This window comes from Agelaius phoeniceus, chromosome 1, assembly GCF_051311805.1.
Source record: "Agelaius phoeniceus isolate bAgePho1 chromosome 1, bAgePho1.hap1, whole genome shotgun sequence".
In the NCBI taxonomy this organism is placed as follows: domain Eukaryota; kingdom Metazoa; phylum Chordata; class Aves; order Passeriformes; family Icteridae; genus Agelaius; species Agelaius phoeniceus.
In genome coordinates this window covers 138,563,623-138,635,711 of record NC_135265.1, presented here as the reverse complement: position 1 = coordinate 138,635,711, position 72,089 = coordinate 138,563,623, and the positions used below count along the sequence as shown (strand labels likewise).

At 40.5% G+C, this 72,089-nt stretch overlaps 1 protein-coding gene across 1 annotated transcript; it reads right to left on the bottom strand.

Annotated features, from left to right (window-relative positions):
• Window positions 1–22,010: 22,010 nt before the first annotated feature.
• Window positions 22,011–43,789, bottom strand: RAD21 (RAD21 cohesin complex component). Its single transcript, XM_054654657.2, has 14 exons — window positions 43,542–43,789; window positions 37,741–37,914; window positions 36,263–36,392; window positions 34,024–34,123; window positions 32,933–33,039; window positions 31,829–32,032; window positions 31,077–31,202; window positions 30,762–30,884; window positions 28,924–29,147; window positions 28,443–28,602; window positions 27,971–28,122; window positions 26,287–26,436; window positions 25,735–25,818; window positions 22,011–23,802 (listed from the first exon to the last, which is right to left on the bottom strand). The coding sequence occupies exons 2-14, from the start codon at window positions 37,882–37,884 to the stop codon at window positions 23,611–23,613; spliced, it is 1,896 nt and encodes a 631-aa protein (XP_054510632.1). The 5' UTR covers window positions 37,885–37,914; window positions 43,542–43,789; the 3' UTR covers window positions 22,011–23,610.
• Window positions 43,790–72,089: the final 28,300 nt, after the last annotated feature.

Here is a 72,089-nt window from a genome sequence, read left to right as displayed (position 1 = left end):
GGTGGATACTCTTTCAGATTGTCTTGGAAAAACACAGGAAATTTTTCACTTTGTGAATTGGCACCCTCTTTGACAGCCAGGTTTTCAGAAAAAAACTAAGAGAACAAACACTTTTCTGGAATTCCTGCCTCCCCCTTTCCACCCTGACCTCTCTTTCAGCATGAAAAATACAAGCAGGGCTTTTCTGGGATGGTCCAAAAATCTGTCTCAGCCAGCATCATGCCTCCAATAGTGGCTGAATGTTGTTCTCAGGAGTAGAATGAAAACTGACAAAACATCTTCTTGGTGCTTCCCCAAATGACTTTCCAACTTTCTGACAATTTAGGGAGTTCCTGACCCAAGAAAAATATTTTGTTTTTAACAACAGACAATGATTTTCTGTTTCACTAATTTGTTCAATCTCTCCTTGAAACCATGTAAACTTTAAACCTCTAATTTTCTGTGGCAAGAAGTTGCATAACTTGAACACATCTTATGAAAAATACTTTCATGTGTCAATAAAGAATGTACTGCTTACCAGCTGGCCCTTATAATGGGTAAAAGTTTAAGGAGTCATTCCTTAGTCATCCTTCCCATGCCACTTAGGCCTGAATAGACATCTGTGATATTTCCCCTCATTCATCTCTTTTCCAAGCTGAAGAATCTTCTGCATCACAACCAGCAGTACCTAAAAGAAAAGCAGATTTCAGCTTAGTCAGGTGCACTTGAGAAAACCAGTCTCTGCCTTCAGATGGATGGATGTTCTTCAGAGGAAGAGTCTTGTGAGAGAAGGTGAAGGACAGGAACTTTGCATTTCGCTCTTTGTTTGTCACAGACTCTATGGGAGCTTGAGCCAAATGACACTGCCCTTGAACATGTCTGGGCTTCTTGCCCATGGAATGACAGTGAATGCACTTCCCTGGGCTCCCAAGCTCTCCAGAGACTGGCATTCACAACTCAGCTGGCTACTGTGCTTATACTGTTCTGAGCCCAGTCTTCACCCAATACACAGTAAATCCTAGGTATAACTCAGCAGCACACTAGGCTTAGGATTGTATCCCTGTACCCTAAAATTAAGATGCAAATGATAATTTGAATAAGGAAGAATCATAGAACAGCCCAGGTTGGAAGGGACCTTGAAAGATCATTTGGTACAACCTTTCACAGAACAGGGAACCTAAATAAGGTTATCTAGCTCCCTGTTCAAAGATGTCTGAAAAACCTCCAGTGATGGGGACTCCACCCCATCCCTGGGGAGGTTGTTTCACTGAATGATTGCTCTTTGTGTAAAAAATGTCTATTTTTCTGTTGATATGAAACCTCTGCCAGTGCCACTTGTTCTTGTTGCCCTTTGTAGTCTCCATGTGGATCTTTGTGAAGAGGCAGTGTCCTCTTGTAGTCAGCCTTTAAACAAAGTGATGAGCTCTCTCTAAGCCTCCTCCAGGGAAAAAAGTGCTAACTCCTTCAGTCTTCCCTCACAGAACAAGTACTGCAGCTCTCTGATAATCTTCATGGCCCCTCTTTGGACCCTCCCCATTCTGCTTACATCTTTCTTGAATTGTGGGGGCCAGAACAAGACACACTACTCCAAGTGCAGCCTGACAAGCACTGAGTGGGATGGTGAAGTCCCCACCACTGCAAGTTAAGCCCCTGCAGATTCAGCCTAGGACCCAATTTACCTTTGTGGCTGCAGCCACCCACTGCTGACTTGTGGTCAGCCTGTCATCCACCCCCAGCTCCCTCTTAGTGATTCTGCTCCCAAAGCACAGATCCTGGCCTGTTCTGGGCTCTTTGGTTATGCTGTCCCTGGTGCAGGACCCTGCACTTGTTAAACTTCATCCAGTTCTTTCTCTCCTGCTCTCCCAGCCTGCCCAGGTCTCTCTGAGATGTCTCTCCCTTCTGACATGTCCCCCTCACCATCTAGTTTGGTGTCATCAGTAAACTTGTTGATGCTGCTTTCAGTCCCATCATTCAGATCATTTAAGAAATGTTCAGCACCACAGGGCCCAGTGTTGATCCCTGGGGGATCCACCCCTGATTTCTATGACTTTTCAATGAGTATAGACAGTGGCCTTGTACTGAGAAGTAGCTAATCTCCCTGTCATGTTTAGCAATGGTCCCATGTCTTACCTGTGATTCTGCTTACTGGTTATGTGTCTGAATACCCATTTCTTGTTGTTCTTGACATCTCTGGCCAATTTCAGCTCTAACCAAGCCTTAGCTTTCTTGACTGCCTCTTTGCATGCCCTGCCATGCTTCTCATAGTCCTCAAAGGCTTCATGGCTGCATGTCCATAGCCAGAATCTTCCCCCAAGTCCCATGTTTGTATTTTTATCCCATTTGTAGGCCTTGCTTCTCAGTATCCATAACGACTTTTCAGAATATGAGTTGCCCGCTTATATTAGATTTTTTAAAATTAATTAAACTGGATATAAAATAAAAAGAGTTCTGCATCATCATTAGAATGCCCACAGAACTGCAGTGTTTCTTTTTTCTTTGTGTAGTAAAGAAGTCAGATTTATTGTTGCCCTAAACACAAGCAACACCACTGGTGTTAAGCTTGAGTCAGAGATAAATTTGCACCAAGATTGGTGCTATCAGAACCCAGGCAGGCCTGCCAAGCTTCTGAGAAGATAGTAAAATTAAAATGGGGATATGGCATTCATACAAATCACTGTGTTATGCCAGACAGTGGAATTTTCTTCCATGTATTTGGCCTTTTGTGATTTCTGGGGGACTTGTTTTCAAGTCTGTATTTACTTCTTAATGATAGTGAGAACTAGAACATTGTTAATACATATGCTTGACAATATAAAAATGGTAGGCAATTAGCTTCAGCTATGTAGAGTATCTGAGGGCTGTTTAATTTATTAGATTTTTCCTTGGTCTCTGTGTGTAATGGACTAGGAAAAGGTAAGAAATAAGGCTGTATAATTAATCTGAAAAAACTCTTGGTTCCTCCCCTCACTCCTTCCTTTTCAACTAATGAGATTTTAAATTATTATTTTTTAAGGTTGTTGTTACTGTTGTTGTTATTTATAACTTATTTAATTATGTGCTTTAGAATAATTTTTGGTGGGCACTTGCCAGTTTACAAATATTCACTGCCCGCTACCTGATGGTGTCAACAAACACACCATCTGTTCACCTGTGCCTTGCAGAACTCTCTGAAGTAGCTGCAGACTCAAGCTGCAGGTGGTAGGATTGCTCAAAATACATAATTACCAAACTTCTAAGTGACAAAACTTTTCTTCATGTATACTTTTATAAAATCACACTTAATTTTAAGGCTTTCTCAACTACCCTCCAGTTACACACAAGCTTACCTCCACCACAAACATATCTGATAGCATTATGCTGAAGAAGAAGGCTGATGCCCCGCTTTCACATTTTTTTCTGAAGGATTTCTCAGCATGTTTTTTTTCCAGGCCAAAACTGTATATCCCAGTCCCTGGACACATTTCTCTTGACATTGTGCTCACCTGCCTAGTGATAAGCACCCCTTTTTTGGGACATTTGAGTGTGCCCTATCTTGTGTCATCCTTCTACCAGACTGTGGACAGGAGACTGGATCTCAAAGCCAGGACTCTCATGGAGGACAATGCTTGAGGCTTGGCTGTTCTGTGGCTGCTGTGCCCTTCCCTTTGGTTACTAATGAACTAATCCCTGTTAGAACATGTTCAAAACAGAAATCTCAGCAGGTTACAATAATAATAATAATAATAACAATATTCTATCAAAAGGGAAAATAAAGCAATATTCTTGATAGTGGATATCTCTACAGGCTTTTACTTGAATCCTCTGAAACAGCTAGTGTTATTTCTGTGACTGAAGATTAATTTCTGTGCCATTATCAAATGTAACCCTTGAGGAATTAATTGCATATGTATCTCATATTGAAGTCCATATTTATATGATCAAGCAATTTGGAACAGATAAGCCCCTTCTTGGAAACCTCGGCTGCTTGACAATATTTGCCTTTGCCTCAGACAGGTTACGCCCCCCGGGACCCCTGGAGCTCACTAAAGCACCATTTGTAATGCAGCGTGACAAATCCCGGAGCCAGGGCGATAATCTCTGCAAACTCTGTACAAACAGTCCCTGTGCCTCAGCAAAAGTGATTAATGGGCTCTGCGGAATCAGCATACGGCCCTCTGCATTAATTATTTGTGAAGGACGCTAACTGGGGAGCCGGAGGGCTGCGCAGGATGTGAGGAGGCCGCGGGCGGGCCCCGCTCCGCTGTGCTGAGGAAGGGGAGCGGGGCAGCCCGAGCTCCCCGGGCTCCAGGGGCGGCTCAGGGCCAGGCTGGGGTCCCGGGGCCCCGCTCCGCAGATAGCGGGCACGGCTTGGCCTGGGTGGCCTGGGGCGGGCATTGAACCGCAGCTCTGCTCCACACACACTTCTGTGCCCTGCTCACACTGCTGGGTGCTGTGGATGAGAGAACCTCCGCCGAGCCCGGCTTCGGAGTGGACTCAGGGAGAGCAGCCGAGGGAGCGGGGCTGGAGGGGACGTGGTCCTTCAGGAGTGACCACGGTTTGCGATTTTCCCTCTCTATCATAACTGCCGTGATTTAAAATGCACAGGCCCTTTGTAAATTATTGCAGCTCTGCTGCAACGACTGAAACTGTGCCAGTTTATCTCCGGGGAAGATCTAAGCCTAAACGTTTTACAGGGAAAGAAAAGATGAGGAGAGAAGCATGTATTTATCTTTCCAGTATGTTCTCTGGGCTTCATCCAAGGGGAAAACTTCTACATCTTGTCTCAAGTCTTTCAAATCCCAGCTAGGGGATTCTGGTTAGAGACCCCCGCAGAAATTAATGAATTTACCATGCATTTTTTCCAATTCATTAAAAATATGTCAAATCCAGTGAAGTGCACTAACCTGCCTGTATGTTTTTCCCTTCTCCCACAGAAGTCTGGCAATAATACATGGCCTACCCAGTTCTCTGGAATTACTCAGTGGTGGCACAGCCCTGGCTGCCCTGCCAGATGTGATGAGTTTGTGCCCAGCAGGCTGAACCCTCAGTCCTTAGACCATAACAGTGATTTCAGCAGGAGGAAATAATTTGGTTATACTGACTGTTTGGTGTGGTCCAGTGACCCTAGAGGACTTCACTGCACTTGGACAGGAACAATATTGATTGTACTACATCGGGGGAGAGCCACCCTGACCAGGATTTGACCCTCCGTTCTGTAATAGCCTGTGCTGATGGACATGGGAGGCAAACCTTTCCTGACCCTATGTTGCACACAAGAAAACAAAAGCAGAAGTATCTTTTCCACTTTACATGTGAGGGATAAGAATTACAGCATTTTGGTTTCCTTATCTTGTGTTGATCATAATATCCTAATCTATTCTTAAAGAGTGTGTTGATCTGACAGTCACTCTCCCAACTGAAGCAATACACCAAAAAGGACAAACATAGGAAAAGATACCTACAGGGACACTTTGCACAGCAACCTGCTTGAGTAACAGAGGGATTTGAAACATGGGTAAACAAATAGGACAATTTACATTTTCTCAAAGCACCCACTACCCATCAGGTGTAATTTGGCATTACACCTGATTTCTGAAGGAACTCATCTGAGTGAAAGCTAGTAACTCAAAAGCTTACAAATCAGACATAAAGATAGTGCTAAAAATCCTGCCAGGAAGTATCTTAAAAAATGTGTTTCTCCAAATTTTACCAGTGAAGCCTGAATTAAATCTCCACCAGGAAAAAAAATCACTGTTTTCCTTGCATTACTCTGTATTGACAAGAAAGTGCATTAAATGTTTGGAAAATAGCAGGGCATCTAGTTTTACAGAGTATAGCCTCCTGAAATTGCCTGGATAAAGACAGGGCAGCAAGTCACAGACACAGCAAGGAGGCTTAGGTCTCTCTTCTGAGAAATAAGACAGCTTGAGTTTTAAAGGGGCTTTAAATAAAACAAGCCATAAAACAAAGTCATTATTTCAAATTGTTCTGAAGTTTTGCCACATATTTGGCTCATCAGTGGGCACAGAGGGCAGGAACAGCAGGTCCGTGTAGGGGCACTTGGTCCTGGTCTGGAGGGAGGATGTTCTGTAACATCCATGTGAGTGGCTTTCATGTGCCGCAAATAACTAGATGGACATTTTGTACTGGAATAGCAAATTCAGAGTCATGGATATAATCAAAGAAAATGTCTTTAATCACAGGTAATTTTTACACTTCCAAAGCCACTCAGCTGGAATAACTGCTACAGGACATGTTTAGCTCTGTGCTGGAATAGCCTTTCCACAAGGCAGGTGGGTCATGAGAGCAGTACCTGGCAATTTGCTGATGGGAAGAAGTGCTTGGGGAGGGGAAAGAGCAGATAGCCTGGAGGCAGTGGGTCTTCTTAGTAACATTTATTTTGCAAGTCGTGGAAGGAGTCTTTTTTCATCTTTGGAAAGTTTATAGCTTTTGTGGTACTCGGAGAGAGCAGTTAACCCAAAACCACTGGCAGCAGCTCAGCATGAAGAGGCCATGTTAAAGAGGGACCTCTGAGAACTCTCTAAATCAGATTTCCTCAAAGTGAAACAGGATGGGATTGCAATGTCTCCTTGGCATGGCCCTGAAACCAAAATGATTCTACACTGACTAAATAGTTTCATGAGTTGGTTAGACTGCAGCCTGCAACCAGAGATAGAAAGGAAGCTGCCTTTTCCTTGAATTCTGCTCCTTTTTCTCATGAGAACTGAAAACAGGACAAACATAAAGTAATTCCTTTCACTTCCAACCTTCAGTTTGATTATTCACTGCATTAATTTACCAATTCTGTGATTCGAACCCATTGGTTTATTGATTTAGTCTTAATAGGAACACTGATGCAATCATGAGATTGTTCAGTTTTTAATTAACTTTGAAAAATTGTAGCAGATTTACCCTTGCTGCCTTAAAAATTAACTCCTTTGCTTATTCTTTTCAATAAAACTCATTTCAATAAAATCCACCACGCTGGTTTATTGTGTCAGGCAGCTCTAGGCAGCTAGCGATAGGACAAGAGGACACAGGCTGCATCAGAGAAGGTTTAGGTTGGACATTAGGAAGAAGTTCTTCACAGAAAGGGTGATTTGCAGTAGGAATGGGCTGCCTAGGGAGGTGGTGGAGTCACCGTCCCTGGAGGTTGTTTAAGAAAAGACTGGATGTGGTATTCAGTGCCATGGTCTAGTTGACAAGATGGTGTTTGGTCATAGGTTGAACTTGATGATGAGGTCTCAAAGGTTTTTTCCAACCTAGTTGAATCTGTGATCCTGTGATTCCTTGGATCAGAAATGCACATATAGAAGTGTCCACTGGACTCTTCCTTCAGATTAGGATGAATCCATCCTATCCATAGAAAGCGGGAAAAACGCAGAAGGCAGCATGGAAAACAAAGCTGAATAGAGGAAAATGACCTTTTTTTCCTCATACCATTTATTTTTCCAGTAACATACTATTCAATCTCATAATGATTTCTGACTTAATGACTGACAGGTAGAAAAGGTTCAGAAATATGACTTGGGCATGGACAATGACTGAGGCATGGTATCTCGCTGGTAGATGAATTTCCAGGTGTCAGACTATTCAGTAGGGTGACTTTAAATAATGGCTTATTTGTACAGTCTGCTCTGCCCTCTGTCACATTTGATAAGGAAATAGTCCACTTAGTTTATTGAGATTTCAACTGCCAGCCTCTGCAGAGAGTAATCATATATTCTTAGGGCATTTTCCATCCCGGCTATCTGATGCTATTATTGAACTTTGCAATTTGTTGCCCATGTTTTTTGTAGCATGACTGTACCTTTTTTTCTTTCTCAGCACTCTTTTTGTTCACTGTTGCTCACAGAAATCTCCAAGACTGGTGCTCCAGTACAAAGTAAGGCTGCACAGTCCAGACTTCTTATCTTAGAGAGGAAGCTCCTACACTTACTGTGTGCACTCTCAGAAAAAATCTGGTTTTCTCTTTTGATTTCCCAGGCCCTACAGGTGTCATATTTACCTCTGGTACTCTTTTTTATTTGAACCAGAGCCAAAACAAGTAACCACAGGCTGAATATTTGTACTTGTAAATGATAAGCCCTATGAGTTGGTTCTCCAATGTGATTTTCTAAATGGAAAAATGCATAAAAAGAAGGGGGATAAAGGGTCTGTTACTGGTCTAGAAAAAGTAGGATGTCCCTAAATGAAAAGATTGGTAGAAAAGAATCAGAAATTAAGGGAATGTTGATGCATCTCAATTTCAGTCTCCAAAGCCACAAGCAAGAAAATGAACTACATCTCAATGGCCTGTAAAAGAAACTGTGATATTCACTACTATGAGCTTGAAGCTGATCTAATGAAATCATTCCAAGAGATGTGAGCAAACAGCTGGAAGAGGGAAACTGACAGTGAAAAGATCCTGGGATAAATTGCTCATCAAAGTAACAGCAGCTGCAGAAATATGTTAAATTTGTTCAAGTTTAAACAAGAATAGACAACTGCTGACCACTGTGGTGCAAAGGAAAAGGTGGCTGCCAAAAGGTTATTAGTCAAAGGTTATTAGCCATGAAACATCCACAGCATCAACAAAGCAGACCCTCTCTTCTCAGTAGCTCTCACTGGGACTTTTGCCACTTCTGGGAACTTGTGGAGTGGAGGAAAACCAGTGACTGGAGGTTTTGCTGATCTGCACATTCACACAGAAGGGACCCTCAACTGTTGACAAGGCTGATCCAGGCAAGACCCTGCTGGTCCTGTTGTCACAGCTGAGATGCACTGGGAGACTTCTGAGACCTGCCCAGGACTGCTGGTTCAGCAGATGGTGGGGAAGTGTCATGGTTTAACCCCAGCTGGCAGCTCAGCCCCACAGAGCCATGCAATCAACCCCCCCGGTGGGATGGTGGAAAGAGCAGGAAGTGTTAAAGCGAGAAATCTTGTGTGGACTGAGACAAAGACCGTTTAATAGGTAAAGCAAAACTGTGCACATGAGCAAAGCAAAACAAGGAGTTGATTCAAGCCGTCGCTTGGAAGGTGGGTGTTCAGATATTCCCAGGAAGGCAGGGCTCCATCCCATGTAACAGTGACTTGACAAATGCCACCCCTCTGAATGTTCCCTCCTTCCTTCTTTTCCCTCCACCTTTATACACTGATGGTGACACCATATGTTATGGAATATTGCTTTGGTCAGTTGGGGTCAGCTGTCCCAGATTTGTCCCCTCCCAAATTCTTGTGTGACCCTAGCCTCCTTGCTGAGTTTTGTTTTCCTGTCTTTGATGTGTTACTGTAATGTTGTCAATAATTAAGCTAATTTTTGATGCAAATACACCCCGAATAATGGAAATATTTCATTTATCATCATTATCATGCTTTTTTCAGTTTTCAGACTTAGGCTGCTGAGAGAGCTCTGAGGTAATCCTGTGTATCTTGAGAGTGGGACAGAGAAAACAGAAAGGCCACAGCAAGGTGCTTGCTCACCCACTCATCCTTCCACAAATCCTTGCTTTTCCTGATAAAGTACTTTACAAAGTAATACTTTGGACCAAAAAGATTAAGCTTTTAAAACGAAGGAAGCAGCTGAGTCACAGCTTGGTGGGCAGTGGGTGAACAGTAACTGGGAAAAAAAAGCCTGTTTAATATCACATACAATAGAGAATATTGTAGGAGACACTTGCATATTTTACATTTTGTACAATTGACCACCAACAGCCTATTCACATATACACACAAGTAAATTAGATGATACTTAATTTTCTATATCTCTCACAGAAGAGTAAGAGGCTGGATCAACTCACTCAGAAGAAACATGATTCTCAAGAGTACCCAGAGCTTCAGTTCAAAGCTCAGATCAATCAAGTATTCCTGTGCCCTAGAATAAAGACTTGTAAATATGTACTTGCCACCTGATTCTCTTTGTAATATAACCAGGGGATATGTCTCAACAAGTGATAATTGGAAAACACCACATGTGAGAAATCACCTTCCTTCAGAAAGGAGACAGCCAAAAATAGAACTGAGCAGATCACAGCCCAGGGCGCTCCAGGATCTTTCCACATGAATGAGAGCGAGTGAAAATGAAATGGCAGAATCAGAGCTGATGACAGCCTGTCTGTCTGCTAGATGTGACCTGAAAATGGATCTTATAACATTTTCATCCACTATCAGAATTCAGGCTGCATATCTTTGCTACCTGCACACAAACATTTTAGAGGGAAATGGGTGGGTCTTTCTCTGGTCATGCCTTTTAGCAGGCCTGAGATATCCCCAAACCCTTGGCTTCATCTTTAGTATCTGCAATGCATCTTTCTGTGCCAAGCACTCCCATTTCACATTGAGCAAATAATGTTAGAAGTAATGAAACTGCCATTTCCATCAGACATGAATGCTGCACTAGCCCTGGCTTGCTGCTGGAAAGCAGAGTCCACTGTGCAGGTTGGAGCTTGACTGGAAGAGGGTTTCAAGAAAGCTGGGGTGTTTTAAGAACAGGAGACCAAACCCAGTGTCTATTTGGTTTGGTACCCACCTTTCAACAAGCACCAGAACTGGATGAGTGCAGGTTTGGGTTGAACAAAATATGTCAGGAATCTGAGGGTCTTCCAGGAATGTGTCTGGACAGCAGACTGACCACTACACAGGCATCTGTACATCAGGGTAATTTATTTTAGCATCAAGAGCATTTTTGTTTTTCTTCTGATAAAGTGTGAGGAGAATCATCAGAGAGGCACCAGAGACCTTCACCATACCTAGCTTACCTGCATATCTGGATGGAAGTATAGTCCAAGGAAGCTCCAGTTTGTCTAAGGTTATTTTAAAGAATGAACAAACATCTCATCCAATCTCCTGCTCTTTGACAGCAGCCAGATCCATTTCTCACTGGAGTTTTTCAATGTACCTGCTGAGCAGGTACGTTCTAGCAGCCTGACTAGAAGACATCTGAGGTTCAGGGTTGGAGGACAGGCTTCTCTTACAGCACTTGCCCAACTCACCTGCCTTCACCACACCAATCACCTTGAGAGGAGGGTGACCATGGAGATTTCAACTGGACATGGAGACAATAGGCAGACAGCAGCTACAATAGGACAACAAAACAGGAAAATAAAATAACAAACCAGTGATCAGTGCTGAACCATGATATTCACCCAGCTGATCTTGTGCCTGTCTCTTCAGAGAGCAAGTGGCTTCTGATTGTAGTTCTTGGTAGGTTTATTTTCCTGGGGAAAGAGATCCCCTTTTGTGCTCCTTTCTCCAGTAGTGGTCATGGTGTGGGTGGTGGGTCAGATGAGGAGGTCCCTGCTTTGACTCCCTCCTCCTCTGACAGCTAAAGCAAAACGGCAGCACATTAGTATTAGAAAGGCAGGAGGTCAAAGCTGCACATTAAATTTATCACCAGGCTGTTATTTTTATATAGTTGGGTCATCCATCACAGGGATGTTTTCTCTAAATGAGTGAAGCGTGTGGCAAGCTGCCCTTACAGTTAAGGGCACATACAGAAGTAACACCTTGTCCTCATTTTTGCCAGAAATCTCCAAGTAGGCTCAGAACAGAAGGAGATGTTTTTCTGACTCCACTTACTGTAGCTCCCTCTGTTTTATAATAACCCTGCATTGAAGGTGTGACATGAATTAGATTCATTGCACGTCATTTATCAAGTTTGCAGTGATACAAAGAAGCCATCCCTTTAGGGATGGAAAGTTCTGATACTCAGAGAAATAAAAGTTAATATCTACTTTGCTGGTGTAATGGAAAATGTTATTGCTTTCAGAAACATATTTCAAGTTGGGAGACAAGGGTTTTAGGCAGATCTTTTGGAGAAAATTGTGGTTTATTGAAAATGGATATAAAAGTAGATTAATCCTCTTCCCATACATTAATGCAACATATTTTGGAGTGTTCCAAGAGATCTTGCCAGCTTATGAAAAATCTGATATTGTATAACTAATTGTCAAGTTTACCAGGGGACATCCTACAGGTAAGCCTAGTGTTTGCATTAAAGTAGCCCAAACACTGGGAAGTGTCTGTAAAACCAGGCAAAAGAAGATGAAACTGGATAATTTGAAAATCCATTCTGACTGAAAAAAAAAAAAAAAAAGTATGACAAACAGCCTGGCAAAAAATCTCAAATACCGTAAAATGTTGTAGCCACAGTAATTCAGCAGACAAACTGGAACTGATCTTGGAGACATAAGCACAGTTTTGTCTTCTGCTCTTCTGGCAGTGCCTAGATAAGCAGGTAAGATTTGGTACCATTGGCTGATAGTTAGGTTATGTCTCAGAGAAAAACACCATCCTCTGGTGTCAATGCTCTGCTACTTGCCAAGGGACTTGCGAAGCAGAGAGGGCAGGACATCACCAGTGAACTTCACTTGTGGTGAGTCTCCTCCTTAGGCAGGATTCTCATCACCAGGAGGGTCTGAGATATCCTTCTCAGTGCCATGAACGGATGCAAAGGTAGGTCCAGCACAGCTCTGAGTTGGGCTGTAGTTGGCACCACTGCTGAGGGGATTGACTCTCCTGGATGCTGCTCTGGGATGGTGACAAAGTGCATCAGACCTGCATGAGCCTCCAGTAACAAACAGGCTGAGAAATGACAGCTTCCAAAAGGTAAACAGTGTCTTTGTGAGGAATATTAGGGAGTGTTGCTGTTTTTAATCCAGTACCATAAAGTCCTTCACTATAGGAAAACTGTTACTTCTCCCCAATTTTATTCTAAACAAATCTGTTCTGATGTTCCCAATGCTCACCAATATGAACTCCTCTACACAATTGTCCCAGCTCCAGTGCACATCAGTGCCACTGTCCTTGCCTCCATCCTGCAGGTCAGTCAATGTCTTCCCATATTTCACACTTGGCCAGCACATGATTGGCTCCCTCCCAGAAGGCTTCCTGACACAGCTGTGTTGGTACTAGATGTTTTCCTCCCTGCTGCTCCTAAGGCTAAAAGCACCAGGCTCTTCCATGCATCCCCATGTTCCCAGACAACAAATTGCATTTTGTACCAGAGAACAGGCTGTGGAAAGAACATTCATAGAGGCTTTCAGCTTGATGGACAATCAGAAAAACTGGAATGTCATTTGAACACTACTTCCATTGAATCTAAAAGAGAAAACTAGAGACAGTGTTTTATATAGGAAAATGCAGGAAAGCATTCTTTTGTGCTACTGGAACTGGAATTGAGATTCTTATCTAAGCTAAGCAGTGCTGTCAGTAATAGATTTGTGGCAGAAGTGACTTGGAATGGAATTTTGTGGGCATAGAGAGAGGAAAAATTGCCAGAAATGATGGTAATCAGAGAATCAGAGTTATAGAATGGTATATATTGGAAGGGACCTTAAAGATCATCTCATTCCAACTCCCCTGCCATGGGCAGGAACACTTTCCAACTCAATGCCTTGTCCCATTTGGCCTTGAATGCTTCCAAGGATGGGGTCTCCACAACTTCTTTGGGCAACTTGTCTCAGCACCCTCACAGTAAAGAATTTATTCCTTTTATATAATTCTACCACCCTTAGAAGCTCAGCTCCTTCATTAGGAATTTGGTGTCTTGTGACTGTGGTCACAAGAGTTTTCAGGATGAAGAAGAGACGAGAATGTTGACTCCATGATCAGAAGGCTTGATTTATTATTTTATGATATATGTTACATTAAGACTATACTAAAAAGAAATAGAAAGGAAAAGGTTTCTTCAGAAGCTAGCTAAGCTAAGAATAGACAAGAATGAATAACAAAGATCTGTGTCTCAGACAGAGAGCAAGAGCCAGCTCTGCCATGAGTGGTCAGGAAATCCAAACATCTACAGGAGACCAATCACGGGTCTACCTGTTGCATTCCACAGCAGCAGATAACCTTTGATTAACCTAATGATTGTTTACTTTTGGTTGCTGAAACTCCAGCTTCTCACAAGGAAAAATCCTAAGAAAAGATGTCTGTGACAGTGTCTCCTGTCACTGGGAGTTGCCACCACATTCTTAGTGTGTGGATGACCTTGACCTCTGGGATTCCAAATGAGGACTCCAAAAAGCTACTTAACATAAATTCAAATCAAGCAACTGGACAATTACTTTCACACTTCTGTCACGCACCTAAATTAAATGGGAGCATTTTTTAGATGTGGTCTTACTAGCTGGGTAAAGAGACCTGAGAAAACTCTTTTGCTTAGAAGACCTTTCAGATATGAGGATAGAAGAGAAAGGGAATAGAAAGAGGCTCAAAATCTGTTTTGTATACAACAAAACCTCTCCATGGCAAGGAAAGCATATGGTACGAATGCAGAAACTCATTAGAGCAGACCTTTGGGAGACACTGTGATTAAGCAAAACAGAGCCAGATGAACATTTGAGAGAAACAACAAATTGCCAGTGCTGGAGAAAAATAACTGAAAGCCAAATGACTGCAGTTGCAAACTCACGGAAAGGATATTCAGGAATGTGATTTCTGGGAAAGACTTTTTCTGAGAAAAGTTTCTGGCTTTTTGAGACCAATCCAGACATGGAGGGAGTAGGTTAACTCAGTCCTCAGTGGTGAAGCAGGGAGATATTTAGGTTGTTAGCAAGGAGCTGATGATATTTTTCTGTGGACTGTTTCCATCTCATAGTGCTTTAAATATTTCAAGAATTTAAGAGCCTTCCCTGGGTTGGTCAGCTTCTTGGTCCTTCTTTTTACAGTGAGATCTTCTAAAATTAAAATATCCTTGCAGAAATGTCATGAAGACAACTATCCTTTCCCTTCCAGAAGGGAATATGGAGTCACAACAAAAGATTTGACCTTACACACACCCTTCAGGCACCAGGAAATGAACAGCTTGCGATGTTTTCTTGACTTTTTGCCCACTGTTACATGGCTTTCATCAAATCTCATACCTACCAGACAACTGAGCTTCTAAACCCTCAACATGAAAAAGCTCTAATTTAGCTGATTGAAGGAAAAAAATACAGTTTGTAGAGGACTTTTAAATGTTAGCTGCTTCTACTACATTTAATGGAATCTGTGACCTGGTTATAGGAGGGTACGTTTTAAACATGCACAGACTACATTATGGTGATGATTTATCAAATTATACATTCTGTAATCAAATATGTCGTGCTTGTTTGCTATTTGTACCTTTTGATTAAACTGGATTTCTCTATCTGTGTTTGGAACAGAATTCTTTTGAAAAACATCAATTAGAAGCTAAAGCTTTCAAATGATGCATAGTTTTTATAGTAGGTTTGTTCAATGACCTTCAAACACTATTTTTTTCTTTAAATGTCAGACCCAAGTTTACTGTAACATTTTAAGTTATGTTGGTGGATTTAAAACTTGATGTCGACTTGACACTTCTCCATTGGAGTAGGTGGAAAAGAATCATGGATGAGCATTCATTACTCATATCTGTGTAACATTCAGGTGATTTTTGCTTGGAAGTACCTTGTCCTGGTACTCTAGTCTAAGCCTTTCCCAAGTGACAAAGACCTGATTGTCCATCGATGACTTTGGTGCAAGGCCTCTGTCCTAACTGAGGGATGATCTCTCCACCCTGCTCCTCACCTCTGCCACTGGCAGGTTGTGCTGTGATGAGGAACAGAGTAGTGGCTTTCCTCTGCAGCTGTGGTGTGCTTGAGGTGACAGGATGTAGGAGACCAATGCCAGGCACACAGCTCAATCATCTTCACAGGGTTCTCTCACGTGGGCTTCACCCTTGGTAGGCACAACTGGGCTTTCTTACTAGAAAATTTCCCAGGACAGGCTGGGAAATTCCTCTGCTGGAGGGGAAGGAGGAGAGTGGAACTTGGTAGTCCAGGTGGCTTGCCAAGTGCTGTTCATGGAGGAGCATTTCCTCCTGTGTCCCTGCACAGTCTGCTCCTGTGGAGCTGGCAAACCCTGAGTCCAAGGCTGCCAGGGAGCTCTTGGCAGCTCACAGCTGACTACCAGACTTGGGGCCACTGCAGAACAGCATCCATTTTCCCTTTGGGCAAAAGAACAGGCCAGGGTTCTGACCTGTGTAGCCAGGAATGGTGTGTTTTGTCCATCGCTACACTACCACAATCCAGCAGCTGTGGTGCCCTTCTCATAGAATGCTGCCTCAACCAGGTGCAACCACCCACACCACATCCCATTTTCTTCACAGATCACAAGTACTGCTTTGCCAGTTACTCAGGCATTTTGCTGCTTAGCTTCCCTTACCATAAGGAAGAAAGTGTCAAGTTCAAAAAATTACTGTTTGGTTTTTAACTAAAACCACACACAACACAAAAATAGAAGTACCACACTGAGGAGATAAGAGCATGTAACCATGAAAATCTAGAAAGTGTAGTCTCACCTTTCCTTCCAGTATGGTAAGCTTGTTTTGGTTGTGGTTTTCTAGTGATGATACCTTATTTTGCAGGTGAGGTAAGGGTGTGCTTTGCTTTGCAGTTTACCTTGGTTCCAGAAATGTTGTCACAGGATCAATTAGGTTGGAAAAGACCTCTGAGATCATTGAGTCCAACCTATGATTAACCATCACCATGTGAACTAGACCATGGCAATAAGTGCCACATCCAGTCTTTTCTTAAATACCTCCAGGGACTGTGACTCCATCACTTCCCTGGGCAACCCATCCCAATGTTTCATTGCCCTTTCTGTCCTTCAATTGAAAATGTCTTGGCCCTCAAATTAGGCAAAAAACTTTGTTATGCTGAAAAACTGGGCCTCAGGGATGATAGAAGCAGAGAGGGATTTTGAGGAAAGACCACAGAGACAGTGTGTTCATATTTGAACTCGTGGTCTATTGAGCAGGTGGGAAACTTTCTCATATCCTTGTCCCAGCAGTCAAACTGCAGGCCCTGTCTCTCATCCCACTGAATCCACCTCCACATCTGGCAGACCTTATGTCTCCACCTTGTTTGCAATAAAAACTGAACACTTCTCTCACTTTCAGTCCAGCCTTAGGGATTCAGAGTCCTATTGCTCCATTATACACATGCCCAGCACATCTGGCTGGGTTTGGTACCTGCTGTATTTCCCTCAGGGCATGAATGATGTGCACATCACACTGAGCCAGAAGGGTTCTTTCCTAACAGAAATGGCAGTACTAAGACATAAGAATAAAGTGCCATAAATGCAGAATAATTTCATGTAAGGCTGCATGTGCACCCCTCTTGCTGGGCTTAACATTGTTCTCTGCGGAAGGCTCATCCTCCTCCTCCTCCTCCCCAGCTCTGTCAGTTGAGAGTAACATGCATCAGCCTCCAGGGAACAGCTTTGAGCAATGGGGTCAGGAGTACAAGTAAAGTCTTCCTGCACAGCTGTGTGCACTGGGGCTGAGCTGCTTGCTCAGCTGTGCCTCACCAAAGCAGCTCGTGGGTGATCAGCAGAACCTGCCCAACACCTGCAACACTCCGATGGTCACATCGCCCTGCCAAGGGAATAGCACAAGAGACATGGGAATGGTGGTGGCTTTGCTGCTGACATGAAGATGATTTAAATATTAAATATTCCTGATAGATTCCTCTTGCATGTGGTGGGTCTGCTCTTTTTGGGCTTAGTTTTTAAACTTTTTTTTTCAGAGAGCCTCCATATGATTCCATAGGCTCAGTGGTGAAGGCAAGAGATCCCAGGGTCCCAGCCCCAACTCACACCCCAGGGAGCAGCCTGCCATAGTTAATGAACTGGAACTGCTTCTCGCAGATGTGGAGATGAAACTAAGCACTGGAAGCACTTGTGTCTCCTGCACTTATTCAGTCTCGAGATATGATCAAGCCTGCAGCTTATGTTGCTAAGTAGCTGCCACCATAACAAATCTTTGTGCGCCTTTTCCAGCTCATTGCTGCCCCCCTCAGCATCAGCAGGACTAGGTACAAGTTTACATTCATGTAATTACAAAATGCAAAATGGTACCATTAGTTTATTTTCAGGGTCTCTCATTAGTTACTTGACCAGAGAAACATTCCTAAGCATCAAATTTGGCTTTGAAATCCAAATGCTAAGCTGATTCTCCTTCTATTTTTTCTTATAACATTGACTGTGGTTTCTTATTCCTTAAACATCAGCATTTCTTTTGTTTTGGAGATTAGTCCCATAGTCAAGAAATATGAGAAGCAGCTTAATTTGTACAAAGACAAATTTAGCTGAACTTTTCTGCAAAAATGCTCAGCAGTGGAACGTTTTATAGTAATGTGATCCCTTCATTTCAGAGCTCGCAGTCCAGTGCGATGTGTGGTACATGCTGCCGGTGAATGGACTGCGATTCTGGCTTCCTCTCCAGTAACCTGAGGACTGGATATATTAACTTGCACAAAATGAACAGAAAATTAGTGCAGACACATCTGCTGGCAGAGGCTGGGCTTGGGCTCTGTCATAGAAATACCTGATTTCAGGGAGAACTTCCAACGTCTGCCTTGGAAAAACAGAATATTAATAAGTGGTGTGCAAGTTGATGATGAACAGGCCAGTACACAGTTTTAGCCAGGGCTGGGACTCCTAAATTCAAACTGCAACGTTGTGAGTAGTTTTCTTAAACTGATTTAACACACATGCAAAGTTGGCACAGCCATATGAAAAAGAAATCCTTACTCCTTCCCTTCTCTATTCTCCTGCCTGGTGCTTCTTGTGTTATGCTGGCACAAGTTTCTGTGTGGCTGCCCAGTGCACAGGATGTAGAAATTGATCCAGCTGGGGAAAAAAAAAACCCCTGTGTTTCTTTTGGTGGGTTTTACCCTGAATCAGTTCCCAATATCCCCAAACCTAGAAAACTAAATTGTACACATAATTGCCAGCACTACCTGGGCACTGCAAGGCAGGGAAGGAGAAAGTGTTTCAAGAATGTAGCAGGACAGTTTAATTTAGAGAGGAGTCCCTGCATGGAGAACACCACTGGCTTTAAACCCCCATCTGCTCCAGAACGATGCCAAATGTCATGAGCAACTCTCTGTTTCTCATCGCATGTCTTCTTGATCAGTGTCAAACGTTTATAAACATCCATGATTAAAGGTCAACCACACATCCTCAATTATTTTGTGTTAGTTTCAGGCAATGTTATGGTCTTTAATGTTTTTATTGAAAACAAAAATTAGGCAAACAAGAAAAGCAGGGGAGCTGGGGAAAGTAGAACATGTAGAGACCCAGCTCATGGCAACCAAACTACCTCTTGCGTCTTTCCTGGCTGCTGGAGAATATCTAGGGCCAAATGAAATTGGAGGGTGTGTTCTCCCAGAAAGTTTCTGGCACCTTATTCTACTCTAAAATTAGTATTTGGCTAATATATTTTCTCCTACCTGAGATTTTGGATTAGATTTTGGATTTTTTTTCATTTTATTCTGCATGAAGATGTTTTAAGCTAAAACAAATATAAAACTAGGTCCTGTTATAAGAACTAGAGAAAATCTTCCCTTCTACCTCCTGTTCTTGTCTCTCCCATAGCTTTACTAGACCTTTAGAGGTCAGCAAGAAATGCAGAGACTGGTCCTTTTTTCCTTGTATGTTGGGACAATTTATTTCTTGGTAGTTCAGCTTTTCTGTATGTTCATGTTGCAGAAATTCACAGTATATTCACTCCAGCTGCTTCTTGGAGGTGAAACAGAAAAAGGTCTGAAAAAGCACAAAGATAAACACAACCACTTGAGCAAAGATGTACAATCTATGGACCCTTAAGAAAAATTTGCCTTAACCCCACTACCCCCAAAAAAGTAATATTAAGTACCATGACACAGACTCGGGTGTAGCAGTGGAACAACAGGGAGCAAAAAAAAACCCTTGGAAATTTGACTTCTTTGATTTGCCATGGTAGGATGTCAGCTGGAAACATCCAAGCAGAAAAGGCAATTTTGTGCCCACAGAAGATGGGCACAGATCAACATCCTCAGCACCATATACCTGACCCTCCAACAAAGTCCCTGAAGCAAATTTGCACACAACAGCTGCTAGTTCATTGCTTAATAAGCTGATTTAAATTCTGTCTTGTGAATTAGGAAGAATCCTTTACTCATACTCTTCTCAGAAACAGAGCACTATTTAACCTCCAGCTGTAGATAGCATCACCTGCCTTCTTCCCTTCCACCCCAGATGGAATAAAACAGAGCAGTGTGGCTTCAAGGTGATCACACATAGGGCAGGAATTCATTCAACGACTCCATCTCCTTGAAGAAATACTTCCTTAGAATCCTGTTCTTTTTTACACACCAAGGAGGAGTAATTTGGAAAGCAGGGCATGCATAGTACCCCCACTGTGAGCAGTTAAGCTTTGCAGACAGAACAAAACTGCCACTAATGGGAGGATGGAGCACAGAGGAGCATTCACAGCCGTTCCTTTTCCTCACTGCTGCAGTGCAGCACTGCAGCCAAAGGCACTAGAGCCAGTCCAGCCTGACTGGGAAGCAGTGAGGAACACATTCTACAGTAATGTTCTCCATCAAATCTAAATCCCTCCCAAGACAGCCTTCTGAAAAGAGATGTTACTCACTGAGCTGTGACAAAAACATCTTCTATCTGTCGCAGACATCTTTTTATTAAAAATCCTTTCTTAGGATTTTTCTTCCTGAGAAGCTGAGAGGCTTCAGGAACAAAATGTAAGCAATGGTTATCTGCTGCTGTGGAATGCAACAGGTGCATCTGTGATTGGCCCAGCTTGGATGTTTACAATTAATGGCCAATCACAGCCCTATTTTCTATTCTTAGCTTAGCTAGCCTTCTGAGATTAAAGTTTTTTCTTCTATTCTTTTCAGTATAGTTTTAATGTAATATATATATATAAAATAAAATAATAAATCAAGCCTTCTGAACATGGAGTCAACATTCTTGTCTCTTCCCTCACCTGAAAACCCCTGTGAACACTGTCACATTTATCTAGTAAACAGCAAGTGAATGCTTATGGCAATTTCTTTAAAACCATTTCAACATTTGTTTGAGGAGGAACTATAATAAAATGCAGATGCTGTCCTTCTTTACCAAGATATTGAAGCACTTAAAAAAAAAAAAAAACAGCAGCAGCCATAGGGAAAACAATGAAGGCTGTGCAACAGAGAGCCCTTCTCCATCTCATCATCCACACCAATGCTCTATCACCATGCCTTAGACCTCATCCAACATGTGATCAGTGCATTACCACAAAGCCCCCTTCCCAAGAAATGCAAGCCTGTTGGTACTACTTGTAGGCCATGGTCAGAACTAGTAACAAATCCTGTACATGATAAAGCAGAGCTTGCATTCAGTGTCCCAGATTAGAGTGTCACCAGGCATACATCTGAGCAAAATCCATTTATCATGAGTGTTGATCACAGTGGTGTAACAAAAAAGCCAAACTGGTGATAAAACTGTACCAGATTATTGATATAACCTATTGATATAAGGAAAGCCAGAAGAGCTTTCATCCTAGTCTGAGTGCCCAAATTCCCACAGTTCTCGCTCACAGAGATTGAGCCAAATAATGGAAGTCACTTTTCCAGTGCTGCACCTGCACACACACACACACACACACTTGGGCTGGTTCAGCACAGGCCAGCCTGCATCCCACAGGAATTACAGCACACACAGGATGGGCCTGGCTGCTTCCACAGGTCACTCAAAAGCAGGACAGTCCCTTTGTGTGTGGAGCCCAGACTAAGCCAGCTCACTCAGCCTGTGTCAGTCAGAATTCACTGCCCCTATATATATATACATATAAACTCTAGAGGGAACCAACTGACTCCATGTGCTGCAGCCACAGGCTTGGATCCAAGAGTCTGCATGTACCAGGAGGAGCATGTAACTTCAGAGGCACTGACATACATGCAGAGGCAATTCCAGAAGCAAAGGAACAGAAAAGAATCCAAGCTGGAGATGTTCTGGCATTCAGAAGAGAGAGGCATGCAGATGAATCACATTTTATAGACAGTCTCCCATAATTTTCCTTTTCCTAGGACACACATTCCTAGCATAGAATCCTCGAACAAAAGCACAGTACAGCCAGTAGAGTAACACTTCCTTCCTAATGGTAAGAATTCTATTTACATATTCGAGTTTAATCTTTTAAAGAGCTAAATCTTTCCATACCTAATACCAAAATAACCAATTTCTTAGTGCTCAGTCTCTCCTACATAAATGGGAGGTGTTTGAACAAGATACAGAGCTAGTACAGAACAGCTTATAACACAACTTTTATTAGAAAAGTTATACATAACAGCATCAACTATTTTCAAGAATATTAACTTTGAAAAGCAACAAAAACAGACTAAAAATGTGTAACAAGAAACTAATGACCTTTTCTATAATTAAACATTCAAGTTATCTACAATGTCTCTTTTTACAAAGGAGAAAATTATGGTTTTACAGGCACATCATGTTGAAAATAAAGCTGCAGTAACTTTATACAATTAACTTTTTCAAGGATTAGTAAAACATGGTCATCATGTAGTCTCAGAGATTTTAAACATTCACATAATTTTACAGTTGAGTATACACTGAAATTTAGGAGTCCCAAAATTATTTCACAAAAGTGCCAACATTAAAACCAGAACCTTCACTGTGAATAATTTTGCCCTAAAAAAAGTTAAGACAGGTCTCCATAATCAACATATTCACATAATTTCTGGTGCTACCTGGTCTAACAGTAAAGCTTCATTCTTTAGAAATAAAAATCAAACCGGATTTCTTTCGCAAAACTGATAAAACGTTTTGAACATGGGAGTGTACATTATCAGAAAAAATTGACACTAAAACCATAAATATATCCAAAGAGCCATTAATACACTACACAATTAAGTGGAACTGTGCCCATCTGTACCCTATATTCAAAGTTTGTTGCCCTTTTGGTACAGGTGGTATCTGATTTTAGCAATTTTTCTTATTCTTACTGTCGGATGCTTGCTTAATAAAAAAATCAGATAATTTACAATCTAGAAGTCTGTTTTAAAAAGTCTGGAGTTTATATACAGCTCTAACAAACCTAAAGGACTATGATTTCTTAAATGGTTAAATGACATTACTAGTTTTCATTTGTCACTTATTAACAGTAATTAGCCATCATCAGTAGTGGACCATAACAAGGTGATAAGTGAAAAGGAATGTTTAGTCTAAAACGCTTCACATGTTCTGTCCTTTCATGTATCACGTAGAGGAAGTGCTTTCCACAGACACTCGTTTCCCCTTAGCATCAAGGGCTACAAAAATCTGACTGCAAAAATGCAGTGACACAGCAAGCTGACATATCAGGCACTACCTTTCATATTGGCAGCTTTAAGAGACCCACGGTATGCACAAAGATCTAGAGAAGGGGAGAAAAAACTACTACTATGAGAAGCAGACCGAACATTTCAGATGAGTTTGGCAAAGTTTTTAATCAGACAAAAGGTTGGCCATTCAGATTTACTTGTATAGGTTAAAAATATCTCTACTGAATCAACTAGTCAAATTATTGTAAGACATTTTCATTGATACTCAACATCACATGCACCAATATTGCACACATCTGCTCTGAGCTGCTAAAACAATCTTTATCTGGGTGCTTGAGATGTCTGGTTTCTGCAGCTGGAACTCAAGTCACCCAACCCAGCCAGCAGTTTCACTAAAAATTTGAGTGGTAAAGTTAAAATACAAACCCCAAAATAACCCCAAGAGAAAACCAAGGACTTTATACAGACAATAAAATCTAAATTTTCTGCAATGGTCTTGTGGGCCCTACAGAAGGGGCAATACACACGCACCGGTGAGAGGAGCACGAGCTCTGCCCTAGGGAACCATTCAGATAATGTGAAACCTGGGACCAGGGGTGGCAATGATGTCACTGTAGGGCTCCTCCTGTGTCAGCTCTATAGCTTGCTGCTTTTTCAGTACCAGGAAACTGTAGAACTTTGCAGCTGCTTGTTTTCTATTCGTATTTCTGCACAGATCAAGCAAACTGATGGATTCTGCTCCAGTCTTAGCAAGGGCTCTCTGAAAAACGCAACATTGATACCACAAGTTAAATAGAGAACTACACAGAAACAACAATCCATGTCTCTTGGCAAGATTCTGTTTGTTGACAACCCCAGGACACAGAGGGATTCAGAAGAATAGGAGCATTGTAACATGTACATGAAAATTTCTTTCTGGATCTTAGCTAAATGAAACCTAGTAGGCTTCCCAGGGATGTGTGAAAATCATTCTTGAATCTGCTGAATGTATTCCAGAAATACTGTTGACTAGCACAAGATTTTATTTCTGCAATAATAGCTAACCAGTCTTTTTTGACTACAGGACAATTTTTTCTTAATAGGAGTAAAATAAAGAAAAAATCAAGCTTTATTTCTCAAAATAAATGTAATTCCAAAAACAATAAAGTAAAATTTCAAGAGCTAACATTCTTTAAAAGATGCATAATTTCCCAAAGTGAAAGCCTGTTTATTTCTAAGACTTCTCTGTCTTAAGTAAACTAAGTACCCCAAGTTACTAAGATTTTCTCAAAGTCTTGGCAAGAATATATTTAAAAAAAAAAATCATGATTATACATCTTTTTGCTGGCCAGGACAACAACTGAAGTGCTCAATTTAAAGCAGAACTGTCTGTCCTGGAATGAATTTCAACAAGATGAAAAGATTTTTGGCTGGGCAAACCAAATTATTTTCTATTAATCAGACCTTAATTCCAAATCTCACTGCAGATTTCATGTTTAAGCCATCCAATGTGATGCTCTTTTGAGTACATGGAAGAAAGAACTGGAAAAAGCTAGTTATGGCCAAAGAGATTTCTAAAGCTCTCTTCAGAAACTGTGATAAAACATTCAGAGAGGAAAACATTACACAACACTACCAACTCAACATCTGTATACTTTAGAAATTATTTTAAAGCTTTTTTTATTTTAATCAGTTGTGCTGATTTGGTTTGGGGCAGAGGTAATTTTCTTCACAACAGCTCATATGGTGCTGTTTTGCATCAAGTAGGCTGGAGGTGCACAAGGAGTTGGGAGGGGACAGAGCCAGGACAGCTGACCCTAAATGGCCAAAAGGATAATCCATGCCATGTGGCATCATGCTCTGCATTTAAAGCTGGGCGAGAGAAGAGGGGGGTGTGACCATTTGGGATGTGGCATTCAGTGACAGCCAAATCTCACCAGTTGCCAAAATGTTTAAGGGAACAAAGGAGCTACAAACCAGGCTGCAAGGCAGAGGTAGCCCAAGAGTATGTGGAGGACAAACACAGAGACTGATAAGCAAAGGAGCAGTTTGCACTTCAGCTCAGGGTGAACATTGTGGTGTTCAGTCATCATATCAGAAAAAGCCTCTTTAGTTCCAGCAAGCCAGAATCCATCCCACAGACAGGTATGTCTGTGCAGACTGAATCCACGTGCTAGGAATCAGCCAAAGTCACATTTCCACAGCTGTTAATAGATTCAGCTTCTCATGGCATAACAGTTTTCAAACTAGCCTAGACAGGAAGTAAACATCCTGTACAATGGTGCTATCCCTAGACTCTTATGAGGGTTTGCCTAAAGACACATAGCAAAAAGTCAGAGGCACTATGATTTCATCAAAAATACAATCAGTTATTTTATAATTTCAATTTCTGTGCACACAGAGTGTGGACTTGAAGGCTGAAAAACATTTAGGTGAAAAATTTTAATTCAAATGTTCTCTAAACAATAAGTGACAATTATAAAAGTATAGATTTCATTTTAATACAATTATTTGATACAGATTTAATCAACTACATGCATTCTTCCCCCTCTATGATAACTGGTATTTTAATACCAGATTCCCCTCTAAGATAACTGGTATTCTGTAACACTGACTGCACAAAAAGCTCTTTCTTGACATTTTAACTGAGCTCAAAAGCATCAGTGGACATACTCCAAAGCTGCTTTAAGAGAAAGCAAATAATCATGTGTACCTGAAGGCCATGGAGCATTTGTTGAGTCCTCTTGTTCCATCTCCTTTCTTCTTGATCCTGATCACCCCCTGTGCCATCTTCTTCCTGGAAGCAGGTGTAAAATAAAAGACATGAAGTTTGTTACCATAAAATGAAGTTTGTTACCATAGGATATTAAATACTGTCGCTAAGAGACAAGTTATCCTATTTGAAGACATGGCTGGTTTTCTTGCAAAAAGCTACTTTCTTTAAGTAGGACAAGCTATTTAAAATGAACCACACCATTAAAGTTCAAAAGTTCTTATCTAAGGCATCATAAACATTTAGTGGTTTAATCCAGCCATGGGTGAGAACAAGAGAACACTAATTCAGAACAGAATGTATATGTAATTAAAAAAATTAAATAATATTTATATTATTAAATGGTCATGAAATAATTTAAGAATTACATTTCCAAGGGCTATTTATAAGGACAAACAAAAGAGTTATTTCTTATGCCTTTTACTGAATTCACAGTCAAACATTCATCCACTTCTGGGAAACACACAAACTGATTCTACACAGAGTTCTTACTTCTTCCTCCTCCTCTTCCTCTTTCTCCTTTTCCTTCTCCTTCTCTTTTTCTGGCAGAAGTTCTAGCTCTGGTATTAGCTGGCAGATGTTTTGGGGCTCCTCTGGAGGCATTTCTACAGGTGGTATTTCCAGCTGTTGTGATGGTGGATGCTTTAAGAGTACACAATACAGTTAAACAAACAGTATCATTTTGTCAGTTCTTTTACAATAGAACAATGGTGCTACAGACCAGTTTAATAAAATCCAAGTATATAATCTTAGCCATTTGTCAGGATTTTTCATTTTTGAAAACCAAAAAGCAATTTTGTTTTGCTGTCCATATGTGTATTTTCAATTCTTTAGATTCTACTCAAACCAGAAATTTTAACACCACTGTAAAGTAAAAAGCCTTTCCAGTAACTTCACTTATGCCACCATCCAAACTACTGATCTCATTCCTTGGATCAGCACATGCAAATTTAAAATCCCACATCACCAGATGCAATGCTACACAAACACACTTTAACTCACTGGAACTAGTCATCTTCAAAATATCAAAATGCTGTTCTCATCAATACAAATGAATGAAGGGATAAAATGAATGAATGAAGGGATTAAAGCATTGGTACCTACAAAGTTTCTGAAAACATATGAATTACTTTGGTGCTGAAGTATATTCTCAGAAAATATTTGTGTCAAGAGGAAAATACAGAAAAGAAAATTAATAGAATTTATGTAGACAGTTTTAGTAAAATTAATATATGGTACTCTCCCCATGAATCTAATCAATTAAGTGTTTGCCAGTAAAGTTACCTTGACATGTGAAAGTTTCTACACGTACCCTAAAAAATGGCAAAGCAACTTCTGATGTAGTCACACAGCAGGTATCACTACAGGTTGTTGCTAGAGGCCTGACCTGGCCTCTAATATAATCACAGAATTCCCAACACACCAACACCCCCAATTACACTGACTGACTTGACTTAGCACAGTCGATGGTGATTTCACCCCATGAAAGGGATGAAAGGGCAAAAGGAGCAGCAGCTGCCACCCTGCTTACTAAGATAATGTAACATCTAACAGTCCCATTCTACAGTGAACAACCTGTCAGCCAAGGAATGTGAAAAGTGAGGTTAAAAATTGCACAAACATGAGACACAGCATAAACAGGACTGTTCTCACCATGCAAGCATACAGAAAAATACACCTTTCATTTTGCCCATTTCCTTCCTCTCCCCTTCACAGTTTCCTTTGACACTGCATCACAGCTAGTGTCCAAGTCTATTCACAACTCAACCAGGAAATCTCTCCAGATAATCAAAGTTTTTCTTTGAAGCCTTAAGCCTGGAACACTAGGGCTGTCTTAAAAGACATTTATGGAGCTAACACAATCCTTGCTTCATGGAAGCTGTTCATATATACTTGCCAAGCAGGACTTGATAAGCAATACACGGGATTCCTTGAAGACTTTTACTGGAGGAAGAAGTATAATTTCTTTATCCTACCAGCATTTCAAATGTTTCAATAAGCTTTTCAGCTAACAAAGGCACCAGAATGATACCCAGGGACACATGTTCTGATACTACTACAGTGAATCTCAAAGAAGATTTACTGTAAAGCTAGGGCCTCAAATCTGTGTCGTTTCCTATTCAAAAACACTGCTCACTTCCCATTCCCCATAAAAAACCAGTAAAAGCTTACTCACAGGTAACACTGGCTCTGGCTCTACTTGCTGCAGTTTGCGTTTGACCCCAGTCTGAGCTGGTGGCGGTGGCATAACCGACTCGTCCAGGTTGGTTCTGCTGCCTTCCATCATCGACTCTTGCAAACGGCTCGGTTCTTCCAGAATAGGTTCATCTGTAGTCACAACAAATCTTCTTTTAGATACTTAAGAATGTTATTATAGAAACTGTACTAAAATCCAATCTGCTATTATTTTAGAATTGAGCACTCTCAACAGCCTGCACTTTTAATCCACTGGTTCAAGCAATTCCTAAGCATCCCCTATTTCTAGGAAAAAAAGTTATTTTATGCCAGAAATTGCATCACATCAAGCTAAACCACCATTACAAAGCTCATTGTTTCATACACAATCTTTGATGACTTAATACAAAGCACAGATAAAAGAGAAAAATATGCTCCAAAGGAAAGCAGAGCATCTTTGACAAGACACAAACCAATGACATCTCGTTGCTGCTGCTGCTGTTGCTGCTCCTCTCTGGGAACCTCTGGGTTTTCAAAGTCTTTAAGGAACTCATCGAGATTGTCAGCTTCTCCACCTTTCCTCCTCTTTCTCAGGTCTTCTGGTACCAGAGGTGTAAGACAGCGAGTAAAGAGCTACAAAAGAAACATTACATTATTCACTATTGCAGTTCTCAGTGTCCTTTTATTTCATTTTGGTTTAAGTAATTATGGCCTATCTTTTTTTATCAGTTTTTAATCTCCTCTCCAACAGTATTACCTTCTAAAATTTATTTATCTTTGTAACTGATAACAGCAATGTTCAAAATATTTACCTTAATTCTTTTAATATGTTTTTTCTTCCAATTATGAATACTGCCATCACTATATCACTATTTATATGCTGACATTTGCTATAAACGAAGCACAATTCTGAATATGGTTCCATTTAAAAATAAACTTGCACAAAAACATTACCTTCAGTAGTCTGTTATTCCACAAAGGCTGTGCAGGCAGAGAGAAAAGCTTCTCAACTCCACCGGTTTCTTTCCACATCATCAATTTCTTAGTAGGAGGTGCCAAATCCAAAGTAGTGACAATATCAGAGTAGTCACTTAATTGGGCTCGAATAGTCTTGCTGTCCAGTTCTTTCACACTGTCCACAATCAGCTTTCTCTTCCTCTTTGCTTTGGTTTCCTTGACTGTTGAGATTTTTAGCAAGCAATGAAGGTTAGCTCAAAAAGGTACCATGCTGTAAAAGAATCCTGCAAGTTCTCTACAGGTCTTACCTGCCCTCATATAAAGCTGCCTAAAGAATCTAAGGCAACACTAGCTTTGGGAGAAGGATTAAAAGCTATGTGCAGTACAAAGCATCAAATACTACAAAGGCTCTCCCATAACCTGCAAATTCTTCTGTGAATTTAAATCTATCTAAGCCTCAATGCCCTCAGCTGCACGTGCCCCTCTATCCCATGGTTTGCTTGATAGGCTGGTGCAAACACTGGCCACCAAGTTGAACAGAAGATGGAGCACCTCTCTTATGAGAAAGGCTGAGAGATTTGGTTTTGTTCAGCCCAAGGAAAAAGGGAGCTTTGGGGTGGCCTAATTGTGGCCTTCCAGTACCTGAAGGGAGCCTACAAGGAAAAGGGGAGGGACTTTTTACAAAGACATGTAGTGACAGGGTAAGGGGGATGGGATGGCTGCCAACTGACAGAGAGTACATTCAGACTAGATATTGGGAAGAAGTTCTCTACTGTGAGTGTGGTGAGGCACTGGAACAGGCTGCTCAGAGGAGCTGTGGATGCCCCATCCCTATCAGTGTTCAAGGCCAGGCTGGATGGGGCTCTGAGCAACCTGGTCTAATGGAAAGTGTCCCTGCTCATGGCAAGAGAGTTGGAACTAGATCTTCATGATTCCTTCCAATCCCAGCCATTCTATGACTCTAATCATAGATTTAAAATACCATACCCACTTTTTCCCCTAAGCCCTACCTGAGCTTTGGTAGTTAATGGGGGTGGTTATTTTAACTGTAAACTTCTGACCCTGTTCTAGGATAACATGACTGTGCTCACAGCCTGTACTCTGCAGCAGACCCTGAAGCTCTGGTAAATGCTGTCTTTGCTGGACCAGCAGATGAGCTGGTCCCCTGCTGCCAGCCTGCCACGAGAGGGCAGTGCCATGGCTCTCCCACTGGCCAAGCAGGGAATCAGGGCCTGGAGCTCAGTCTAAAAGAACAGGACAAGCTACTTTCTTTCCAGATATTAATTTTTTAATAAAGCAGGGGTCAGTATATAATGAGCCAAATAGTATCTTGCATTAAAGAAAAATATAAGGAAAATCCCTACTCAGTAGAAATTCAAATACAAGGTGCACCTCCTGAAATCAGCAATTCATTAAAGCTACAAATCACTAGAACAGCAGTCATTCTCAGTGTAAACAGTCAGTCCTGTCCTTCAAACACAGCTTACCAAGAACTGTGCTGCACTACAGATACTGTATTAGAATGAAAGACATGCTGAGCTCCATTCCGACTCAGTGCATTTTAACTAGCATATTTATCTAAAGCTACAGTATCATGCTGTTACATGCACTGACTGCAGAAACTACAAACTAGTATTCTCTGACACCATCCATGTAAGCTACCTCTCTGGAAGGTACTGGAGGGCTACTATTAGAATAAATGGAATTCACTTGATCCCAGCTTTCTCTCCCAAGTGAGAAGCAGAGTCAGCAGCAGTGCTAGACATTCATTTCCCCTCCATCAAGCTGAGGTGGTCTCTGACAAACTGCACAGTACTCCCCAGCAGCTCACTCACCAGTTATGTCAATAGGCTCCAGAGCAAAAGCCTCCTCTTCATTGGGAACAAGCGTTGTCTGGTCAGTCATGGTTGGTAAGGGCTCCACCGGATCGACCGAGTCCGGGCTGTCCGGGCCTCCCACTGCCAGCGACAACAAGAGCCTTGCACTAGGTCAAAACACAACAGGCTGGGCCACCCCTCCCATCCCCTCCTCCACACCTTCAGGTGGCTTCCCACATGTCACACTTTTGAGCTTAGTATGCTTTTCAGGAATTAGAATCCAAACTACATGAGTAGAAAGTAATTCTAGCTCTGGTGCTAGATCATACTCACTTGATACATTGTCATCATCATCCATATCATCGTGGGGAGGCTGTTCTGGCATCATTACTCCACTTTCTGAGAGTGCAGGTGGGTCATCAAAAATACCACCATCATTATTACTAAGAAGTTTGTCATCTGAAGAAACCATATGAAAGAATCAGTTTTGCATCCACAAATTCATGAAATAAGTATAGACAAATTTACAAAGAAGTACAGACAAGTTTATTAGAAGACAGATGAAGATAGTGCAAAAGTTAGAAAGAACTTTCAATGCTGACATCGAAGAAGGTAGTAGTGCTCTATCAAGGGGCTTTTCAGCTCTAATTCTGAGCTTAGAGATAACATTTATTACCATATACTTGCCACATATTTGCATCTTACATCTAATAGTTTAGAACATTGTTTTAAATATGCCAACACTTAATATGCTGTGAATCATCTATACTGCTGTAGCACTCACAAAACGGAATATATGCTCACTGCACATACACACATATATATACACACATTATATATATACATATAATACATATACATATATATATATACACACACATACATATATGGTACACATACACACACATACATATATACATACATATACACACACACACACACACAGTGAGTATAAATACTCATTGTAAAAGGCATAACTTTTACAGGATCTGGCAACAAAGGAAACAACTTCCCCTCATCTACCCAAGAACTAATTAATTAAAGTAGGAGGTAGGATAGAGGAAAAACAAATTTCTCAAACTTACCCAATATTCCACCATCATTTCCTTCCCCAAAATTATCATCTTTGTATTGGTCTTCATACTCCAGGTGATTAGACTTCTCATTGAGGTGACTGGTGCTCTGTTCAGGTTCCAGGAGGAGATTGGAAGCACTAGTGCTCACCAGCATGTCATCCTCAAATGCACTACCTTCCCTCATCATCTCACGATCGTCCATCCCAAAGTCACCTGCAAGAATACAATTGCATTGCTCTAAGTGCTAAAAAATTCAAAATGCAAGAGACCTACCTAACTGATCAACAAAGGCCCATATGTAGGACCAAACTTTAATTCAATTAATCCTATTTGCAGAGTTAATGACAAGATATTAAGGAATTGTGACCAGCAATACCATAGCATAAAATACTTTTCAAACAATTATAAAAATAACTCTCTCCTTTTCAAAGCATTTTATTGTACTTATTTGAATTGATATTAGCAAGATCCTACTAAACTTTATCTGCACAGAAAACAAAGAATGCAATGGAATTCAAAGACTTTGTGCCTTATGCCTCAAGGCTGGGCTTCCATTACAGGGAACGGAACCAAAACCCAGTCAACACCATTTTTAGGTTATTCTTTCAAAACTATTACCGAATTATGGTTTACAATACTGCAGGTTAGGAACCAGACATTCAAATAAAACTGTCTTTAGGTTTTGATTCAGAAGTTAGAATACTGTCCTTGAAAGGATATCTAAAGTAGTAAACTTGTCACCAGTACTGATTCAGCTTCAGAAATGTCCCACTGGTTTCTGACTGAGAGCATGCTTATGATTAAAGCAACAGCTCAGTTCATATTCACATCACATTTTGAAAATTATAATTGTCACAGTACTTCAATGATTAACTTGATTGAATATTCTTCAGCTTTTCTTTCTGCCTATTCTAGGCAGCTCAAAGTTCACTGAGCATTAGAGGACAGACGTTCTGGAAAAACTGACATGAACAAACTAAAACTTAAACATACAACCACAATGTTTGATCTGATTTGTTTAGAATTCATGGAGCATTCCATAGTAATTGCAAAACCGTATCTTAAAATAACTAAAATTAGCTAGTAACACATAGTAATACATGAGAGCTTTACCAAAGTCATTATCCTGGAGGATACTGATGTTGCCCACTTCTTCTCTCATTGTAATTTCTTCCACTCTACTCTGGTTCAAACTGAACTGCTGAGCCACATCAATATCACTTAAACAAACAGAAGGCAATTATTAAAAATCTCATTAAAAAAAAAAAGAACAGATAAAGGCTGATGAAATAAACATGACATTATTCAGTAAAAAACAATTTTACATTCAAGTCCATTATTGAAAAAAAGGTGAACACTGAATAGAAACTACTACTTTAAACAGTGAGACCATTAATGGTTCAAACCTATCATCCAAATTGCATTAGCTTCTGGGAAATGTATCAGTAACCTCTCTCACTCCTTGCTGTGTTGGGATTACTAATTTCAAAGAGCAAATTAATTAAGAAAAGCCTTCAACCCCTTCAACTTCAAAACCTATTAATACAGTTTATCAAACACTGTATTTTGCACCACTACCAAGCTAACAACCTTTGTGGTGTATTAAGGTACATTTCTTATAAATACACAGAAATTTTTGCACTTTGAAATTAGTATATACTCTAATTTTAATTTAAACTAAATTGAACACTGAGTAACCTGGATTCTAAAAACTCCATTATGAATAACTCAAATTTAAAAAATAAAATAATAAAAAACATCAGTTTTTTAAAGATTAAGAACTATTCAGGTTGTATACTTGTTATATGTAAAAGTAACCCATAAGTATTAAGAAGATTTAAGAATTAAAAGTGCCACTTTAAAAGGTCAACAACATCCCCATAAAATTAATCTTTTCCATCCTAAGGAGGTATGTGATCTAGGATGCCTTGCATAGAAGAAAAAAGAAGTTATAACAGGTACCTGAGTTTTTGAAAAACTCCTGTAAGGACAGCTTTCAGTTAAAGTCAATGCTACTATGAACTTAAAATCAACACAAAAATGACTGCACATTTCCTTATCAGTATAGAAGAAAGACCTAAGAATAGAAGTTACCTACAGATTATTTTTTTACATTCAGCAATGAGTTAGCTGTTTCAAACCAGTGTCTCCTCAACTAAAACCAATTCTCATTGCCATGGAAATGGACAAAACCCAAAACTTACTCTAGATCAGGGAGTGGTTGGTCAAAATCATGAAACTCCTCAGGTAAGGTAATAGCATTATAAGCAGCCTCTCTGTTTTCCTCAGGCAAATCAACAACTCCTGCAAGGAAGAACACCCAGACATCAGTTCCCATTCCTTACAAGGACAGCATTTTTCACTGTGTCATTAACATTTTCTCTCTGCATGGGCCTACTGTCTTTAAATTTGTGGAACTGAACTGATGCTGAGATACCTACAAAGAAACCTTAGATAATGGTAGTAAGTGAAATTCAAACTAAATTCAAAACAAATATCCTCAAGCCCTTGCACTGTCTGTATAAAATAATGTTTGTGTAGCACTATGCAGAGCTGTGCAGCCAACACAGGCATCATATTGCACAACACTACAGGCACCTGCTCCAAAAGAATTTTATCATGATACATGGTATGAGCTGCAGGGTTCTACACTGCAGGGGCAGCACAGGGTGACTTCTTTGCTATTGGTCCTTTATTCAGTTCCATCAGCTCCAGAAGTCCAGGAACAGAACTGATTGCACTTGGGGCTCACTAACTCATAGGCTTCTGCACATAAAAGAGCTGTATTACCAAAACCACCACATACCTTTTCTTATCCTCCAGAGATGCTTACTCTTATTCAGCAGGCATTCTCAGAGCATGAATATCAGATTGGGCATCACAAAACCAGTGCCAGCAGTTGGTCCCTCTGTTTTATTCAAAGTCTTAAAAGGTCAGGGCACTTGAAAGTGCATGGGAAATGCAGGTTCAATTCCTTCTGTAACTTGCAGAAGATTTGAGCTCTATGCTCTGCCTTCTGACCCACACATACAACACAGGCAATTCTGAGGTACAGATACTTCAGAAACACTCTGCTCGCTCACTGTGCTCCCCTCTGCAATGAATAATCAAAGAACCACTGTCCACAGAGACCAGGAACAAGCATGAGTCTGTAGCTTACTCATCATGGTACCTGACTAGGAATGAAGACATCTAGTCCATCCTTTCGGGGCTGTTCAATATTTTTACTTGTCTGCTGCTTAAAATGAAATGTGCAAATGATTCTCAGAACAGAAAGATTCAATGCCTAAGGCACAAAGCTGATAAACTGAAAATAAAGACCAGTGCCTCAGCTTCTGTCAGTCCAGCATGCCACTTTTTGTCAATCTTGATTTTAAGGTGCTTCGACATGCACTCTGTTAGGAGAGGGAAAATAGGCTGCCTTGTGATATTAAAATTATGTTCTTATTATAACCCAGGGAAGTTAAACAAAGTAATAAAGAAAAAATTAGCAACGGTCAACAAATTGCCACTGAAAGCTACATAAAATTCAGTACTTGAATTCAGTGCCTGAATCACAACCTGTAGATCAGGAAATGAAGATAAAGGCATTACGTACCTTAACTTTTCTCAAGTAACTGCTGTACTGGCTTTCAAGAATTGCCTTTTTAAAAAACAAAAAATCCCCCTCAATTTCAGCTTTTAAACCTATTGCACTCACTAACTTAAAAAGGTAGAATATGATTTAGCAGCTGTGAGCATCCAGCAGCATCAGTGCCACAGCTACACTTCAGCTCAGAAAAAGTTCCCCAGGCCAAAATTAAAGAGAACTATCTATAAAGACATGAAAAAATGAAAGCTAAATAATTCATTGACTGCTGGACAGAAAAGTAATTTCAGGTATTAATATGGCACTCCATTTTAATGCAAAATATTTAAGTAAGCAACTACAGAGTGGGAAATTATGTTGCAAACATATAAAAGGAAAACTATCTTTGATGCCCACATTACAGTCCACATTATTTTCAGAAACTATAATGTGAAAGTGGCAAAAAACCAGCTTACTTTCATGTTTCTTTTGTAACTCCTAACAAAAGAATCCTGACCCTTGATGGAAACCAGTCCCCTTCTGTGCTTCTATTCAGTAGGGCACTGGCCTTTTTCAGGCAGAAGGTAAAAACCATGCAGTGTATTTCCATTTAACATCATACACCAGCCACAGCCAAAACTGTAAGTGGGATTTTACTGAATCAGCAATGATAAGAGAAGTTTTTGTTCAGAATTCAGTTAAAAGATGTTTTTCAGCAGACAACTCAGTCAGCCAGCCAGCTGCAATAATTACTTCTCCTATAACCTATACCTTTGTGTAATTATACAGACATAAGAAGGCAGAATTGTATGCCTTCTTAATAAATACATTTATCAATGTAGCTTTTCAGAGAGCACTAAGAAAAAGAGAGATACCTGGACGAAAAGCCATCTTAATCTTAATGAAAGCCTCATTACAGTCTGCAAGAAGATATTTTGCTTTCCTGTGGTAGATTCTAACAACGCCTAGTAAAAGATGTCCTGAGGTTCGAAGTGCCATCTTCACCTAAAAACACATTGCACAATCAGTGAATTAAACGTATCCTCAGTATTCCCATAAATGACACCTCAGTCAGATTTACATGAATTTTCTCAATAAAATCAAATATCCAAAACAAGTATAAAAATCAGCAGAAATCTGAAGAAACAAAGGATGCAAAGTCTACAGTTCAAGATGATAGCCTATTACATTATTTATTGATGACCTAGCAAATACCACTAAATTAATAGCAGCTCACTCCAGGAATTCCCAAACACTGCTCTGTCTAGTTAAAAAATAAGTGACAAAGCCTATCTTTACCACATCTTCTCTTCTACCACCTTTGCTACTTCAATTGTTGGAAAAGTGAAATATACAAAAAGTTGGGCAGCCATAAATAGTGATTTGATTAAGTAAAATCTGGTTAAAAACTGTTAGCTACCTCTCCATGTTCTGTCATGAAGTGAGAAACACTGGAAGATGTGGAGTGCCCATAAACAAGCACTGCCACAGTAAAACAATTTTAAGTTCCCTTCCTCTTCAATCTCACTACTTTACTATGTAATGAAGTATCTACTGTGGGAACATCAAAATGAAAAAAAGTAATTCACAGAAGGACTCTTCTTTAAGTATGTTAGGCTGAAAGAGCATGAGATTTGTGTTGAATGGTACATGGAATAATTATCTCACAGAAAGAGTAAGCAATACAGGATTTAACATCAACCTAAGAATGCAAGATTTTTATTTCCTCTAACATCTTTTTAAAATTTCAGCTAATGAACTGTTACACACAAAGTTAAATATATGAAGAAATGCCAATTAGTTTCTCCTTTCTCTAAAAGAATGCTCCAGCTCACTAGTGAGACTACGAACATTATCTTCTTCCTAAATCCTTCCAAAAGTGATAATGAAACAAATCACTATTCTAGAAGAGTAAGCATCACTGTGATTGTACAATACACTTTTTGCTTACACTTAGCACTTCTTCTAAAATCTAGAGTAGTACTATAAAAACTGTTAACATTTGTATCAACCAAAATAAAACATATAAGTAAGTTTTCTTTTGTTTTCAAGTAGTTGCTTTTTTATAAGACATTGACATCTGTTAAGTGACAAAAATCACAACTGTACCATCAGTTTTAAGATGAACAATTTCATTGTCATGAGTAGTAGAGGGGAAGAAAAACATGTAAAAACATTAAGCTACTTAAAATTTCCTCCCATTTCACAACAGAGTATTATTTCACATCCAAACACACCCTTCCACCCTTTAAAATAGCAACACTAAGAACTTTATTTGCTACCTGTAATTACCACCTGTACACTCAAGTTCTTTTCAGTACAAGGTCACATGGCATTGGTGTAAAACAGATACCTTTGGGGAAATGATGCTCTCCACGCTGCTCTCCAGGTTACATTCAAACACGTGGGCTTTGGTCAGCTTCTTATCCCAGTGGGCCGCCAGCCAGATTTTGGCCAGCGGCCCACGTTTGCTCAGGACAAAGTGGGCATAGAACATGGTCCCAGATGTCTAAAACAAAGTGCAAACCTGCAAAGAGAAAGGCAAGTATTTCTTTCCACATCTTTTATTTTATGAGCAACATCCTTGCAAATACCTCCCTTATCCTCAGAAGAAGTACACATATTTGATTTTTAACCACTAAGGTCAGACTATTTGTTTAATATGTTTAAGAAGCCAACACTTACAAATGGTATCCGTGTAAGAGCATATGACATGGATAACGTAACGTATTGTAATGGATAATGTAATGTATTTATTATATACGAATTACAAAGCAGAAATAACACCCACTAACAGCCACATAGACAACTTAGAAATGTTTACCATCCCTCAAGAAAACATAATCTTGAATCTTTTTACCTTTAAGGTAATGATACCAAACTCTCCTAATGCAAAGAAGCACATCTCAGTTTTCACTCCACAGTAGTTTCCTATGACTTTCACTTCTTTCTACTTTTAGTTCAGTAGCTACTACTCTCCTATACCAGTATATAGTGGACATGGTTCCAGAAAAAGATTCACCATTATAAAATATACAGCACTAAATCTTTTTGGACTTCACTATAATTTCCTTCCTGAACAGAAAGCACAATCGTGTCTTCCATTTCTGAGCAGACCATTCTCCATTTCATATTTTTTTTAATCAAGTGTTGATAAAAGTGGTGAGAAAGCTGACTGCATTATTCCAAACTTCTTTAAGATTCTATTTTCTTTCTCCTTCAGCAGAAAAAAAAAGGACATTCTTATCTATTTATCTAGTAATTACTTTGTTACGACTGGTAAGATGCCAACACATCAAACCACGGGGAATCAGAACAGCATGATGCCTTATGATCTAAACATGCCACTTCCATGCATGAGGTAAAGATATGATTCAGTTAACTACAAGTAGAGGAAAAGAAAAGTTTGCTTTAAAAAAGTAAAAGAATCTCCACAAAGAGTTTTTCCAGTAGTTTCTATAACCCAGGAAAATGAATCAAAAGAGAAGAACAGAAAAGGCACAATAAATGCATTTTAGTTTTTACCTCCTCTACACCTACAGAAAAACAGCCAGAGGAAGCACAGCAAGTCACAATTGATACTGCTTGGAATTTAAGTACAGGGGCAAGAGAAGCTCTGACATTACTGATTCAGTGGAAATAAAGCCAACCTCCAGACATCTGGAGAATAAATGAAAAAATGTACATCTCCAAGTCAAGTCCAAGGAAGATGGGCATGAGCAAGCTTTTCCAGGAAGCACATTGAAATAAATTTTGGATAAACATTGTCTAAAGGAAGGTATTATACTTCCCTCTCCCCAGGATATTCTGAAAGACATCACACTGTCTTAAGGCCAGCAGACAATTCAATCCTCGCATATTTTTGAAGGCCTCAGTATTTTTGTACATGCAGAGACATAACTTTGCAACACAGCATTTTAATATCTTGAGTTGCTACCAAAACCATGCAACAGTAAGCCTGTAATTACCTCTGAACATGAGGAATAGGGGAGAACACAGAGTAAGCAAAACCACTTGTATTAATCCATTAAAAGCATTCAATAACAGTTGCAAAACAATGTACTTTGATTAGTGGAGTTTGGCACAATTATTAAAACAGATAACATGGGTTTCACAAAACTTCAAACATACAGCTAACTGAAAACATACTTAACTTTCCTGTTAAATGTGAAACTCACTATTTGGACAACTTGGACAAAATCAATTTATCTATCACTTTAAATCTGTTTCTCTTCATCCATCGCTGAAGCCTTGCCATACCGAAATACACTAAGGGAAACAGTGATAATCAGACTACAGATAGTTTTAAGGTGTGTTTCAATCTGAACTGCTATTAACAAAAAAGGATTCTATTACCTAAAGCAATAATTTCCTGCCACTTCCAAATTCCAGCAGATGCTCTGCATGGCAATAACTGGGTTACAGCAACTGTACAAACCCACCTTTACAGTTCAACTGTTTAGCACCTTAGCTCTTCAAAGCGAGCCCCAAAGGCTGCTCCCACTTTCTCCAGATTTTGTCTTTCTTTTCAGATACTCCCTTTTCTGCATTTCAGGCTTTTTGTCTGATCTTTAATTCATAGCACAGTATGTTGATGCAGTGGCATAAAGGGAGAAATAGATTTTCTGGCATAATTTGAGATTGGGACGAATGTTAAAGGAACCAAGAGTTCCTACAAGTGGCAGAGTGCTCAGGCAGACACACAGAATATATCAATGGCTGAAAAGCAACTCCTAAGAATCCACAAAAGGGTAGCTTGATGACTCTTAAAAAGCTTGTAAAGTAAAATACAACAGTCAATTTTTGAAATTTACTGGATACGAAACAGGATTCCTCTAAGGCAAAAAGAGTATGTACTCACACAAGGCCAGGCAGGACCATATCCTGGTCTTGCCAAATCAACTTTTTAAAATACCTGCAACTTTATTGCCATTAACTTTGAATTTGCTTCAATGTGCCACAATTATTCTCAGGTTTTCTCTGCCTAACTTGGTCAACAACCGTACAATTTAAAAAATACAGAAGTGTAAAAAAATCTCCTCTACTCAATGCTCTTCTCTTCACTGCCCTTCTACACACAAAGTAAGTGAAATGTAAAGCAGAACTAAATAATACTGGTCATACACAGGGTCTGAGCCAGAATGTGCCCGTTTCACCTTCTCATCTGAGACTCTGGCAATTGCTCCTTCCAAAGCAGCCGTAAGAAAATTTGGTAGATGGTATAACTATGGGCTTCATCTTAACCCTCAACTCATATATATTTAATCTTAAAGTCCTTGTTCTGATTAGAACAGCTAACTGTCTAACCTCTGAAGAGCACACTGGCATAGTTAGTCCCATTCTTCAAGGCATGCAGAAAGGTGCTTAATGAACTAAGAGCTGACAATAGGCAGAACATTCAGCATATTTTTATTTGATTGTGGTTCACTCTAGCTCATTAAACCCACTCCTCAGCGGCTCTCCTTAGGTTAGGTTATGTACCCACACACACACATCAGTCCACAACTGAAGTTCAGTCTTCTGTTTTTTTACTGTCACCTACTTTTGGTCCTTGTAAAGCTAGTCCAAAACCACAGTCACACACAGATGAGTAGTCAAATTCCACACTACAGTTTAAGAAATTAGCCAGTCATTTTAATTAATTTGTCCTTATGCTATCCTTCAATTTCTCTTCTTTGCTGGTTTCTCCCCACCTGCATAATTTCCTCCTAAACTGTTTCTGCTTTGCTAAGCCCAGGCAGCCCTGGGTAATCTGGGGAAGGGTGAGAACACCTTGTGCACCTGCATCAGGCTGAGCTGGCCCTAAAAGACTTCAGAAGTTCAGAAAAACCACCGTGACCCTGAAACTGTTCTTTGAATTCTTCAACTTTAACTCATAATCCCTTCACTCTCCAATCCTTCTTACATCACTAGACTTCCCATGTGTGGGCACTCACTAACGCTGCCTCCCTGGCAGGTTTTGGTACCACAATGAACATCTGGTGCCACTGAAAAAAAAATCATCACAAACTCCACTAACATCACCTTACAGCTCCAGGCCTTTTTTTTGCCACTACCTTATCTGATCTCCTTCCTTCAATCACCTTTAGAATTGTCTGGTTAATCCACATTTATCTGAATTTTAATATATTTCTTTGTGCCACCTGCAGCTTTACTAAAGCTCAGTGTCAAGTCACCTTAATTTCTTATGTCTACAAAATCAATTCTTGAGAAAGCTAAAACTGAACTAGTTCAACTTTACATACCTTTGGTAAATATATACAACATTTTCCCTTTGTCTCTAGGTCTTGTTTCTTGCATCAACAATCTGGCAGAAATTCTATGGCTGAGGCTGCACGACCAGGTCTATTAATTCCTCAAACTGTAGCACTCCTTTAGAGGAACTGCATTCACTGTTCTCCAATTACAATATACCACACACCTACACAATCAGATAGAACCAGCGCCCCACTAAGGTTACCAATTCAAAAGGCAGATCACTCACAAGTACTGTAAGAGCTGGAAATTACTGAACCCTCTGAACAACACTGTCCTCCTCCCTCAATTCCACATTCCCACCTAACCCTCAGCAGGTATCCTGCCCTTGCCCCTACATTCAGAATGCTCAACCAGCAGAAAATAAATCTTATTAATTTAAGGCCCTGTCTCATTATCCCAACCTATTTTGTGCAATTCCAGATCCAATTCAAACTAATAAATGTTATATTTATTAGTTTGCATAAATCATGTACTAACACACTCTTTTAAAGGTATGTAAGTTGAACATTCCTTATATTACTCCATCTTTTGCAGTTATTTCTCTGCACTGATCATCCAGAGAGCCCAAATGTAAAAAACTTTTTAAAATTTTACCTTTAAGAAGTTAAACTGATGTGGTAACTAAAGCAAATACTCTAATTTCTGTGGGAAATCCCACAGTATAAGCAAGACACGATTAATTTGTGTGGTAATTTAAGTTTATTGTACGTCTCACTAGCTTTTTGCTCCTCCTTTTATTACCCCTATCACATCTACTTCCTCTCTAGTTAGAACTTTAGATGAGTGGGCCTTGCTTTCCCAAATTTTGTAAAATGTCTAATATTTATAAATGAACCTTCATAAAATAAAACAGAAGCCCGGCCCCAATAATGCTTTGATGTCCGGCGGTTTTGATAATGAGTTCTACTGAGTAGGAGATTAAGGAAAGTGTGCTTATCACCCACATTTGCACAATGTGGGCCTAAATGGTAACTTCTCCAAATTTACAGTAGTTTCTTTATGTGTCTGAATTTAAAGGAAAGCTATTTTCAATGAAAGATGCCAGTAAGTCACAGTGACCCCAACTTTCTTTTGTTATTGATAAAAACAACGCCCTGTTTTATATTTAACAGAAGCGTTTCTAATCAGGATCAGAGAAATCTTAAAAAAGAGAGCAAGATTTCTAACAGTGTCCATAAGAGCAAGATCTTGGTTCTTCAAAAGGCCGGCATTTTTAAAGGGCTCTTTTATTTTCAGCTAAACAGCCACAGTGTCCAGAAGGGAGTTCATTGCCACTAGAGAGCCTGTGAGAACATTCAGTACCCTGCCCCATCCACGGCAGAGGGAATACTGCACTCAAAACCAGAAGAGCGGCAAATGGAACTTTGCTCCCGTCCCTCTGCCCAGACCGCAGCAGCCTCGCAGTCCGTTTAGCGAGCCACAGCCAGGGTTCGGTTACACCGCGGGGCTCGGTTACACCGCCGCGGCCCCCGGGCCTCCCCGCGGCTGCCCCGTGGCCCGGCTCTCCCCGGGAAGGTTCCCGCGGCTCCTCGGCTGCCCCGTGGCCCGGCTCTCTCCGGGAGGGTCCCCGCGGCTCCGCGCGTGTGGCCGCTCAAGGTGCGCGGACCCCGCTCCCCACAAGCCTGTCCGTGCCGCCGCCAGGCCGCGCTCAGGGCCCCGCCTCAGATAGCCCCGGACACCGGCCCCGCGCAGGGTCCCGGGGCGGCCTTGCCCTTCCCGGGGAGCCCCAGGTGTCGCGGAGCACCAGGTGGGCCCTCCCCGCCGGGAGGGTTCAGCCGAAGAGCCGGCTCCGAGCCCGAGCATGACGGCAGCACCCCGAGAGCGGGGCTGCAGCTGGGCCCCGCCGGGCCCCTTCGAGCGCCGGCAGCGACCGCGGCGGCCGGAGCCACTCCTTACCCTGCTCCGGGCCCGGGGACCGCTCGCTGCTCCTGCCGAGCCGAGCCGAGCCGGGCCGGGCCGAGCCCGAGCCGAGTCGAGCGGCGCCGAACCGAACCGAAGCTGAGCCGAATCCGAGCCGGGCCGAGCCGAATGAAGCCGAAGTGGAGCCGAGCGGAGCCGAGCCGCTCGCTCAAGCAAACAAGATGGCGGCCGCGGTCCTTCCTGCGCGCGAAGGCGCCGTTCAAACCGCAGGATGTTTACGGTCAAATTCCCCCCCACAACCGGCCCCGGCCCCGCCACTGCGCGTGCGCCCGGCCCCGGGAGGCGGGGCAGAGCCGCGGGAGCGACGAAACGGCCGCTGAGTGACAGGGGCGCGTGGGCCCCGCGGGGGGCGGGGCCTCGGCGGGGGCGCGGCCGGGCTGTGAGGGCGCCCCGCCCCTGTTGGGCGCCAGGCGGGCTCTGTGATGTCGGGTTTAAATCGTGTTAAAGAATCGCTCTCTTCTCTCACAGCCCGGCCCCGGGAGATGTTCCTGGACCCCGCAGCTCCCTCCTGCCGCCGGGGCGCTGCAAGGGTTTGTGCTGTGGGGTGGTTTGTTCTCAAGGGGAACAACTGCGGGCGTCGCTCACTTTCTTTGTTTAGGCCAATTTGATTTCGACTGTACATAGCCAGGTTTTCTTGCTCCTAATTTACTGATTTATGATGGCCACGTATAATGTAGTGGAGGGGGAAGTATGGCTACAACAGGACTCTAAACAGAAGGAGTCAATCAGTAGGTAAAAGCAATGGACTGCTTTGGGAAATGGATTTTTCTGGTCTCTCCCAGGCATTAAGACATCTAATTCTATGAGTACATACCATTCTGGATAAACACCAAACAGAAAATTCAAAAACCTCAAAATAACCTTTAAAATAACCTCTGAAACTATACTTCTAGTGCAATGGATCATCAGTTTACAAAGATAATGTCAGAATACCAAGAAAATCTGTCTATTGAAGGTTTAAGGAGTATTACTGCTATTTGTGACATTCAGATAATACATCATAAGGGATGATAACATCAGCAAATAATAGTTAATAACATTCAGGTTCAGTCTCCTGGTTCTCTTTCCTTAGATTCAATTTTGAAGATTTCAGCATTCATTTACGTTCTTAATGTCTCACTAGAACCTTTATTCAAAATAAACATTGATTCTGTGTATGTCCCACATGGATTTCTGCCAGGTGTAGTAATATGTCAAGGTTTTTCTTCTGCAAGAACACATTTGCTGTGTCACTGCTCTCCTGTATCTCCATGTGGAGTTAGAGCTCTGGGCATTGACCCAGGGAGTGTCCAGGCCTGCTGATAAGACACTCACATTAATATAACAGTGCTGATACACTGGATTGCATCAAGGTCCAGCAGGAGCGTGGACCAGCCAAGCTGCCTCATTTGCTGCTACAGGAAATAGCCCCTGCCAGCAGAGTGCCCTGCAGTGCAGTGGCAGCACAGAGGTGTAGCCAGAAACCTCAGCACTGCACGCCCTGGCCCGCGATGCTGCTGAAATGGCCACAGCACAGCTGGGCTCTGGCTCATGCCCTGCTCACTGCTAACCTCACTTGGGTCCCTTTTAGTGTGAAATCCTCCTTTCTCTGGCTTAGCAGACACAGGATTGGTCAAAATTGCCTATCTACTGTCTACCACTTACCTGTTTAGAAGCCCTACATCATATTGCCATTGACTGAGCAGAAATTAACGACAGGAAGGAATTATTATTACTATTTTTTCTTTAGTTGTCACAACCAATTCCTTAATAGTTGCCCATTAAAAAAAAAAATGCATCTATTGTTTTTCTCATGCTCTCTACTGTTTGAGCAAGCAATTCTTTATATAAAGGACATCCTTTTTGAGAGCAAAACTAGGAAGTTCTAGTTAAATTTTTGGCAATACCTACCATGCAGTTAAAAACATTAAGCTTATATATAGGTCCAGTCTTTTCCAGATTACTCTCTGTGGTTGGTTCTCCATTTTTCCAAAGTTTAGTTTTCAGTTTTTCCATTTTTTGTTATTATAGGGCTTTAAATGTACATACTTCAAAGGAGCAAGTATATGCAAATCCCAGAGAGTTTATAGTCTAAATTTGGCTCAGTTTATATCTAAAGGATTTGAATTGTATCACATCTGTTTCTCTTGGCAGTATGTGACTACTGCGAAGATCAGGCAGTAATCTTGTCCTCAAATTTATTCTTGAATCTATTTTAAAATAATGCCAGTCTAATTTAATATTATTTTTTTCCAATGTCTATTCAGTTTGATATTTTTATGTTTCATCTAAAAGGAATGCTTCCTTCCATCAAAATTAAAAATCAAGACAATTCATTTACATGGTCTAACATTAATTGCCTGATATTAAAATGTTTCATTTGTACTGTGGACATAAATGTACTTCATGAACAAATTGGTATTTAAACTTTAGGATGATTTTCAGATATTCTGCTAAGAATTAAAGCAATTACATTACAGTAAATAAGGAAGATCAAAATACAGTGTTTGTTAGAGCTCATGTCCACTGAGTTCCCTATTAAAAATACTTAAATTACTGCATGGCTCTTTCAAATGTTTGTGATTAGGTCAAATATTTTTCAACCTTTTGCACTTAGGTTCTCATGAAGGTCAATTCTTAAAAAAAAATAATTCTCCATTACTGACTTTGTTTGCAGTTTTGGGGTTTTTTTTAACTCAGCTTGGAAAGTGCTCTGAATGCCCTGGCCCGAGACAGACAATGTAACTGATCTCCCTGTCCCCATTTTTTCCTCAAGAGCTGCCACCAGCACTGATTTGTATGCGGCACTCCGTACTTCTCTGAGTTTCTCCCTGGGCTCTGCTCAGACACATGCATTCCAGATGGTACTTAAAAAAGCAAGTTTGTGACTAGGATCTACACTCCTGCTAGCATATAGCAGATCACATTATGCAGTGACATTTAGGAAGAAACTGAGGCAAGAAGCCTATTTTTGTTTTCAGCTTTGGTCAAGTGTTTCTGTCAGGCAATCATAAATTTGCAAGTGCAGAACAACTTCGTTCATATATAAAAAACTTTCTCTTAGGAGAAAGGACAACATGTTTTCATTACTTTGGATTAACTGAAGTAATCATTTTTCCCTGACAAACATTCTCCCTTGAAATTTGAGATCCAAATCTGCTCTTGAGTCTCATGCCCATCCTCCAGTTCCTTCCAATCTAAGCTGCTTTGCCCAATCACTTCCAAGTATTGGCAACAATAAATTGCTTTTTTGAGCCATCAAACAAGAAATTCAGGATAGTCACAGTCACACTTCTAACATGTGAAGTAGAAGGAAAAATACCATAACTTGTGATTTGATCCTCTAAAAACTTCAGCATTGCAAGGCAGATAATCCAAAGTTTGTCCAGTATGTTGGGACCTTGTCTGAGGGACAATTTCAACCTCTGTTTACAGCAAGTCAGCTTTCTGCAGCTGTACAGGAGAGCCAGAGGTCCTGGAAAGGGACCTGCTATGCAAGAGCACATGGACAGAAGTTTTCAACTGTGAGCCGTGACTGCTCTTAGGTCACCCATAGGTGAAATGGTTTCTGAAAATGGCATTCAAATATACCACAAAATCACTGTGGTACTCTGTTCTGAGCATTAGATAGACATTTGAATGCAAATATTTGCACTCTGGCTGGTCGTTAAGATTCTTGATTTCAGTGTGGGCCACCTGCCACAGATCCCATGTGAAGTACATGAAAATTGAGAAGAACTGAAAACACTGGTTTCTTGCCACTTGGCCTTTAGTTCACAATACAGCCTTTTACCAAAAGCTACAAGCAAAAAGGGCTTATGCTTGCTGGGAATTCTTTACATGGCAAGTCAGAGATATTTCCTACCAGTGTATTTTATTTGAGGATGTCCTGGTTTTGGCTGGGACAGAGTGAACTTTTTTCCAGTAGCTGGTACAGCGTGGTATTTTGAATTTATTATGAGAATAACGTTGATAACACACTGATGTTTGGTTGTAGTAAGTAGTGCTTACTGTAAATCAAGGATTTTCAGTTTCCCAAGCTATGCCAGTGAGCAGTTGCACAAAAAGCTTGGAGGGAGCATGGCCAGCATGGCTGACTGGCATATCCTATACCATAGAACATCATGCCCAGTCTGTAAGCCAGGAGAATTGCCCAAGAGCCAATGATCACAGGGACAGGCTGGGCATCAGTCAGTGTGGTGAGCAACTGTACCATGCATCACTTGTTTTTCATGGGTTTTTTTCTTCTCTCTCTCCTTTACATGACATTATTTATTATTATTACTATTACTAATATTAAAAAAATTATTATTTTCTTTTTTTTTTCTTAACTACATTGTTCTTATCTCAAATAGTTAAGTTTTACTTTTTCAGTTTTTCTACCCACTGGGATGGGGAATGAATGACTGTGTGGTACTTTGTTGCCTGACCTGATTAGACCATTACAGAGGAACACAAAGAGATATAAATGAGGCAAAGAAAGTTTGGATTTATGAAATTGCCGTGGAAATTCAGCTCTCAGTATTTGCTAATCCTGGATAGATGGAATGTTGTTAGGATCTGACACAGTAAATCATGCATCCCATAACCAGTACAAGTAAACATGTTTGTATTGGGGTTTTCAAGGTTTCTGTGATTTTTGTTTCTTAAAATGAGGAATATTTTTTTCCAGCTGAGGAGAAATAGTATAAGAATTTAAAAATACCTATAGACTCAGCATTCTTGTGACTGGCCTTTTTGATTGCATTATGTATCAGCCCACTTCTGCTTAATAATTTTAAAAATATTTAAGTTTATGGCTTTTATTCAAGAAAAAAACCGAAAACATGCTTCCTTTTTCTTCCTAGCACATTTTGTTTCCAGTAAACTGAAATATGTGTTTAACCATTTGTAATATTAATTTTCTGGAAAGGCTTTTTTTTTTTTTTTTTTTTTAATAATTGCAGTTGATCAAGTGGCAGGTTTTTTTTTTCATACTGGAGCTTAATAGGTTTCAGATTTAACACCTATAAACACTTGTAATGCTTCCTTGGGGCTAAAGGTTTCTACTTGCTGCTAAATTGCAGTCTTTCTTTTTTCCTGTCTTCTGTTACACTCTTTGCATGCATTCTTAGCTGTCTCCTCCCAACCTGCTAGCCACAGTTTGTGGTCATTTTTAACTTCTAGAGTTGATCAGATGGTGGAACTAATGAGGAAACTGACAGGTAGTAAACGGTCCAGGGAAAAGAGCACAAGGACAACTCTGCAGGGAGAGACTGAAGGCAAGCTTCAGAAATACAGAAGACACATTGATTTTTAAATGTATTTTCAGTCAAATATGCCAACTTTTAAAATACTTTGAGTGCTGATGCTCTACAGCAGTTTAGTTGAGAGCAGTCTTACAGTAATGTAAATTTTGCAGAAATGAAAGTATACGTTAGATCTCCATCAGTGCAGTGGTATTCATGTACTACTTGCCCTGGGAGCAGTTTGATACTGAAATGCAGTTAGGGTAGTTTTACCTGATCCATAGAACTAGAAAGGCTGATGTATATGAAAATTATCTGTTATTGTTAATGTCTGAAAACATTCCCAAAATACACTGCACGAGGAGTTTCATAATTTCCTAACAATTGTAATCCACCATGTATTTCACTAAATCAAGAACTTTTTCAAAAAAAAGAGTACATAATTAAATTTGTTAAGTAATAATGAAAGCTTCTTTAACTGTGGCTCTGAGGCTAGTACATCTCTGGAAGATAAACAAACTAACTAGATTTTGGCACACTAGCAATTAGATGGATCAGAAAATATTAGAATTCATGACACAGAGTAAAGTATATATTGTTGGTCCAGTTGTTGTCAGGCAATGTCTCTTTCATCTGACTTCTCAGGCTTCTGTGATGCCAATTAATATAATTTCTTTTGTGTGTGTTGACATGAAAGCTGTATTTGGATCAAAACTATTGTTTTACTAATCTGCTGTACTTGTAGTACTTATAGTAGTTGTGCTCTGTTGGTAGGCATGTCTTTTCAGTTAAATTTGTCAAAGACAAATCTGGTTCTTTGGCAAGTTACACTTGTCAGCTTTACAAATTATACTTTTCTGCATTTCAGCATTTGCTCAAAGTGATAACCACGGTGCAAGCAATAACCATGGAGTGATCTCCCTTCTGGTCACATTGCAGCTCCTGTACTGAATGTACCTGTCAGTGCTTCACAAGTCTGGGAGCAGCTTTGCACAGAATAAATCTTCTCCGACAGCAGCTCCCACTGTCATCCGTCTCTGACACTACAGGGACAATACAGGTGTTACAGGATATTCTGAGCTGGAAAGGACCCACAGGGATCATCAAGTCCAATTTGTAAGTCAGGCCCATGCAGGGATTAAATCCACAACCTTGGCATTATTAGCACCATGGTCTATCCAGCTGAGTTAATGCCAGGGTTAACACGTGGGTGCTGTTTTGGAAGCCACCATCGATAGCTGTGTCTGGCCCCCAGAGGTGCAGGCATGCCCTGGTGACATATCAAAGACAGAAGGTACAGGTTGTATCCTGCTCTCAGACACTGTTCTTGCAGCACAGAGGACTCTTAAAAGAGCATGAAAAAGTATATCAGGATTATACTTTGATACAATTGTAAGTGATGTCTGGAAACAAATCCCGATTTCATACTGAGAATTGCATTGACTTCCAGCTTAGCTTGTTAAGTGTCCTCTGAGTCTTCATAGAAGCTGTCCCGCAAAAAGTGGAGTTTGAAAGGGGAGTGAACAGACAAGCAGTCCTTCCCCAAGCTAAGGGGAGACCAGGAGAGAATATGAGGCCCCAAGCTGATCATGTAATTCAAAATAAATTCCATTCTCTATATGCAGGGGCATCATGGTGAAATAAAAATCATCACATTGAGCATGGATGAAACATCCCCATTAATGTGACATAAATAAAGTGAATATTCCTACTGTAAAGGTAACCTTTTAGGCAAGGATGAAGTCTTGAGAAAAATTGTGGAATAGAGATTCTGAGTCAAACTATGTAACTTCAATGGATGTTGAACAAGGTTGTCCAGTGGCATAAATCAGCCTACTTAAATCAAGTACTGGAAGTTAGTAGAAATACAGTATTTCATATCAAATGAGTATGAGGTCTTAAAATCTTTTAGGAGTGAAAAAGCCGTTTCCTCACTGAAATTATCCTTTTTATTTAGCTATGCACTTTATCTTTGTGTGTTCTTACATTTCACAATTCCTATTTGCTGCTGCTTTACACTTCAAAGTTGTAATTTAAATATTTTTCAGTACAAATTGTCTGGGACTATCTGTTGAAATTTTCTCCTGGATATTTTAGTGTTATATATAGGTATGGCTATCTTTGTTTCTTTGATCAAGTAGGACAATTAATTACAGCATTTAAGTGGGTGACATGATTTGTAGAGAATTATGATGGAAGTTAGTGCAATGTAGGGGATGAAAATAGCTATTAAATAAAGAATGAAGCCAAAAGCTGTTCAGCCATAAAAACCTATATATTATATATACAGTATAATAGCCATACTGCTTAATTTCTAGTACTATTAAACATGTCAGTGTAGTTTCTCTATCTTCATAATCATGAATGATTTTTACAGGATGTTGTAATTTCATTCTGTTAATAATAAAGATCTGTTTTATATAAGATAACCCCACAAACAATAAATTTTTGTGGATGAATGAATCATACTTTATATGAAGGGTGCATTTATAAATACTTAATGTGAAATTAATAGATGATCAATAAATGTTATAAGTGAATTGCATATAGAATAAGCCGAAGGTGCCTGGAAGCATATTAGTGGAAGATGTTAGAGATTTTCATACACCAAGGTCATAAGGAAGCCATAGACACACTGGCTGTTATGGCAGCCTTGAAGGGTGACCAAGACATAGTTTATTTACATTTGTAGACTGATGAACCAGAGCAGTCTCCTCTGGTTGTGTCACTTCTGCATACAAATGACGTGACCTGGAACAGATCAGTGATGGTAAAGGCAGTCAAGGCAGAGCTGCTCAGGAAATGGAGAATCTCTTTTCATTTGTCCTCTGCTTAACACCAGTGAGGTGACAGCCCAAGCACTTCTAAAGGCTGGTCCCAGGCCTGGAGCAGGGAGTTCTAAACTCTTTGGTGAGGAGCTGGAAGATGTGGCATGTGAGGACAGGCAGAACAAAGTGGACTTCAGCCAAGGGAATAGCAGGTTCCAGTCAGCTCCAAGAGCAGTTTACACTGCTTGAAAAGGGCTTTGGAAGAGACAGGGTAGTAAAAGAACAAGAAGCAGTTGCAGGAAAACAGGATTGGAAGGTGATTTACTTTAAAATATTGCTGATTTCACACATGCTCTCTCAGACTTCCACAGACAAGCACCAGGGCATATATACCCAGGTAGTCTGTCCAGCAGGCAGGCATCAGGATGCTTGAATATAGGAGTCCTGTTGAAGGACAATGACACTGGCTATTGAGGCCTCATCTTCTCTCCTGGTCTCTTCTTAGGCTGAGTGCTAAAGTTGATTTTTACACATGCCTTTCTCTATCCTTTAGAGCATCTAATCAATGAGTTTTTCAATCCTATCTCACATCTCACCTCTGTGAGCTGTCAGCATTTGCTCACTCTTTTTTGTCTCTGATGTGAGTGTCCTAAGAAGCTGCTGTGCATGTGTTAGGATCATAAAGAACTGCTAATCTCTAGATGCCTTCAATACATTCAGCATATTCAATACATTCTTACCCTCTGGGGAATGGGCCACTCCTGCCAGATCAGCAAACTTAGTGAGGAGGCTGTTATGTCCCACCTCTGAGGCAGGGTAACTGAGGTTCTTGGTTAATAGATTCTTTGGGGTGAATTAGAGTGAAATGACACTGGATTACCAGTGCCTATATGAGGCAGATTTATTTTAAAACAATTTGGTTGCAAGAGAAAAGAGACATGTAGTCATTTTGGTTTTCTATAATTATAGAAAAATACCATGAGGAAAAATATAAGGAAAAGAAAGAAAAAGAAGGAAGGGACAAGAGCAGATAGTGGAGAGGGAAGATATCACTACCTGTGGATCCAGTGACAGGACTTAACAATTGCAATTTCAGTGTCCGTGGTTAGAGTGAGACTTCCAGTCTTGATCTGTTGGGAGTGGGGGACCATGCAATAAAGAGTTTGATGGATTACTTATGTTCATATATATATATATATATATATATATATGTATATAATCCCCCTGTATATATTCCCCGTATATGTGGGAATGACCCAATACCTCCCTTGGGGGAGTTTTACACTGTCAGATATTGGGAGGGAAGAGACTGGAATATAACAAGCATTACCCCACCTCACAGGATCTGCTTCTTATCAGCATTTTCCCTCAGCTGGCACAAACCCACTTTGGGAAACAATTGGTCACAGGCTCAGCCAGCCCATCCAATCAAAGTTTGGTCCATCACAGAGGCACTCTTTATTCTAATCAATAAGGTAAACAATACTGGGCCCAGTATTGAACTTTGGGGAGCACCACTAGTGATAGGCCTCCAATTACAGCATGTGCCACTGACTGTGATCCTCTGGGATCTGCTGTTCAGCCAGTTCTCAATCCACCTCACTGTCCACTCATCCAGTACACACTTCCTGAGTTTGCCTGTTAGGACATTGTGAGTGACAGTGTAGAAAGCCTTGCTGAAGTCAAGGGAGACAATATCCACTGCTATCCCCTCATCTATCCAGGTAGCTGTTTCATTGTAGAAGGTAAATCATTTCAGTTGTTTCATTGAAGGTAAATCATGTTGAGCAACCTGAGCACGTTCTTGTCATCCATGTGGATAGAGATGGTCTCCAGACTCAGGTGCTATGTTCCTGTTCCTAGGTCATCCCTATTGCTCTTCTCCCGCCTTCGAATCCTCCTGCTGCTGCTTCCACAGCCTGAGATCTGTCCTTGCCTTGAGCAGCATGGTTAGATTTGGTGATCTGGTTGGATCTGATGATCTGCAGTAACTTCTGCAGCTTGCCTTTCCTATAATTATGTGACAGTCACAGGAATTGTCTTTGTGAAAAAAAAAAGACTTTGGGATATCTGTCTTCTAGAAAACAGTTATGCTTAGTACTGAGCACGAGGGATGCTGGCCTCTTGGGAGTCTGTTATGTGAGTGATGAAGCGAGAAAAATTGCAAGGAGTGGAAAAGACATCTGGTTTTACCAGGAAGAAAACAAAATTTGATTGAAAAGTACACAGATAAAAAAAAAATAGGTTAAAGAGTAGGAAAACATTCATAGCTAGAAGCATGTATTTATATTAATTAAAAGAAGATATAACAAGGACAGTGTCTTGTCTGTCTGAGAATTTTTCTATAAAAAGTAAAAAGCAACTGAAGTATCTATATAGTAATTATCAGGGGTTTGCACTAAAGCAAGAAGAACAATCAATGCAGAATATGAAAGTAGATGTTACAAGAAGAACAGGAACGTAGTGAATAGCAATCATCTTTGTAAAGCATAAAATGTTCAGAAATAAATAATTTGAAATCACATTTTCAGAAGAAATGTTAAAGGCAGTTTGGAGTGGGAAAGATAGATAAATGCTTAAGTCCATAAGTGGGTGCTCCCTGTAAGAGGGACTTCAAAAAGAAAAAGATAGTTTTGCTAATTTACTAATTTACTGTCCCTTTTGATGACTGATTCCTAAAAAGAGCAAGAAAGTTTGCTGAAGGGAGTAGATGAAATTTGCCAGAGATTTGCCCTCAAATTTCGATTTAGACATAGATGCAATTCACTAGAGTGTCTCTCATTCTGGAGACTGGAGAACAAATGTTAAAATCTAGCTATTTCTGAGCCTGGTATTATAAAGAACATGCATCAAACATTTAGAGAACCCATCAGAAATGGTACTATATAAGACTGACTTTGTGTTGTGATGTTATTGAAAAGGTGGGTCATTGAAAAATACTTTGAAAAATACTTTGAAAAATACTTTGAAAAATACTTTGAAATGAGAGATCAGAAATTAGTTCAGCTACAGTTAAGTTGAAGTGTAAACCAAAGCAGCTTCTAAGGGCCACAACTGCAGAAGTTCAGTTGATGTGGTATCATACATGTGGTATGTTCATGAAAACAGAAAATGCAATCATCAGCTGAATCAGAGTATCTCCAGCATCTAAAAGAAGTGTCATTAATGTCTGAAATGTTGTGGCTATGCCTTCATTTGAAAGTAAATGTCTCATAAGGCTAAAATGCATTGCCTCTTCCCAAGTGCCACACCTAAAAGAGAAGTCCAGGATCCATCCCAAAGCATCTCCTGGAAGTGCCCATGACCCGCTCTGTCCCTTGAACCATGCAATATCTAGAGGAAAACTGGATGGCGTTGGCTGAAGTTGTGCCAGGAACAGGTTTGCAGTTCAGCCTGGGAGCTGGGAGTACTGAGAGAGTCAGGAATACAGGGAACCTGTTCATGTCAAGAGGGTAAAAAGGATTGTTGTATTTAAGTTCATGAAACAAAAGCAGAGAGGTGTACAATGCAGTTTGTTTTTTGCAAGAGAGGCAAATGCCAGTGAAGGTGAAAATTCACTTCAGCCAGCTAGCAGCAATGACACAAGGACAAACATGGATGACTTTTTCACAAGAAAACTGTGAAATTAAAATTTCCAAAGGTGAGAAAACTGTGATTCTAGGACAGGAAATGTGAGTCAAAAGAACTCTGGAACTGTTTTTCATACAAAAATTGGTTAGTTTGTAAAGGAGGTAATATAATATGGTTGGCAGGTCATTTCCTATTTGACAATCCTAAAACCGGTGATTTTATTTCCTAAATCTTTACAGATAATTCAGGAAGAGCATTCAAATTTCAAATACAAATATCTGAAAAGTTCATAAGCTGTTTTGGTATCATTTCAGTACAAAAAAAAACATTAGTAATTTTTCTGTATTGTAATTTTTTCTGCTGTGATGGAGATTATTATATTTGTTCCTAACTTATACTCTGGTAGGCCTAGTTCTGAACTGCTTTCTCAATCACAGCTCCCTGAAAGCTGTGAGAATCTAGTCAGCAAAGGAGCAGAGCAATCAAGCTGTGATCAAAAACTGAGAGGTTGGGTCTGAGTGGTGGTTAAGCAAGGAGCACTGTAAGACAAGTGATACAAGAGGAAAGCATACACCATTAGCCAAGTGCAGCCCCAGGGTGCCAGGAAACAGAAAGTTTTTATGGCTCCAGCTACTATCCCAAAAGATCAATGGAAAAAGTCTTATTTATATCTTTGGGATTTCAAGGGTCTGGTAGAATTTATCTACTGTAAGTTGTTCTAGACCAAGTTTGTAAACTTGACCTTCTAGCCTTTATTTAAAGAGACAAGATTGCAAAGGAGATGAGAATGCAGCCTTCCTCTAGTCTGTAATAGGCTGCCAAATTTAGCCACTAGCAAAAGCTTGCAGTGGAACCTTCAATACAATTAGAAGGGAATATTTATAAAATTAATTAAAGAAAACATGAAGCATCTTATGCAAGGGCTGACCCAGGGCATTCAGGATTAGACTTAGATCAAGGGCTGAGTAAGGCATGTAAAAAACTTGTTGTTTATGTCTATAATATCCACTCTTTTAGATGGATTTTTCTGCAGAACATCATTACACAAAACCACTACTCCTGTATTAGGAAAACAAGGGAACATTTTCTTCTATATGCAGGTTGGCCTCCAAACTGTCTGCCCTACAATTCTTTACTTCAGGGCTTCCAGCATCTTCTATTGATGACTATTACTAGTCAGAGTTTTATTCTATGATACTCTGATAGCAAATTTTAATAGAGAAAACAAATTTTAATATAGAATATACATTGTCTAGTAGAACTAGAAGCAATATGAAAGCAATAGGAGAAAGTTAAATATGATGCACAGCAATAAAAAATGCAGTAAAATAAATAGGCACTACCCTACTGGTCTCCCTTCCTTGTAGGTCTGCAAATTCATCTGTTACATGGCAAAACATTTTTCAAGCTTGCTTTCTTTTTGAGGTGATGCAAAACATAAAGGAGTTCCTGACTCTGGTGATCCTGAAGGTATTTTAGAATCAGTTATAATTTGATGGAGGAGTTTTCATGCTCACTGTAATAGTTATATGGAAAAAACGACAAGCAGTAGTTTCAAATTCAAATACTGCAACTCCAAATTTGATCTTACAGTTAGGAGAGAAAAAGAGCATTTTCAATTTCTACCTCTTGTTCTTCCTTTCCCTAACGTGCCTTTCCTGTTACTACTAGAAATAATGTTATGTGCCTGATGTTGAGATAAAGTGGGGCTAATCAGATCTAAGTATGTACATGTATAGATGATTTATATATAGATGTATATAAGGTCAGTGAAAATGCTTACATATGGTACTATGATGATTATGTTTAATAAGCAGGAAGCCACATTAAAAATGCACATGCAGAAATACTTAAATCTCATTTCCTATCAATTTGTGTCTCTGTTACTACATATTTCCTGTACCCTCACCTGGGAGAGCACTAGCCTCTCTCACAGCCCCTAGCACTTCCCCTTTCCTCAAAATGTTTCTTCCTCGTTTCCTAAAAGCCTTTTTTTTTGACCCAGTTGTCCTCAGTTTTCTCCCTTGGGCAGGGCAAGAGGAAACAGGTACTGTGGCTGATTCTGAGCTGCCAGGATGCTGGTTCCTTGGAAGTACTGGGATACTATTCCATGGATCATACTGTGGGTATTTTAGAATCAGTTTTCATTTGCTGGAAGAGTTTTCATGCTTCCCCATAATAGTTATATCTAAAAAAAAAGCTGCATGCAGTAATTTCAAATCTAAATATTGCTGCTGAGCAGCTGCCAAACACAACAGGTAACTTGAGCTCACTTGTCTTCTCCACTGGCCATGCCATATTTAATCCTTCCTTCCTTTTGCATTTATGGCTTTTCCAAAATCTTCCAGGAACTTCCAGCTGCAGAGACTTCAATCCCATTTACCTTTCTTTTTTTTCAACTGGCCATCTGCTTCAAAACTTATTAGGGAAGGATTGACAGAGAACTTAATTAAATAATCCTCATTTCCTTTCAAATCCAGGCTATCAGCTTGCTCTGCTGTAGGCAGCATTTCACAGAGAAAGCCAAACACAGATCAGTAGGATCATGCTTATATTATGCCAGACTCCAAATTCCTCCTTCAAGTCATTGGAAAACTAAAGCTGCTAAACACATCCAAATGGCTTAAATGTGATAAATCAGGATTTTTCCTATCTTGTGACTCCCTCTATTGCAAGAAAGAGATAAATTGACTTTGCTTGAAATCACCTGCCTATGTACCTATTCATGTTCTAGTTTCAGTCTAGAAACTCCTGCTTATCTCCAACCAATATATATCAGTCTCAACATCAAGAGCTGTTTTTCCAGTTAGTAACTATATCTATTAGTGTGAACATTTAACAAGCTAACTGGAGCACAACAATCCCACTTTTTTCCTTGCTATTATCACTGTAATGTTTTGAGAATGAAAGCCAAACATATACACACCCCCTCACATCCTATTCTGAGGTCTCTACATATAACCAGAATAAGGTTTTGCATAAACCTTGTACTATCTTCCAGCACAGCAGAGAAGTTCACCAAGTCAGCACATTATTTTTGATAAAAATCAAGTCTTTCTTATATAGGAACAAACCAGTATCATTTGCCTTTATTGTGATAATATTCCTTTGGAGATAAAATTGATGTCACAAAAACCCACCTGAGTTTTGATTCAAAATCTAAATATTCCTAGAGATGTCATAACTAATATGTAGAAATCCCAGAGCTCTGAGCTTTTCAGTAAACTTTCAGTATATAATATCCTCAGTTTCCAGCAGTTAAACACCACCTGCTGTTATAGATTTGGTTTTAATGTTCTTTCTAAGTAAGGTGAGTTTAGCTTAGCACAGAAAAAAAAAATCAGACTGTAGGAAAGTGCTTGCAAATCAGTGGTGATGGGAAAATGTCCAAAATGACCCAGAGAGAGTCCTGAAGTCAATTTCTATGAGACCTAATTATAATAATATTAATAGTAATTATAGTAACATTATTTAGAAGCACAGAAATTTCCACCATGTGTGAGGAGGGAGAAAAGTAGCTGTTAGTCCTATTCACGTGCATGAATTGCACTACTTCATAATTTATCCTTATGCATTATTTGTTTTCCTCAAATATCAGTGGGATGCTGTTGTTTTCTTAGTAATGAAAGAAAATGAATGGACAGCTATATGGCATTAAGCATCTCCTGCATGACTGTATGGACAGTTTGGTAAGGAGAAGGAGGAGGTGGATATCTGGTTTTAACTAATGAGGTTTGCAGAGTGAAGCTGAAGGAGTGGACTAAACTGGCCTTGGCTCTTTGCACACTGGAGCCCAGCCTAGGTTAGCAGCAGCATTGACTTTACTTTCATGATCCAACAGGACTGAGGTAACAGCAGTTACACCAGTAAACACAGAAATAACCAAGCAGCTGCACTTCAGAGTAGGGCTTGGACCTGGGAAGATGAGAAAACAAGTTATTTTTTGCATTCCGCTGAGAGTGGTATTACAGCTGAGCAGAGTGTGTGGGGTGGACAAGAATGCTAAACCATTGCAACTGGACTTCATGGGTTAGCCAGACTCCTGCTGTGCTAGTTTGGATACTCATTTGGACTCTTGACTTTGATGCTTTGGAACAGAAACGCTTCAGTAACTTTGGTCTGACACAAGCTCTGTGCATATCTTCATGCACCACACTAGTGTGAGCAGAATTATCAGGGAATATGGGGCATAGACCTGAATGCCAAAGAACAAAGCTAAATGGCTTTGTACTGAAATTAATTAATAAACATAGCAGGTGACCCCTTGGATCCAATACTTCATGCTGACTGATGTTTTTAAGTTGCCAGTTAAAAATAAGCAGAAACATGGTCATTAAGGCCAAGTTTTCTCCTTGGACATAGATGACTTAGCAGAATCTGTTTGAACAGCTGAAATCCTATTGTACTATGGTTTTTAAAACAGTTTATTGCTTCCATAAAATCAACATCTGGTTTCCTCTGCTATAAAAAAAGTCTCTAACAGCTACCATTTCAGGCAATTATGAACTTGCCTTATACTTAGTTAGGTATTGTTTATCTTATGTCAAGCCATGACAATATATTTAGTGCTGTACATTACATGTGAAAATCCAGTTTAGTGGAGTTTAGGCTGGGATTCATCACACATGCTAACCCTTTGTCCAGGTTGCCTGAAATGGAACAGGGTCCCACTTGGTTTGGCCATGGTCTCCCAGGAGGTGTTTGGTGGCCTGGACAGAATTTGAGTGTTTTTCTCACCTTCTTTTGTGCAGTGCTGTGGTATGGCTCACTCTCAGGATGTGCCTGTCATTCTCCAATTTTTATAGAAAATCCCTCTGGGAAATGACTTTTCCCATAGGTACCTTGGACATTTACCTAAATAAAGATGGAGTGAATCTGAGCCTTACAGCAGCCCCAGTGCAACATTACATTTGTGGTGAGCTTTATCTCACCCATGTTCTGGCATGTAGAGGCTGAGCTTGTCTCACCTAGCTGTCTCCATTTGGTGAGCTGACACAGGTTCATGCAGAAGGCAGTTCCTTTATTGGTGCCAAACACACTTCTTGAGATGTGAATCTTTGCTTTGTGAGGACACTTGTCTCCCTCCACTGACTGGAGAAGTTCTCTGGACATCTGGTTTGGACTAGATGGCCAACTTTTAGATTACAAAATGTGAAGATAAATGCACCATGGATGACTACATAAAGGTCCATTTAGAAAGTTTAGAGAGACATTACCACTGATAGTGCTGGGTGCAGATGTACATCTTGGGAAGAGATCTGTGTGACAGGCAATGAAAAGGTAGATAAGGATGATAGTTCAGTCTAGAAAAGGACTGTTATCATAGCAGCTGTATTTTCCTCAAGTAGATCTTGATTTCAACATCTATCAGAAAAGACATATAAGTACAAAAGAGAACTTCCATATTTTTGGACCCTTTAGCATATTTTCAGTGTCTCTTTATGAAAAAGTACATGTCTCTACAGTTTACTTTCCATGGCATTTTTTTGTATCATGTTTTTTCCCCTCATTTTCCCAAAAGAGTGTAACACACCTTTTAAGACGATGATTGAATATAATATAATATAATATCTGACTTCAGTCCAGATGATTCCTGAAACTGTGCTGAAGTAGTATGCCACATCACATCCCTGGCATATTACATTGCTAACACACCTTTCCCCACCCAGCAGAAACAAAGAACTGAGAAGGCCTGAGATATACAGGATTTAATGGTAAAAAATATGCAGCAGAATCCTTTTACAGAAAATAGCAGGTTTTTAAAGGTGACTGGCAAAGAATCTCTTAAATGTTGTTTGCAGTCTTACCCTTGTTGTTTGTGCTCCCTTACAATGTGCAAAGAAAGCTTGAAATGTGTTATTTTTTCTCAAAGTTAGCAACAATTTCAAAGAAGGAAGTGTCTTTTCAAACAGAAAATTTCATGTTTGCTAGGTAACAGCTGTAAGAAACACATGCCTGGCCCTGAGCCCCTTTGTGCCAGCAGTTTGTACTTGCAGCTCACTCATCAGTTTAACCACAGCCACTGGAGTGTCAGCGAATGTTTGATCAGGGGGAAGGAGGGAGGCCCTTGTCGTTGTGTGTGCTGTTATTTTGCAACATGAATAGGAATGAAGAGAAATAATGTTTTCACTAAGCATCTAACTGTTTTTCACAGAGCTTAGATTTAGGAAACAAGTTCTTATGCTGTGCTGCTGAGGGCTGCATGTGTGCAGTGCCTGCATCAGCTGCTCACTGGCCCTGCTCCCTGGCAACTGTGGACCACTGCTACAGCTTTTTTGACAGGATCTTTGCTAGTGATTGAGATAAAGTCCTATCAGAGAGGTTTAACATGCTTTCTTCAGTAGTGCTGCTCCCAGTCACAAGTCAAATAACCTTAAGAATTACATCCAAATTAACCTCTCTATCATGTCCTAATTCTTTGCCAAGAATTCACAGAGGATGTTTTTTTCTTCAGACAGCTATAACATTTGGATATTATTATTGGGGGTTTTTTTGGGGTGGGTGTTTTTTTTTTGATTACTGTGTAATCTTCTGATCCAATAAGCAACAAATATCACAAAAGCTGAAAACACATGGTGTTTCTGCTCCCTATGGCAACTATCCAAAATGATTTTGCCTCTGGAGATAAGAAAGACAGATATGTAACAGATACACTGAATTTTTTTTCCTATACTCAGGCTAATGTCTGATAACTCAAACACAGAGGCTGGAGACTTAGTACTCTATTATGTCAGTTTTACACCAGAACAAATCTGGGTAAAGAAGAAGCCCCAGTATACATTACATATGCCAGACTGATGCCAGGGGTATCTGAACTGTTTTAGCCATTCCTGATGAAAGAAATTCAGAGAATCCATGTAGAGTTGAAATAAAATGGCAGCTATTTAATTGAAGATTAGGATAATGTTTGGATTAATGTCAGAGCTTATGCTTTAAATCCTTGCATAGCAGGACAAAGTTGGTTTTAAAACTTCTTTGGTCAGTGAGAGACTGTACAGCATGACAGATCTTCAACTCACAGTGTCCCTACATGCCAACTCCCCCTGCTGCTGACAGCTTGGCAAACTTCATCCATCTCCTGTTATACTGTTCTGTGCACACACCCATGCTTTGCCCATTGCACTCTTCCAGTTTTGCCCTGCTCTTTCTTGGGAATAAATGACCTTGCTCCCAGCTCTGCAATGCCAATAACCCAGTGCAGCCATTCTCCAGAGTGAGCCTCAGCTCCCTGAACCCCTGGATGCCAAGGCTGGTGAGAACAGAGTGATCTGTGCGGTGTCTGTGACCAGCTAGGGATGGAGAGAAAAGCCCACACCACTGGTCAGCAGGGTCAGCTGTACAAGCCTGAGCTCTAAGCTCTGTGGAGAGCCACTTGAACTGGCTTTGCAGAAAATGTTTGTCTGGTGTTTGCTGTCCTCCCACTGGAGGGCTCTGTCAGCACAACAGAACTGGCACAAGTGGTCTGGTTGTGATGGGCAACAAAACCAAATACAGAAGGACAAGTGATACTGAGTTTATCCACTAAGCAACAGCATCAGGGTCCTTGGATGGCAGTACCCATGTCATATCCACACTCCTGTCCTCTGCCCATCCCTGCAGTGTCCTTGAGGCATGTGAGGAGTACTGTACCTCCTGTCTGTCTGGGGCACTCAAGCTATGCTCTCTTTCCTCTCTCTCCTCAGAGAGGCTCTGGGGAGGATTGCACTGGGGCCACATCTCTGGTACTCAGGTGGGGGTGTGGAGGGGACCTCCAATGCCACCTTACAGACTGAAACCTCCCTGGGACAGCTCTTAAACCCAGCCAGGTCAGGTCAGGCTGAAGAAAGGGTTAGTAATAGGAAAGAAATTATATGCACAAAGTAAAAATTTGTAGGTTCTACAAAGATTATTATGTTAAAAATGGGTATATCCTAATTTTTTAAGGTGTATAATTAAGTAGAGTTAAGTAGACTTAAGTTGAGTTTTAGCAGTTTTAAAATAAATGAAATGTAAATCTCAGAATCCTGAGTTCCATTTGTTCTCCCTAGGTTTAATTCTCCTCATTTGCATGATCATGTACAGAGTTTTTTCACTTAGCTGGTACCTAAAGGTGCCATCATAAGGAAGTTGAGCAAAATACTATGATGACTCGTAGAACAAATGCAATGAACATTTTAAAACTGCAAGTTACCATGTGCCACCAGTACAGGTACCCCAGTAACATCATGTGTGAGAAAACCTTGCAGTTTTGTACCTGTGTGGTTCTTAGCTCCTGGAGATCCACCATCAATCACCATTGGTCAAATGCTGTGTTGGCTTTTCCATGCAGGAATGAACTCACAGGGACTTGCAGTTGGACCACAGCTGGTTTTTTTTACCAGCCAGCCCTTATTAATGGATTTCAGTCATTAAAATCCAACCTGGATTTGTCCCAGGTTTGTGGTGCCCAGGATATTTTTCAGCTGAGATGACTGGTTTTTAAGTCATGGGAAAACCTGTACGTTTGTGAGTAGTATGCAGTGCATCCTCTCTTAATTTCTGATGGATCGCAGGATGCCAAGCCTTTTCATCAATCATGCAGGCTTTTGGCTTTCAAGCATTTTGTGGCAAATCTCATCTGACAGATTTTGTCATCCTCCTATATTTCCTTTACACTTCTCAGAGTGAGGATTTCAAAGCAAAGTAGAAGTTCTATCAAAATCTATATGAGAGGCAAGAGTAGGGAAATTTTATCTCTCTGTATTTCCCTCTAGTACAGAATGGTGCAATTGAGAGAAACTGCACTTTTTCTGGAAACAGACTCTGGGTCTTCTTCTGACTAGAAGTTTTGCAAAAGTTCTTGCCTCTTAATAGATATAAGTTGATCTAAGTTGTGAGAAATTCACACACTGTAATCATTGGATGTATTAATGTATAGATTTGTATAGAGTCTCTGAAGTTTTTGTCAACCCAGCTTCCTAACAAGGCTAGGCTTTTTCTCTAATTAAACCATAATGACTATTTAATTTTTGCAAAACAAACAAAAAACAAAGAAACCCAAAAAACCAACAACCTGAAAGCCTCCTCCTGTCATGCTGTTTCAAAATAGAAAGCTGACTACTGTATTACTGATTTTGTATTTCTAAAAAGTACTAATTTTCAAAGCAGATAAAATTCAGTCTTTTTGTTTGAGTGATTTGAAGAGTGATTGCTTCTTAAAAATGTGTTGTTTAACATCTTTAACAAGATTAGCCTGCAAGAGGATAGGTAGAAGAGGCAAGTCACTGGCCTGTTAAATGAACTTAATTATGCTATAGCATACTTAAGCAGGTGGAATTTTTTAAAAAGCATTTTTTATTCTCATGTGATTTATTATTTGATACTCTCCAACCCAAACAAAAGAGAACAATATATTTATAAAGCTCGTTTTACAATTTCTTTGTCTCGTCCTGTGGCAGGGGAGTTAGGTGTAGTTTCCAAGGATGTGTTTCTGGTTGGTTATGGGGGTGTGCTTTCACATTTTCTCTGCTGGATACATAAATTCACTTTTGTATTTCAGATAAAGACATAACAGCCTTAGTGGCTCACTGTGGGTCAGGTTCTGTGCTCACCTGAAGCAATGCTGTCAGCCCTGCTAACACTCCCTGCTTACCGTGTGAGGTGTGGCCAACAGCAGCTGCTGGCACTGCAGTGGTGGATATTTGAGGCAAACTCACTGTAATGCCTTAAGTTTTTAGCCTTTACATTTTTCAGTTTCTGCACTGCATTAGTGTATAACTCTGAACTCTAGATAGAATGCTAGTTAGCTTTCTTGACATTTTGGTCAGATTAAACAATCCTTCTGGGCCTGGGAACCAAGGTCACACCATTGGCCTCAGGCCCCGAGAAATTTAAACAAAAGTGAATTGGGGGGGAAGCAAACCAGGGAAATATGACTTCATTACCTAAAGCCATAATTAATTGGACAATTAACCTCTGATATGCAAATAGACCGGACTTATCTGTCTGAGAAACTTGTGACTATTGTCCATCTTGGGTATAGCCTCTGCAAGGCTTTGTACGGTCCAAGGTGTACCTTTGAAGGCCTTTTAATAAATACCTACTTTATTTTTTTAACTTTGTCTAGCCTCTATTCCAGGTAGCCTCTCCAAGGCATCAGCTGCAGCTGTCAGGGGCCTGTAGCTTCCATGGCAGTACAGGCACAGCACTCAAATTCAAGCACAGCACATTCCATCGTTATCACCTTGCCTTGGAACCAGGGCATAAAATAGTTGGTGCCAATGTGCAAGTAGAGGTTGTCTTATCAGCAGCCCTTCTGAGCAACATCAACTGCTTGGTAACCCACCAGTAGCTTGGAAATTGGGAATTAGGCTTCTTTGTCATGATCATTTAGTAACTGAAAAACCACAAAAGATTTGTGCTAACTTCCTAAACTAATAAACTAGTTATCAAATCAAAAGTTCTCCATCCAACCCATGCCAGGTAAGTCTATCTTCTAACTACTGAGCAAAACCAGCCTGCATTGATACTTGGCTGCTATGGTCCCAGTAGTCCTGTAGTCTCCTCAGAAAAAGAAAGCCTGAAAATGGGGGTTCCCATAGAGTTTTATTCTGCAATTCCTGGGGCTATAAATCCATTCAACCCTAATCATTCTCCAAAATGTTTTCACCCCAGTGCTAATGGCTAGATTGCCCGATAACTGAGGTGGATTTTATGATAATTTGCCTAATTCAATTGTACTTTTAGTGGCTGGAAGGCTTCCATATAAATTAATCTCTTGTCTCTCCTTCAGAAAACAAGGTCAACTATAGCATCAGTTTAATATATGGGTCTACAGGTTTACATCTATCGAGACTTCTGGATCTTGCAGTTGTAAGTGACAATTTCAAAGTGTGCAATCATTTGCTAGTATTAAAGTGCAAAATCTGCTTTTAGACAATTAAAACTACTTTGATTTTCCTACCTCCTCTGTTTACTCTCAATTAAATCCCAACTCATCTTGCTTTTTCTGCCTTGGAGGGTAAGATTTCTTTGGTGTTTACTCTCTACTTCTTGTTTGACACAGTCCAATCAATGCCCTTTGTTCTTTTATTCCTCAACAGTTCCTCTGCTGCCCTGCCTCCCTTCTCCAGCTTTTTTCAGGCAGCCTGGAACCATGGTTGCACTTCCCCACTGAGCTTTTCTCACACCCAACTGGACTTCCAAATATTCATTCCTGTCTTGTATTTGTCAGACTTTCTGTTTTATCTACTTTCAGTGTCTGTGGAGACCCCCTTTCACCAATGTTCTTTCCTAGCTAAGCTGGAGGGCTTCTTTCAGTTTGGATGCCCTTAATGCAGTCTCCAGGACCACTGGCACTTCCCCACATCTTCTTCCTTTCCATCTTGCCTTTTGGTGAGCCTCTGCTCTCTGCTTTCTACTTTAGTATCAAACACTCTCAGGAGGAAGTTCTCTTCAGCACCTCCTCTGGTAGATCCCTATCCAGTATCAGTTCAAGTTTTCACCCTCAGCCCTCCTCCTTTTATCTTTATAGTCTCTATTTTGACTACCTCATCCTCCCCAGCCATTTCTGTTGCTTACAACTCTTTTTTTTCCTCCTGTTGTGAATTTTTGTCTCAGACATAGCTTCTTTGGTGTTACCTTGCCATTTCAAACTCTCTCCACATGAGACTTTTTTTAGCTGTCTTCAGGATGTTCTTTTGTCCCTTTTCTGTTTGTTCAGAATTTTACTGTCCTCCTTTTCCTGTAGCCTTACTGTTACGTTTGATTTCTCATTCTCTCCATCTCTCCATCTACTCACTTATTAAATATAAGTATTTTATTCTATGTAGCATTACCAAGCCTATTCATGACAATTTATCTTTGTTGTCAAAATACTTATCTTTTTCTGCCCTCATTTCTAATAATCCTTTTGCTGATTCTGAAACAAATTTGCTAAACTCATCTTCACCTTCTCTTCTAACCATGTCTTCATCCAATCTGAATCATGTAACCCACTTTATGAGTCCAAATCTGTAACCCTTTTGAATGCCTTGGATAACCTGTCCCTGCAAGCCACAGCCTGTTCTACATCCTCCCACCCCTTCTTTTTTTTTTTTTTTTTTTTTTTTTTTTTTTTTTTTTTTTTGACTCTGAAGCTCTTTATTTCATTGTCCTTTCTTTCCAGGTCTCATTTTGGGAGGAATAAGTATTCTGGGTTCTGTTTCTTCATCCTATCTCTGATATGAGCAGGCAGATGAATGCCTTTAATGCTGTTGTGATGGTCATACTTGCCACCAGCAGATATACAAGACATCCTATAACTAGAGAGACTATGGAGAGATGCAATGGAGTGAGGCTTCTCAACTGAATTTATTACATCCCTTTGATTAAACATTGATTTATTTACAATGTTTTCCAGAAATTCTCATCATATCACTCTTAGTGATCTGCAATTAGCATACCTTTGTCTCACCATCCAGAGAGATGGGGAGCAAAAAGGTAACAGGGAGATAGTTCTTCTGTGTTCCCTAATGAATTGTATTAGATGAAGGTGTAGTCTCATTCCTTCATGAGAAAAAGTAAACATTTCCCTGCAGAAGCCAGCTGGGAACATTAAAATAGGGCAGTAGTAACTTGTAGGCAGCATTTTAGCCCTGAAATAAGCAGTGTTGCAAGTAGTGTCTTTGTCTTTTTATGTATTGTTTATAGGACTGTCCTTTATCTTACAGCAATAATGTTCATGGCATTCCAGCAAAAATGGCTTTTGCAGTTATTAAAATGCTGAGGTGTTTACTTCCAAATTCTCTGTTACAGCATTTTTTCTTTTTTTTGGGCACCAATCTTTAAAGAGACAACAAAATTCAGTAGTACTGACTTAATTCTGTCTCTTTCTAAACCTCATTGCTCAGATGAGTATAATGTCTAAGCCTCAGCTGCATTTTAGCACCTTTGTAAGGCATCGCCCTGCCAGCCTCAGAGAGAGAAGTTCAGGTTACCACCACAGAACATGCACAGTGCAGGTTTCCTGGTGCTGTCTTACCTTACTCTGACCTGCAAATGCTGGCACCAGGGGCTAATGCAATAGTTATTGGACTTGCTGGTGAGTTTGCCAGCCAGGCTGTCACCCATGATACACACTTTTGTGCTGCAGACACCACAGTGCTTTAAACTAGACAATCCTAGAACCTCTGGACTCCTTGTAGGACAACTGTAAAATGATATTTCCATTAATAATTAGACTGTTCTGGAATTTAGCAGGGGTACTTCAGAGGAAGAACACTGTCATGTGAGATCTCTGGCTGCATGATCTCTCCATTCTCCACTGCATTAATTTTGCTGTCCCTTCAGATGTTGCCAAGATCATATTTGATTTGCTTATGGAGCAGTGTAAGTTGGCATAGCAGAAGTGGATTATTCACACATTTTCATAGCTTGTGACTAAATGACTGTATAAAATGGCAGTGAAAGGAAAAAGTATTAGCAATATGTAATGCTAGCAAGATGCCTCCCACCTACCAGCCTGCAATAATTGAAATTATTTTCTTTCACTTTTGGAGGGAAAATACCTTTTATTTTACACCGAACATTTAAATAGTTGTTTCCTGTTCTGTGTCTGTAAAATCACAGAATTATTTAGGTTGGAAAAGACCTCTGAATATGGAGAATATGGAGTCCAAACTTTGAGCAATCACCACCTTATCAACTACACCATGGCACTAAATGTCACATCCAGTCATTTCTTGAACACCTCCAAGGATGGTGAGTCCACCACCTCCCAGGGCATCCTGTTCCGATGTTTAATAACCCTTTTCATGAAGAAATTCACCCTGATATCCAACCTGTACCTCCCCTGGCACAGTTTGAGAGTGTATCCTCTCACCCTGTCACTGTTACCTGGGGGAAGAGACCGACCCCACCTGGCTGCAGCCTCCTTTCAGGGAGCTGGAGAGAGTGACAAGGTCTCCCCTGGGCCTCCTTTTCTCCAGGCCAAACACCCCCAGCTCCCTCAGCTGCTCCTCCTCACCTGAGTTGTGCTCCAGACCCTTCCCCAGCTCTGTTGCCCTTCTCTGGACACACTCCAGCCCCTCCATGTCCTTCTTGTAGTGAGGGGCCCAGAACAGACACAGCACTCGAGGTGTGGCCTTACCAGTGCTGAGTGCAGGAGGACAATCCCTGTCCTGGCCACACTGTTTCTGATCCAGGCCAGGATGCCATTGGCTCTCTTGGCCACCTGGGCCCACACTGGCTCATGTTCAGTCACTGCTGACCAGCACCCCCAGGTCCTTTCCCAAGGGCAGCTCTCCAGCCACTGTTCCCCAGCCTGCAGGGCTGCATGGGGTTGCTGTGACCCAGCCCTTGTTGAACCTCATGCAGTTGGTGTTGGCCCATGAATCCAGACTGTTTGGATTCCTCTGCAATGCCTTCCTACCTTCCAGCAGATCAACACTCCCACACAACTTGGCATACTCTGCATAGTACAACCTATCAGCGTTATAGCCTGATCAAAATCTGTAGAGGAAAATTTACCAGTCATTGAAATTTACTGGTAACAGACAATGGAAATTGTTAACATTCAAGTGTGAAAACTTCACCCATTTTTAAAATTTATCATATGTACAAATGTTAATTACATTTTTAAATGCCTGAAGCCAACAAATTTTGAGAGCACAAAAGAAACTATAGCAACCTGTTAGACACTTGTCCTTTTCTTTTACTTTTCCTTGGCACCCTCGATAAGTGAGTGCTAATAGAGGGGCTGACAACACAAGCACATTTCTGATGCAGAACACCAAGGACAGAGTTAAAGGCCAAACCTTGAAAAAAAGAATGGAGCCTTTTTGTTGTGGAAATGAAACTGTGATAATGTTCCCAGAATATAAACTGGGAACTGTTTATAGTTTGGCCTGGTATGACCAAAACCATAGGAGCTTTTTCAAAATCTTAATCAATGTCAGCAGATTTTTTTCTTCCTGTTGGGGTTTTAGTGAAGAAAAATGTGAAATTTTATATGAACAGTTTGTAACTCATATAGCTCTTAGCAATGGGGCTAGAGAATATAAAGACAAAGACTTTACTGTCCATTCACGAGCCTTTTAGATCTATTGAGATAAAAATTCTGTGGACTGAAGTGTTCTGTTTCCAAAAATTAAACACCATCTAAAAATCAGTCTCTGCAAAAAGTCAGCTGTGAACAGGAATTCTTAGCAATCTTTACATGACTATTTACTTATATGTGCTTAAAGCACCAAATGAAAGAGGCAGAACAGCCTGGAGTACCATCTGTCTAAGGAGTTTTTTAATTTAATGCCACCATTATTGTCAATGTATGTATTATATTTCTATCAGTACCTGGATGTTATGAGTCACCTCTAGGTCAAGTCAGTGGGCTCATACTTGGGGTGTGTTTCTGGCCTCTCCTCTGCCCCTGTAAAAGCTTTCTTCTCTCCTGCCTCTGCTCCAGTGTCATCCCTGCCTTCCCAATTCCCTACAAGGACAGAATGGAATCTTCTTTTCACTGTCTGCTTGTCTCCAACTATGGAGGAGGAGGTGGTAAATTTTACAGACAAGGGAACCAGTCGGGGGAAATACAGATTACCACCAACATTTATTGGAACACATTTTGTGAGTTACTCAATTATTAATAAGAGAATAAAGCAGTTGCTGTTAACAGCAGGTAATTGTTGGTACAGTCCACTCAGTTACCCCTCTCAGTCATTCATTCTACCCAGCTAGAGCAGCAGTGGGGAGGCCAGCTCTGGATATTCACTGAGAAGCAGAGGTTCATAGTAATGCACCAGTAGCTTTTAGGAAGGTGTTCAGAAGTCCCTTCCTCCCTTGTGTCACCCCTGTAGACTGTGCTCTGTCCACATTTGGCAGCCACCACCTCCTTGACTATGGTGTGACTTACAGAGCACCGTGCTGATGCTCTTGCCATGCCAAGGTGATGGCCTTGGACAATCTGCAAGGCTCTTGCTGTTCTGAGTTTATCAGCTACTTCAGATTCAAGAGAAACACAAGTCTCCAGAGCTCATCACCTTTTGTGAGACTTCCACACACACTCTCTCTCCAAACCCTTCCTCTTGCTGTTTTCTGGTGACATTGCCTGTGTGCACACCTGTGTACCTACAGAGCCCATTCACCAAGAGGAGCAGGTTGTGATAAAGATCAGTGAAGTGTAAACAGCCCTTCCTGTGTCCTCCTGGAGTGCTCTGTTTACACCAACCTGTATAAAATTCCCACATCTATGCTGAATATTGCATCATGGCTCTGAGCTAACTCAAACATTAAAAGGGTCTCTGCCAGTTCAGCATGGCCCTCAGAGAAGCCTGGTGTCCTTGCCTGTAGGAGTAATGAGACATGCACTCTAAAGCTAGCACAGATGTCTCTGTCCTGCATGGCTACTTTGCTGTACCCATACAGCCAGAGAGAGCATTTGCCCTGAAGAAAACAGATTTGGGGCCAGTACATAATAAAGAAAAAAGGCAAAATAGATCAAAGTAGATACACATAAGGACTGAGATATACTGAAGGTCTCTTAACCCAGCCTGCAACATGACCCTGCAGATCACACTGCAGTGAATCAAACCTCTTCTTTTTCTCAACATTTGTGTTACTGAATTATTATTTTTTTACCTTCAAAACATAAAACAGACCCACAGATATAATCAAGAAGTCAGTGACAGATCTGGGCAAAAAGCCCAGAAATGCCTTGTGCCCTATAGCCTGTCCTGTACATTAAAAATTTGTTCTTGTTTTTAATTTCTTTTTACTGAAATAAAACCTATTCTTAAATGCAACATAAAAGAAACTTCACTGCTAAAAACTTCTGCCTTGATTCAGCTGAAACAAGGCACAGTCTCTACACAGAAGGTCTGAATTTGGTCTTTCCCCTTTCCTTTGATGAATTCTTTTACCAGAAAATCCAGCATACATCTACCCCATTAAACAGGAAACATGATCTTCAGATTTTTCAGCACTAATTACCCAACCAGACTTATTAGGTCTACTGAGGCCCTCCCATCCCTGCAAGTATTTGAAGA

Excerpts from the sequence above, each read along its gene's own strand:
- RAD21 (XM_054654657.2), bottom strand. The coding sequence starts at position 37,884 with ATGTTCTATGCCCACTTTGTCCTGAGCAAACGTGGGCCGCTGGCCAAA. Across the intron at positions 28,123-28,442 it reads GCAGCAACGAGATGTCATTG|ATGAACCTATTCTGGAAGAA; the intron begins GTTTGTGTCTTG and ends TTGTGACTACAG. Across the intron at positions 23,803-25,734 it reads AAATGCTCCATGGCCTTCAG|AGAGCCCTTGCTAAGACTGG; the intron begins GTACACATGATT and ends TGCGTTTTTCAG.